The sequence below is a fragment of the Phyllostomus discolor genome, chromosome 6 (assembly GCF_004126475.2).
Source record: "Phyllostomus discolor isolate MPI-MPIP mPhyDis1 chromosome 6, mPhyDis1.pri.v3, whole genome shotgun sequence".
Lineage (NCBI taxonomy): Eukaryota > Metazoa > Chordata > Mammalia > Chiroptera > Phyllostomidae > Phyllostomus > Phyllostomus discolor.
Genome location: NC_040908.2, coordinates 44,629,580 through 44,701,668, shown reverse-complemented (window position 1 = coordinate 44,701,668; position 72,089 = coordinate 44,629,580). Strand labels below are relative to the sequence as shown.

At 40.0% G+C, this 72,089-nt stretch overlaps 1 long non-coding RNA gene across 1 annotated transcript; it reads left to right on the top strand.

The window, feature by feature from the left end:
• Positions 1-23,885: 23,885 nt before the first annotated feature.
• Positions 23,886-42,282, top strand: LOC118501509. The gene is made up of 3 exons (XR_004904133.1): positions 23,886-23,899; positions 38,445-38,450; positions 42,135-42,282. It is a non-coding gene; the product is annotated as an uncharacterized LOC118501509 (long non-coding RNA).
• The last annotated feature ends 29,807 nt before the right edge of the window (positions 42,283-72,089 follow it).

The following is a 72,089-nucleotide window of genomic DNA, read 5'->3' as shown; positions in this document are numbered from 1 at the left end:
CCCAGTCAAGGCAAGAGCAGTTTTTGTCTTGGGAGTGTGACCTGTGCGCCGTCGCATGGCTGGGCATCTGATTCTCTGTGAATATTAACGACTTTCCCGGATGGGTGGTGACCTCAACAAACTCTGCTCCTTTGGGTGCAAAAGCTTATCAAAGGTTCTATGCTGGTGTCTTTTTTCAAAAGTGGGCCAAAAGTTTATAGCTCTTTAAAATATGGTGAAACCTAAAAGTGCTTCTTAGTATTACAAAAAGTCTAAAAGTTTCAAAAACAGTGATTCTCATCCTTGGGTGGGGGAGGGGCCATAAAATCACTTCTAGGACTCCATTAACGTACTTGTGTACCATTCTCTAGAGCCTGAATAAATGACATGTCTCACACATGGATGACGAGGTTTTAAAATGATGCCCTGTAGATGCTATTGTGATTAATATATTCAAAATCATTTTTAAAAGTTTACTGAGATTATAGTCATTTTTATCATTATATGTTTTGTGAAGCCATACTAAAAGTTCAACTCATATTACATAAAAGTCTAACACTTTTTTTTTTCTGTGGCTGGGGTATAATATGGAACTCTATCAATTGTCACTAAAATAAAACCCAACTCAAACTCAGAAAGAAAAGTTACTGGCTCAGGTGACTCAGAGATGTGTTGAGCTCTGTTTGCCCTTACTTGGCTTCATTCTCAGCCTTCATGTCTACACAATTACATGGTTCTGAAGGCTGTGAACTCAGGAGAGGCTTTATCCCAACATCCGCATCAAAGTCCAAAACACAGTTCAGATTGCTCGGCCCTACAGCAGGGATCTATCTCTGGACTGGCAAGGCAGAGAAGGTGATCTGACTGGTCACCATGAATCACGTGCTCACTTCTTCAAGAGGGGGAGAGGTGGAGTCCCTTGATTCACAGTTCTGTTTGAGTCACGTGGAAAGAGGGAGGGGCCGATATCCTAACAAAAAAGGAGGCAATGAACAGAGAAGCAATGTTTATCAGCCATAAGAGGGGTTCTCATATTTACACTTATATTTACAGGACTTGGGAATCATTGTTCTGGAGCTGTTATTATTTTTGTTAAATATAATAATTATTATATTTAACTAAGATTCTCCACTGGGTATTAGAGACCAGCTAAGCACAAATGAGACCAATGGAAAAACCCTGGGAGGCACTGTTGTTGCAGCCAATTCCAATTGTGGTTTGTGTGCCTGCATGTACTTGGGGGGGGAGAGGAAGAATGAAGGGCTGGAAGAGGAACCACCAAATCAAAAAAAAAAATCAATGTTTCCTTAAAATAAAAAAATCTCAATTCTTGCGAATTTAAAACAAAAGAAACTCACATTACACATACCTACACACCACCACCACCACCACCAACAACAACAACACATGGACACAAGTTATAAAGATAAATTTTAAAAAATTAAATACGTTTATTTCTAAGCCTTTCCTTTGGTCTTTATTGTTGTGTTCTATTGGCATGAGCACCTTGGATAGGAAAGGTTGCCCCCGTGACCCCAAGCTCTGAATAACAGGACTCTGCTTGGTTCTGGGCCTCCACGTCCTGCCTTGTCTAAGCTCTTTTTTCCTGGATAATGCATTCCTCCCCAGGAATCAATAATTCTGTAATTAGTGCCCATTTCTTTTTCTGATTTATCTCTCTCTATCATTTCTCTACCTTTATTCCTCCGAAGGAACTCCTTACTTCTTTACTCCTCACTTCCTTAATTTTTCCTATGCTTTGAAGTAAAATCATGTTAAGCTACTACATCACCCTCTCAGATACAGGCATCATGGACACTGGTGCTATGTGAAGAGTGGATTACTCGACTCTTAAAGTAATGATGATGATGCAAATGAACATTAATTGAGCTCTTATTTTCTGATAATATAAGCTTGTATTATATCATGATATCTCTATACTATTACCTTGTTTAATCCTTACACGAATGCAATGGAAGACAGTAATATCCATGTTAGTTTTATTTGCAAGGGTTGTTCAACCTTTGAACCCATCTCTGATGTTTAATAAATTCCCTATAAGTTGTGATAAAAGTCCCAGGATAGAAACCAAAAAACATTCAGATACTTGTTGCCCCTGACTAGCTCGCAGCTAGGGTACGGTGTCTTATACTCAGCCAAACACAGAGGGACTTGCCTCAGACTTTAAATTTGTAGCTACAGATACAAAAAGCCGGAAAATAGAAAACTTATTTCTCAGATAATGGTGGCTTAGGTGGCTTCAACGTTCCACTTCCCGGGCTTGCAGGGTAAGTAGAATGTGGGGTTGGCTGTGGCACTCAGTGTGCAAGGCTGGCAGCCATGGAGGACAAACCCCAGGATTCAGTGCCAACAGCTCTGGTGACAAAGTTCCTATCCAACCAGCTTTGTGGCAGCCTCTTGGCTGTGGTTCTGGCTATTGCCTAGACCTCTTCTTCTGCCATTTCTGAGTCTGGTTCTCCAGTTTCTGTTGTTTTCAGAAACATAAAATACAACATGGAAACCATTTCTGGAGCTGAGCAACATAGAGCAGCCTTATCTTTAAGCTCCCTCGGATAAAATCCCTCGCAATAAATCCCTCCCACCCATACGGGCCAGGGTTAATGTTAGTTGACACTAAGAACCCTGGTGGATACAGGAATATTACTGTGAATTTCATTTTGTAGGTTTGGAAACCCAGGCTTAGAGAAACAAATACATTGTTCAAGGTCAAGCAAACAGTATTAAAGCCAGGCTGACTTGAGAGCCCTTATTCACCTACCGACCTTCACATAAGCAGGGAAGAAAAGGCTACCAGTGAGACTGATCTGAACATAACTTAGAAAAAGGTACTTATCCTGGATCCCAGTCTCTATTCTGGCCAAGTCACAGTTTATTTGGATAACCTTTCTCCATCTAGAAAATGAAAGTTTGATCTAGATCAGTGGCTCCTAACTACTGGACATGAGGTTGAAGAACCATACCAAAACAAATAAACAAATGACTCCCCCAACACAAAAAAACACAAACCTGAGAGCTATGGATTTCCTTTCTTCCAAAGTGCACAAACAGATGGATTGCATTCCATTTCACCCCAAGCCCATCCCTGGAACTCAGTAGGTCCCAGGCTGAGAGCCCTGAACTAGATGATTTCTCAGATTGATCCTTCCAAGTAAAATTCCATTGTCTGGGTGAATTTGCTCTAGTTAGTGAACTCAATCTCTCTCCTTCTCTCTCTCTCTCTCTCTGTCTGTCTGTCTCTTTCTCCTTCTGATGCACATACACAATCTCAAGGCAGAGGTTTGAGTTAATCACATTCTTCAGTTCATAGCACACTAGCATCATTGAGACAAGAAACTTGAGAGGACTTGGATTCACATGATATCACGTGATGAATGCCTAAAGAAGATAGAGCTATTTGGCCTTGAGAAAAGGAGACTCAGGTATGATGATGATTTGTACCAGTTACTGCAAGTGTCGCTTGCTGCAAACAACTGAAAATTCCGTCAAAGGTGGCTTAATCAATATGGCATTTATTGTCCTGTGTAACAAGAAGTTGGGAGGTGAGACACACCAAGGTGGGTGGATGTAGTTAATGACACAGGTTCCTTTCTTTTTCCTGTTTTGTCATCTCCCCACAGGATGTTGTTGCAGGGGTGGCAGAGTTCTAGTCAGGGTATGTAGATAATGACATCAATTTTTTTTAAAAAGCATGTCGACTTCTGCTTTTAATCATTAGAGAGCAACTGGCATCAAACTTGCCATCTCACTGAAAGCAACTATAAAACTTGACAAGTAAATTAGGTCATTATTTTCAGGCATTGGGAAATAGGCGTGGGACTGGAATCCTTGGGGGAAGGAACACACATGGGATGAGGCCCACTTCTCTGCCCGGGGGCCTCTTCCAGTAGCACGGGAGAGTAGAACCAAGTAGAAGAATGGTCTTCCTGAGATGAGGAAACGCAAATTGGACTTCCAGGCTCCTAAACCAGCTGGAATTTCCAGGATGAGGTACTAGATGCCTGTAAAGTCTGTATGTGAATTTACGCAAATTCCCTGGCTGAGGGTTGCACAGTGCAGGTAAAGAAAGGTTGAGATTCTATGAGGCATGGCATGGATGGGCTGTGGTGGAGATAACCCAACAGTACTAACAGAAGCCGAGCAGTTTAGGAAGATGTTCAGGAAGATGTATTCAGGTGAGACCCTAGAAAGGCCATGCCTTATTTTATAAAGGAATAAGAACTATGCCCTAGAGTCAGTGCCCACCCTAGTAATAAGTAACAAAACAAAATGAAACAATACCTGTAAATGAAATAGACCACTGTATTAAAGACTAAAACCAGACATAAGGGGATTGAACACATTTACTAATAATTTGTCTGACAGGACAAACTCAGCACCATGTAAAATAACATGATATAATTCAGATATCCTGAAATGTATTTTCTGCAACAAATACTGTATAATTAATCATCTTAGACATGAAAGAAAAATATGACCCACAGTCAAGGGGGGAAAAAGCAATAGAAAGAGACCATGAGATGACTCATTCACTATCGTTGGATGAGGATGTTAAAGAAGTTATTATGACTATATTCAAGGACTTAAAGTGAAAGATGGTCATAAGTGAATAAACTGGTGAGAAACCCTCCACAGATTTCACAATTTAAACTGTCCTCCTAAAACATTGGTTTCAATAAAAACTGGTTTGGTGCTACTCTGGAGAATGGTGAGGTCTCCATTCCTGAAAGTGTTCACATAAATTCCCTGGCAGGAATATTGCAAAATAACATTCAAGCAACAAACAAGATAATGATAGGGGAGATGGGGGACGGAGAGAGTGGATGAGGATTATCTATGCTTCTCTCATCACCACCACTGGGAAGGAAAAACCGCTGGGCACGCAAGACGAACTGGGCTCTCCGGTTCCGCTGTGTCCTTTTCTCCTTGAGTTCCCACTGTGACGCCGCTTCCCTGAGGGAGCGGGAACTGCAGGGTGGGGTAGGTGGGTTTTCGTGGGGCAGCGCACAGCTAGACTTACCTCCAACCACACTGCTAGGCGTGCCAGTCACAGACGCCAGGGATGTTACTCTCTCTTGCCCTCCTCGATTATCCCAGCCATGTTACTGAGAAGCCCATGAAACTTGTGTGACCAGATCTGAGTCTAGCCATAGAGCTTCAAACCAACCTTGCCACAATCTCTTGTTTACGAGTCTCCCTTGCACTGTGAGCTCTGGAAGGATAAGAACTGTGTTCACCTACCTCCATATTGCCAGTACCCACTTATAATGCCTGACTCACAGGAGAAGTTCAATAAATAGTTGTTAAGTGAATGCATGCATTCTAGGCACTTAACATATTTTACCTGGTTTGAACTTGCAATAAAGCATACTACAGACCTTAGTAGTCTCCAAAATTCACCAACACTTTCCCACCTAACCCCCACAGTAGGGCGCTTCACTCACAACCCCCCTTGGCCCCAGTGCTGAATTTGATATTCTTTTCTAAAGTTCATGGAGAGATACATTAATGCATGGCAGAACCAAGGATGACTCTAGATTAGAGTTTTTACTCGAGTTAAGAAAAGTAATTATTTTTCCCTATGATTTTTTCTTTATATCTCAAGAGTATGGAGGATGATCACCCAAGTAGTAAAAAAATGGCAGGAAAACACCCCCACTTCCTTAAACTACTTCTTCTCAAAATATTATCAGGAGGGCCTAGCATTTTCTCTCTCTTTTCTGACTCTCGATGGTGCTAAAAGACGAGGACTAAAACATACTCTCCATGATCGGTGCAGAGAAAGCCATCCAGGGACTGCTGTGGGTGAGTGGGGAACCTGTCTCCCACTCCCATCTCTGCCCTGTCTTGCCCCTTTTCCCTCCCCCTCATAGAATTTTTCCCCTCTTATTTTGCTTTTTGCCCCTCTTCCAAACTCTATTCAGGGCTTATGGTAGCTGGCAGAGCTGGGCATGTCTCTTAGCTGCAGGCAAATCTTGTTTGCAAGCAGGAAGCTGTAGGAATTCTCTCCTAGTGGCATTTTCACTCTTTATGTGAGCTTAATCCAGGGGATTAACAAATGGATCAGCTGGAGACCTCCTCTTACCATGACAAGTTCAAGCAGGAATAGTCCCTGAAATGTCTGGTTCTGCTGCCGTTAAGAACACAACACCTACCAGGCACTGAACGGGGCGTGTTCCCAGAGGAGGCCCAGGTCAAGGAGGAAATGGGTTTGCTGACACTGGCCTCTTCTTGCCGACTTCACATACCCCCTCCTTCTCCACTGCTGCCACTGTCCTGCAGGCCTCAGGGCTGTCCTCCCCACCCTTACCTGGCCCCTGAGTTTCCCTTATCCTCTGCCATTTATAAACTTCACCATTTCTCCTGCTCCTTCCTCATTCCCTATAGAGCCATTCTCTTTCTGCTGTGTCCTTTGGTGTCTTAAGGTGGGTTCCCTATGAGCAGAACTTGAGGAGGGAATTCTTAGGCAAGTGATTTCCACTCCTTCACACCATGTCTTTATGAGAGAGAGAGTAATGGCATTGCTGCCTATGTCGATAAGATTGAGTCCTGGGGATGGCAGAGCTTCCAGACTGACTTTCCAGTACTATGATGCCAAATCAACCATGAAAATGAGACAAACTTCTCTGTTGTCTAAGCCAGTGGGTCTAGTTGAACCTCCAAACTGAGCCAGCCCAGGGAGGCCTTGTTCAGAGACTGACCAGTTGATCAGGAGCCACAATGGCCAAGACAAAAGATGAGGGGCTGGGGGACTTTACACATTCCACACAGCAAGTGGAGAGATTGGAAGAGTAATTGTTTTTAATGTCAAAGTTGACCTTCAATCACATGTGATGTGGAAAAATACGTATGAGGGAAATACACAACTGAACCTATAACGTCATAACCCTTTCCACTGATCCATCTAAATCACAGGTGGCAAACACAAGACCTGCGGGCGGAATCCGGCCCTCAACCTTGTTTTATCTGGCCCGGCACCTTGTTTCTACCCCACGGCAGCACTGAGCTCCTTGCCCCTAGTTAAGGAGTAGTTACATTTATATAGTCCTAAAGTTACATTCAGCCCTTTGAAGGCAACTGTGAGACTGATGTGGCCCCTGGTGAAAATGAGTTTGACACCTTGATCTAAATTATACTTCAGTGTTTATATTTCCAAGAAAAAAGAAATTCCTGTTGCAAATTCATTAAGAGCTTCAGCAATTTAGCTTAATTTATTATTTTATTTTATTTTATTTTATTTTATTTTATTTTATGGCAATAGAAACAACAAATCCCCCTTTTGTCTTCTTTTGCATTTTTGCAAATAATATTAAATTAATTTTTCAAGTAAAATCATTCATGATGTCTCTTCAACATTCAGGTCACTATAATGCCAGCTGACACATTGTGGTGATATTTCCAGTCTAGTCCAGGATACCTAAAATGCCTGGTATTAAGAGGGGTAACAGGATTAAGAAGGATTTTACAGAGTTTTATAAAGAGGGGATATGATCAGGGTTCAGCTAGGCATCTGGGGTTTTTTACGCCATTATATATTATTATAGAGATGGCCAGATTTCCCCAAGTAGTGCTCCAAACAGGCTGGTCCTCTTGTCCTAGAATACTTCCAACAGATTGACTTAGAGCTGAGATGAACTTGTTTAACTGGTTTCTTCAGTCCTGAAAACCTCCTCCCACCGGCAACCCCCACACCAATGCCTGTTTCTGCATTTTCAGTCCTGCTTTTCTCCACAGTTCTTCGATTGGAATGCCTTTCTACTGCATTCTTCTCAGTCGTACCCTGTGTTCATTCTTTAAATTCTCACACCACCCATGAAGTCATCTTCTATTGTTTATTAAAGCTTTCCGTTCCCATGTGGGGTTTCTGAAGCCCGTAACTTCTCCATGCTTACAGTCTGTAACACAAGATTTAGTCCTCACAGCACATCATGACTTGTCTTGATCAGGACTCTTTTAAGTGGACTGTTTTCTCTCCCCCACCCGATTCTTAAAAGCGGAGATCACATCTTCCCCAGCTCCTCTATTTCCTGCAGATCTGACCATCTTCGGGAGGTGTAGGTAATGCTGAACAGAGAGCAGCAGATGTTCAGTTAAACTGATGGGTCTGTAGATAAAACTTCTAAGTATCTTTAATTCCTTCTATGACGTCTTTTAACTTTTTCTCACCTTTGTGTGTGTGTGCATATAAATGTGTGTTTATTCACTAAAATATTTATTGAGTACCTACTGTATGCCAAAAGGCTAAGACTCAAAAGGGCAGCAATGGGAGAGTTAGCAAAGATTATCAAAAGCGAAGCTGTGTCATTAGAGACCAAGCATACCCTTGTATTCCCAATGACTATGTATAGATGCAGAAGTTGAACAGAGAAGAAGGTTGATAGGAAAAGAATTGACTCATCTGAAATATGGGGTTGAAGGAGAGCTCTATGAATACCCTGGACTGCCAGAAAGGTAAACAATTGGATCCTACAGCAAATTAAGCCTGAAACATCGCTAGAAGAAAATGACAAAACTGAAGCTACCCTACTTCAGGCATATCATTAGAAGGTAGCATTCTTTGGGAAAGACAATAATGCTGGGGGAAAAAAGGCAGCAGGGAAAGGGGAAGACCCAACGTGAGGTGGACTGACTCCATAAAGGAGCCATAGTCATGCGTCTCTAGGAGCTGAGCGGGGCTGAGGAGAGCAGGAAATTTGTGCACATCACTTATTCTAGGGTCACCAGGAGTTGGAGCCAAGGCCACAAACATAAAGTGCATGCTATGTGCCAGGCCCCATACTGGCTGCTGGTGATAAAAGATTTTATGTGACAAGACACTAGTTTTCTCTGCTCTGGGCAGCTGAGGGCATGAGTATTTACAGGAAGAACATGTCAGGAGGAAGAGCCACCTTGAGAAGGGGCACCAGGATGAAAATGTGTTGTGCCTGAGGTATACGAGAGGCATCCAGGTGGTAACTGGAAATGCAGTTCTAGGAGCACAGTGGGGGATTTGGGCTTCATGTGGGCCTCTGGGAGACATTTGCCTGGAGATGGTAGTTGGACCCGCTGGTCTAGCTAAGTTTTCTGGAGAGACAGGATAAGAACAACGGGCTGAGAAATAAAACATGAAAGGTACTATACAGAACTTTAGAAGGTGACCTTAAAATCTTACTTAATCTGTAAACAACACCTGCAGTGAGGGCTTGGAGAAATGGGGGCAATTCTGGGGCCACTGCAAGGACTTGCCTGCTCCTTGTTTGTCTGAATGCTTTAAAGTCCAGTCTCGTTATGATCGGTCTGGTTGGATGATAGGTCAGAGAAGGGAGGAGAATGTAGGCTCAAGCCCAACTCTGCCACAAAAAGCAGACAAATAATAAGAAGTATCCAAGGATCCTGGACTACCATGCACCTGAAGATTAGAATGGGAGGTTCACACGTTTTCCTCCTCCCTTGAAGTGATGCGAAGTGGGTGGTCTGGTCCTAGCTCTGCTACAAGTTAATGCTATTACCTTGTGCAGCTATCACCTGTCTCAGTCTCAGATTATATCTATAGGAAGATGTGATAAAGTATGTAACCTTTACAACTCAGCACTACAAAAATTCTCTGGTTAAGAAATATCAGATTACATGAGATCACTTTGCTTTAGAGATGACTTCGGATCCTCAGATTGGGCACAAATGAATTTTGAATCCCTAGATAGTCTTCAATTTAAAAAAAATCAGAAATCTTGCCTGTTCTACAGCTGAAAACCAAAACATCAGGGTGCTGGGCACCTGTGTCTGTGTGCATCTTGGGGCCTGGCACTATCGCCCTTGCCACCCAAATTGACATCTGAACCTGCCTCATTGGAAAGGGTTTTCTGAAGAGCTCTGTTTTGTTACTTGGGGTCCTCAGATCTCTACTAGCAAATGAGGCTGTGCACCAGGTAGTATGAGAAACCATAGGATAAGTGCTGTGAGTCACCTCAGGGCATCAATTTAACTAAAAATTTTAAGAGAAAAAGCTATTTCAAGTTAACTTAAGCACTGTGGAGTAGCATACTAACTTTGTATTGGTCCTAAGGATTGCACAAGAAATGTAAATGAAAGTTGGCATTTTCTGGTTGATCTGGGCTCCCTGCTCCTTTCACAAGGACCCAGACCCCACTCTCCTTGTTAGGAAGGCCTGGCACTGCTGCCAAGCACGTCTTTGCTCATTGGACCTACTGGTTATTTATCACTTTCAAGTATCTGAGAATTTCTCCTCTAGCATGGAAAGATCTGGTTTCATTAGTTACATAATGTTCTCATAAAAGAGTAGCTGGGGATGGCTTTAGAAGACCTAAAACTACCTTCAGGCCATGAGTTTATTATCACCTAGAAAATGCAGAGTATCTAATCATTTGGACTTGAATAGTTGGTTTTGCTCTTGCAAACTCCTCACTGAAAGCAATTATTTCCCAAGTTTTAGAGACAAATGAACCATAGAAGAGCAGCTGTAGAACTTGTTGTAAGAAAATATGATAATTACCGAGTTTGACATGTGCTATGACAACAGCCCCTTGCTAATCAACAGCTTCACTGCTAAGGCAGTTATTGAAAACCTGTTGGGCAGCCAGTTCTCAATTCTACATGCCAGTGGGAGAGAGTGGTAGCACAGAAAATCCAAGGCAACAGATAATCCCCAAATCATTGTTGTTTGGCCTCAGGAGGTATCATATGCTTAATTTTAAAAATATTTTGGCAGCAAATTCACATCCTTTAATTAGATCCTATGCACGCTATTGTCAATATTAGCTTGATTTTCTGAACAGACACTCCTAGCTGCCAGGAAAGGCCACCCTGGGCAGCAGGCATAATTTATTTGGGGATTAAAAATTAGCAGGAGACAATTCTGACATGGATAATCCTCATGTGGATAATTGAGTGTTGACTGGCATTTAGGGAAATGCATTTAAGGCAGAGGACAGTGTGGGATGCTGTTGTAAAATTAGGTTGGTAGAGGGAAAATCTTCACTTCTGATAGCAAAAAGCTGTTCAATGATTGCAGAACAAAACTAAACCAAAAACCAGCAGCTTAAACACCAAGATTTCAAATCACATGCTGAAGCAATGACTGAGAATATCTCAACCTGAGGGTGTTACAAAAGCTTGAGGTTGGGGGCAAAGAGTTGGTGGTAGTTTAATAGTTTTCAGAGTATGTTAAATACTAATACAGCCATGAATATGTTCTGAGATCCCTCGCTTCTTTAATCTCTAGCTAAGGCTTTACAAAACCTTGTGTTTGGTATTCTTCAAGTGGCATTGGTACAACTTAATGAGAAGAAAATGGACAATGAAAGAATATTGGCTTTCCTACTTTCTCCTACTCTGTACAATGAGAACACTGATATTCATCTTTCAGAAGAGTTATAAGGATTAGAGAAAATGCATGTAAAGCACTTAATACTACTACATAGTGAGCAAAAAAATCTGTAATAGATACATCTTACTCGTATTAACAATTAGAATGAGAATGCCTTATTCTTATTAATGATGATATCTCAATGACATTACCTTCTACTGATTGTGAAGAATAAAGTAAATAATCTAAAAGATATGCTCCTTGAACATACATAGAATTATTCTATAGAATTTACTTTTCATCATGTAGGCCCAGTGGGAAAATTAAGGTTTAGGACTATTTTGGTGAAGTTCAGATATTTAGACGCTAGATGGAAGATCAGAGAGGATCCTCTGCAAACCTCTTCAAGAAAGTAACAAATGCCCACCCATCCAGGGTAGACCAAGGGTAGTCATGACTTTAAGGTATCACTTTGTCAGCCAGTGTCTGTTTTTTTTTCTGGCAACTGTTAAGAAGGCACCCACTGGAACTGAGTCTCCTTGCATATGGGAAATACACTTAACATGGCATGTTCATAATTCATTCATTTGAAGTGGTGAATAATAGTTCCTGCAGCACGATATATCCTCATACAGACTTGCTGAGTGAATACAGAAAATGTAGAAAACTAAGCAATAGGTGTGTGACTATAGAATTTTAACACTGAAAGGAATCTTAGACATCATCTATTTCAAGTAAGAAAATGAACAATTGCTACAACAAAATACCACAGGCTGGGTGGCTTCTAAACAATATTTACTTCTTGTAGTTCTGGAGACAGCAAGTCCAAGATCAAGGGGCCAGCATGGTCAAATGAGGGCCTACTTCTGGGTCACAGATTTCTCATTGGATCTTCACATGGCAGCAAGAGCTAGTAGCTCTCGGAGGCCTTTTTTAAAGAGCCTTAATCCCATGCATGACGGCTATGTCATGAATAATCACCTCCCAAAGGCCCCACCTCTTACTACCATCTCCTTGAGCATTAGGTTTTCAAAATATAAATTTTGGAGGGACAGAGACAGTCACACCATAGCAACAATGTATGTATTTTCAACAGGATGTGAATTACGTAAATGATGCATAGCTCTTTAATGGAATACTATTTAGCTGATACAACTAAGGAGGCATGCCTGTACATGTTGTCAAGAGAAGGTACTCACTATATTTTGTTTTAAAAAGAAATAGGTTAGAGAAATACACTATGTAATTCCATTTACATTTTAAAGTAGAATATAAAATGTTTGAACAAGCCCAGAAATGTTTGGTATGATAAAAAAACAATCTGAACAGTTATTATTTCTGGGGTATAAGTTGGGGAGATGGATGAAATTAAAATAAGGGAAGAAATGTACTATTTAATTGATAAAATATCGTGTTGTTTGATTAAAAAATAAGCCTACAAGGGAAGAAATGTACTATTTAATTGATAAAATATCATGTTGTTTGATTAAAAAATAAGCCTATATTAAAAAATAAGCCAATTATTGTGGCAGCCTCTTATTACTGCCACAATAATTAACAAGAAGCTAAAAACTCCACATAGTTCAACTTCTTTTTTTTAATATTTTTAAAATCTGATTTATTTTCATTTCAGTATTAATGAGATATATTGACAAATAAAATTCTACTATATTTAAAGTATGCTTTGTGGTGATTTGATACACTTATTCATTGTGAAAGGACTCTCCTCAGCTAGCTAACTGACACATCCATTACCTCGTACATTTATATTTTTAAAAAAAATGAGAACACGTAAGTTCTACTCTCTTAACAATTTTGAATTATACAATAGAGTGTTATCAGCTATGGTCCCCGAGGTTTACATTAGATCCTCAGACCTTATTCATGTGATAGCTGAACGTTTGTTCCTTTTACAAATTTTGCCCCGTTTCCCCCCCTCTCTGACAACTACTTTTCTGCTCTGTTTCTATGAGTTTGACTTCCTTTAGATTCCACGTGTCAGCGATACCATGCAGCAGTTGTCCTTCAGCCGATGAGCGGATAAAGACGCTGTGGAGTGTGTGTGTGTGTGCGTGTGCATATATGCGTATGTAACGGGATGTTACTCAGCCTTGAGAAAGAAGGAAACCCTGCATTTGCGACAAGTCAGACGGACCGTGAGGCACGGTGCTAAGTGAGAGAACCCAGAAAGAGAAGGACCAGTACTACATGGGCCACTCATACTCGTATGTGAAATCAACCTCCTTTTTAACATTTATTTTTATCTTATTTTTTGCCCCATTAGTAAATTTTTACTAATTTACTGATTCACTATGCATTTATCCTGATTGACCAGGTCCAGGGAAAGGTGTTAGGAAAGCAAGAAAAAAGGAAAAAAGAATTTTGGTGATCAAACTTTATACAAATATTTAAATTCTAGATGAATAAAATTATACCGTATTTTGCCATGTATAATGTGCACTTTTTTGCCAAAATTTTTGAGGGAAAAATAAGGAAGCACATTATACATGGGTATAATGATTACCTACCATGGACATAATAATGGGTATAATAATCCCGTGTATCATGCTCACAAAAACGTGGGTGTGCATTATACTGAGAGTGCAATATGCACGGCAAAATTCTGTACTTTCTTTACTGCTATTCCTAATCAAAGAACAGAGTCGATAGTGATGAACATGAAGGTGAACGGAGTCATATCATGAGGTGGTGGTGGGCAGTGCGATGCATCAGCCTGGTTCTCGTTCAGTGAGGATTGTTCCCACAACAGTTAGGTGCAATGCGGACAGAAAGCCTTCAACTGTCATCCCCTTTAGGAATCGCCTCAGCTGAAGAAAACTGCCTTCCCCAGGCCCATGGCTCCTCCCTGGTTTTCTCTCACTCAGTGGTTGATTGATGAGGGAACTGGGCTATTTCAGCCTAAGCTGGGACAACACTGATTACCCACTCTAACCCCAGGTCGCTCAGGTAGGTTGGCTGAGGCTGTCACCGGACCTGTAGCACCTCAGCTTCTCCCTCTGACCACTGCTGTTTGCTTGGCTTCTCTTTTACAAGTTTCTTCTTAATAAATATTGTGCATACTAAAAAAAATGGGTGCTCAGGAGCACCTCAGAGAACATTAGGAAACTCATACAGGTGAATTCATAATTACAAAAAAGAGGAGAAGCCAACCTGAAGCGGAGAGAAAGGGCAGATGCATGGGGGAGCTGATGGAAAATAAAGCATAAATTGGGGAGAAAATTGGGATGAGTGTGAGGCAAGAGTAAGGATAAAACAAGAACAGAGTTGGTTGAAGGTGCCAGAGATGGAAGAAACAGCTCGTGCAGCAGACCGAAGGACCTAGAAATCCATGTCAACCTTCTCCTCTTCCACATAACAAAACTAAGATTCCTAGCAATTCTTGCTCATGGAAACTGGTAACTGGAAGATAATTTAGCAGTCATTATGTCTACCCGCCTCATAGTGCAGATCGGAAAACTGGGGTAGCTTATGGTTTCTATAGTTAAGGTCTGGGGAGAAAAGAAGTTGGATTCACTGGTGGTGAAAAAAACGTAGGTACTCAGCACATGCTGTAAAATCCATTAAAACTGACTCACTCATTTTGGATGAGGTAAGTGTTGACATTAGACAATTTGGTGGGCCGCATTTATTTTCCTATTTATTAAAATGTCAGAAGGAGTACCGATGGCACCTCCTAAAAGGCTTGCAGGTGGTGGTCTTCAAAACACCATCTTCAATCCTCAAAGAGGACAAAAATTCTAATATTCTGGCTTAATGATAAAATAAGGCTGAGATGAGTACTTGCAGAATATCAAAGCAGGGACAATTCATTAAAAAAAACCCTATGAAACTCAAAGACATTTATTTATATAAATTTATAGAATACATGCACAATAAACCACATTTAAAAGCTACAGAATATTAAACTAGAAAAAGCGAGACTTCAAAGAAAATCACTCTGAACAAACCGCCAGTGCTCTTTCAATAATTTCAAATGTACTTCTTCTCAAAGTACATTTGCTGTGTGTCCCAGTGGAGGACAATATTGCCTCTGAAACTTTAAAGGGAAGATAGAGAAATCCAAATGCATTGACATGCTCTTAGCTAACTGGTCATATTAATGCAAAAACTTAATGGCCATATTTTTATGCAGCGAGACTGTGTCACTTACTCTACAACCTGAACCAATCTTGTAGCTCAAACATGTCCCTCAGGTCAGCTGAAATGGTTCTGGCCTCCTTGGCTGTGCACAAGATTTTGTCTGTATTACTCACACACAGACGAGTGAGACATTGAGAGCATTCTCTGAATAACTCAAGCCGCAAAGTAAGATTCGTCCAGTAATCTGGGTATTCTGATGGTAACAGAATGATTCTCAATTTGACTGAATCTGTCCCCTCACTCCCTCCATGCCAAACAAAAGAAATGCAGTTAACATTATCAGAAGAAAGAGTGCTGAGAAGTTAATGTCTCCACATACGATTCAGCCTGAAATGCTGAGGCAGTATTCGTATTCATTCACATCATTCCTCAGGGTCACGTCTGAGTAGCTGAGCTGTGTCCACCCCGCTTCAGCTCTCTGTGAGATCCCGAAGAAGCTGGCATTTTCACATGGCAGGAAAATAGGAGCTGAAGTCAAGAAAACCACCACATCTGGAACGGGAGGAAAGATTTCACTGGAAAGAACTTGACAAACTTTGAAAACAAAGTTCTAGACTTTACTAATTTATTTTGGCTGCAAAGCTGAGCTCAATGCAAAGCTCAAAGAGGATTTGTCCGAGGCCCCTTTCAAAGAAGTAAAAAGCCAACCCGCCTGAAAATTAATGCATCAACTGCATAAACAGTGGAGATAGTTATCTGATACTGAGGGAATAGAGCCGCACTAGGCCTTTTGGTTATTTATGGGATTATTATTGGAGGAAACAGAAGCAATTAGATATCCCCCTGCTTTCAGAGCAAGGGAAGGAAAAAAAGGTGTCAAACACAGTTTTTCAATTTGGCCTCTTGATCATTTCGTTCTCGCTACATCTTAAAATCCAGCTCTACACACGCCCCCGTGTCCTGCTCTCTGGTCTTGCAGCCGTGCCTTTGACTATTTCTCCTTCATCCTGTGAAAGCTTCATGGCCTTTGCATGGCGAAGAGAAAGACACAACGTATCTTAAAAATAAAAGTTGTACCTTTAAAAACAAAGCATATTTATTACTGTACGTGACCACAAAAGTAATATACGTGTATGTATACATTGTAGAAAATAGATAGGAAAAGAACCTTAAAAATCACTTGTAGAAACATTTGCCATTCTTTTGTAAGCCCAGCTTTTGAAGCCATTCTGGGGGGATTTCCCCCCAGTGTGAGTCCTTTTAGGAGTCAAGTGAGGATGTGGCATGATCCGATGGTGCGAGGAGGCACCCATCCTGCTCAGCTGTTGAACCTGGACTCAGTGACACGAGAAGCAGGCAGAGTGAAGAACTCATCTCAGTGCAAGGAGCAGCCGCCTGTGGCCCCTGTGCCCACGGTGACAGGTGTGGTGTCAGTCCAGGCTGGGCAGTGGCCAGGATGCTTTTTGGGACATCCAGTGTCAGATGGCAGAGGCAGCAGTGTCCTCACCCCTGACCCTGAGATGTGGCTTTGGCCATGCTTCTGACTGCTGAGAGCTTTCCTGTGCCAGCCTGTTTCCCAGGCTGCCCTTCAGATTCCCAGATGCTGCCATGGGCTCCTCAACGGCCAGTCAGTAAACACTTTTCCTGTTGAAATCAAGCAGAGAAAGTTTCTGTTGCTTGTCGCTTCAAACCCAGACATATCCTCCTACAGTTTCTTGACTCAGAGATACCTGCATTCTTATTGTAGCTGACAGTATCCTGGTTTTCTCCGTACCTAGACATAGCATCTCATTTTGCCCTGACAGAGACTAACCTTGCTGCAGGTGTGCACACAGGGGGTTTGTGTCCCACTTTTTTTCAGGAATACACAGGATAGTTGTAATTTCCTTAGCTTCCGGCAAAGGTGACAGTGAGATGAAAATGTCCACATCAGTCACTTTTGCATGTGACATTTGTCTCTGGTAATAATGGGAGGAGCTATGGTTTCATTTCTGAGTGCCTATTCTTTATCAGGTCCTTTACTAAGTGCTTTACCGAGGTTTTAGTACACTAGTTCCTCATAAGATTCCTATGCGGTAATTGTTTCATGAAAGCCCCCACAATGTTCCATGAGGTAGGCATTGTTCTCCATCCCATTTTACAGATGAGGAAATTGAGGCTTAGAAATGTTAAATACCTTTTCTGAGTTCACAAGCAGGAAGGGGTGACTCCAGGGTTTGCACCCAGGTTGGCTGACTCCAGAGACTCCTTTCCTGACCAGTTCACAGCTCTGCCCCCAGGCCACACCGCTGGAGCCCTTAGGTCACGGGTGTGCTGGCTTGTCCCTACTTTGCACACAGGAATGTGGACTGTCATCCCGCTCCATGCAGGGCACTGTTTCACTGCTAATAAGTAATGAAGAGATAGAAGGCACACTCCTTTACTTCAAGGCTCAATAATGAAAGTAATATGCCTTTAGAGAGTGTATTATGGTTTACACAGCATTTACATACAGACCATTTCACTTAATGTCATGGAATGACTAGAGAATAATTACAAAGAATAACGCCAAAATATGCAACATAATGTAGAGCTTAGAGAAAAAAGTGAAGAGACAGGAGGTGAGGTTAATGAGGGGAGCGCCTAAGGGAAAGTGAGTTTTCAGGAATTTCTGGGATGTAATGCTGGTGTTTGACGGTGAGTGGAGTGGTAGCGGAAGTCTTACTAATGGGGTTTTTATGTACATACTGCCAGCAGGTCTGCGTTGAGTTTGGTGGGTATGTTTTTGAGTCTGAAGTAACTGGTAGACTTGGCATTCATCAGTTCCTGTTAAAATGGAATCTTATGCATGGGTTGGTTTGACAAGAGGGCTGTGCTGAAGGGCCTAAAAAAGCTTCATCAGAGACATGAGTACCTTCACCACTTGGGTCTTTAAAGTAGCCCTTCCATGGAACCTTATACTGGCTGATGGTGAGCCTGTGATGGACACAACTGCGCTGCCCTTGTTGTCATGGAGCTTCGTGTTGGGGAGAAGGAGACAAATGTGAAAGAATCGAGGGAAACGAGGTATTCACACTGTTCTTACTTCGGAGGCAGGCTTCATGAATGAAGTGTGATGAGGCGCACCGTCCGGTGCCTGGAGTAACAAAACCTCCTTGGAAAGACACATGTTCTAGCAAATTTCAGGCTTTCAGGTCAGTTATAAGGCTCCCTCGAATGTGTATAAACAGAATGTCAGACAAGGTTGGAAATCACTGCCAGAGAGCTTAATGCGTCCACAGTTTCAAAAAGAACAATCCAACTGTAATTGGTTTGTCTCAGAATGAAAGAATTTCTTGCTAAGACAGAGAAGGCAAAATGCTTGCCTTGTCTTTTTTCTGTTTTTCCTCTAAATTGCTTTCTTTCCCTCCAAACAATTCGGCCTGAGTAACTGAGAGCACTCAGGTGGCTGTAAGAGGAACCAGTCTTCCCTCCCTCCCCTTTTTCATAATGAGCTTGCATTTTCTTCCTAAATAGGTTTGAAAGTTACATTTTCTGTTCTTTGAGACTTGAAGCAAGATGAAAGGAGACCAGAGTGGCAGAAGGTGCATCTGGGGAGGTGGCAGAGGGAGCTGGCTTCAAAGGGCGGCCCTGCGGAGGTGACTCATGCTGCTCGCTCTCCGCTCTCCTGCCAGCGGTTTCCTCCCCTGGTGAGAACGCAGCCAAGAAGCACAAAAGCCATTTGGAGGATGGAGCCAGGCGCCAAATCTGAGTATCTCATTTTAATTGGACACAAACTAAGACACTCTCAAGGGAAACACTTGATGATCATTATTATTTTGTCAATAACTCTCCAGTGTCATGCAAATTAAACATGAGGACAATGACTCTGGAGCCTTTGAAGCATCTGTGTAAAAGCGGGTGTTGTGCTGAAGCCAACTCCTGGTGAATGACTTTGCCTGGCCAAAAATGTATCTTTCCCACCATAGCTCCAATTTACTGCTGCACCCCTCCCTGCCTCACAGTGAGTGAACCTGGAGCTGCTGCTCATTAGAAGGGAAACCAGCACCGAAGAGGGAATTTACTTCCTTGTTCTCATCTTCCTCATTATGGAGCAATGGCTCTTTGGCCTTAGTGGCTGTCCTGTGTCCTATCGCTTTCTCTGAAATAGCTGGAGGTCAGAAATGCCATTGGCAACCAGAGAGGTCTTTCCTGAGCCCCCTTGCTCAAGCAGGGGGGATGAAGGTGTCCCAAACATCACCATGCAAAGAAAGCAAGCCCAGCCCATGACCCTTGCTTCAGAACATAGAGAGTGGGACACGTGGCATCCAGATTTCAGATATTCTTCAGGGACATAAAAGAGCTGGTGTTCTCCTTTCCTCTGGGTGCCTTCTCAGAGAGCTGAATGTCAGGGCTGGGTTCCGAAAGTGTCACTTCTCATGTCTGCCTCTGTGACATCTGCTCTTCTATGCCCCGCCCATCCTTTGAGGACCAACCCCTGTGCCTTCAGCACTCTACAAGATTCTCCTCCTATGAAATCATACACCACTTGTCTAGTCACTCGGATGACAAATGCCTTATGTGGCAACACACTGTTATTTGTGTCTCTAAGTAGTTTTCTGAGAGACAGCAAGATTTAGCAGTGTGGTCACCAAAGTTCCATCATTTGCGATTTTTGCTATATCTTAACAACTCCCCAAAGGATCAAATACTTGACACTGTTCATTCATTTTTATTTTCTTTACTGTAGATATTTTTGATTAGTTTGAATTTTCCTGTTTTTAAATTGAGGAATAACATAAGCAAAATGAGCCAATCTTAAGGTTTATCGCTAAGTGAATTTTCATATATGTATATATGTACAACCTCTAGTCAGACTAAGATATAGAACATTTGAATATCTTCTTAAAGAAAGCATGATACCTCTACCAACAATATCTTCAAAAACATGGTCTGTTGTGCTAGTTAAGCTTTTTCTAAACAGTAAAATAAATAACTGTAAATTATAAATGCTCCTGTTTTATCTAAAACCATCTTGTGCAGTGCTAAGTGCCCCTGTATCCTTCACTATCCGTCCATTCCATGGTTATTGAGTACATGAAAGGCATTGCTCTAGGCATGGGAGGCAGGTACAGCAGTGAAGAAAACAGACTAAACTCCTTGTTCTTATTAAGCTTTAGTTGGGGAAAGAGACAATGAACAAAACAAGTAAGTGAAAATATATAGTATGTCAGGTGACAAGGCTTTGGAGCAGAATAAAGCAGGAGAAGGGGACAGAGAGTGCTGGGTTTGGCTTGGGGGGCAGGGAGTGGTTTTAGACATTTAAATAGGGCGATCAGACAGGTCCTAGTATTGAAGCAAAGACCCGGAGGTACAGAATGCTAGGCTGCTTGAGAAGCAGCGAGAAGGCCAGAGCCCCACTCTTGGGAACACTGGACTGGATACATCGGGACTGTGTGAGTGTGATGCACATGGGTTCTAATTCTGCCTCTTCCACCCTCTTGACTGTCTTTGGATATGTTAATTAACCTCTCAATTATGCAGTGTCTTAAACTGGAGTAAGAAAAATTTCCTTTTGTAGTTGTGTTTTAGGTTAAAGGATATGTATAAGTAATGCAACTAATTTACTATCTATTACCTATTAGGAGCCTGGTAAATGATAGCCGTTATTGTACACAATTCTGATATGGAGGCTGCAGTGCCTTGAGCTTCAAAATTACCATGTCTTTTGCTTTTTATTCAAATCACAATAACCTATAGAGAATATGTATCTTGCAAAGTACTATGCTATACAAATTTCAAGTTAACTGTGACTTGGTTTTCAGGAAAGTCTAATCTAGTTGTGAAGATTAGAAAAAGGATAGATATTACATCTGTTCACAAATTAACTAATTTTCCTTTTAAGTAAATGGAAGGGATTTTATTTCCCTGTCCCTTTACAGTTACATGTTCACGTGGCTTGCTTTTGCGCATGAAATGTGCGTGCTAGTGATGCATATTAATTCCCGGGAAAAGCTGGAAGCCCCAGTGCATAATTGCCCCAAAGCAGGTGTTGAGATGAGTCTCTATCAGCCTGAATGCTTGGGTGATTACGGGGAGATAGGTCTACCTAGCAACCTATACTGGAAATGCAGCACAATGAGAAGTACACCTGTTGTGTTAAACTACTGTGATTGGCAGTTATTTGTTACTGCAGCTTAAGGTGCCCTATTCTGGCTAAAACCATTTGTAAAACAACCAGAAACCACAGTCTTGGGTAGATGCCATTTCTTCATAACAGTGGTAGCAAAATAGTAAAATCAAGATAACATTCTGGGGTAAGAGAGATGTAAAGAGATTGATACGTCATCACTATGTTCAAAAAGAGTTGAAAAACACCACTATATCATGGCTTGATGAAAAAAAAAATTTCATCAACACATAAATTTCCTAACTATGATTCATGATCAACTGAAAATCGGGGGAAAATTTTCAGTAAATTACAATTTGTCCTAAAAACATTTCTACTGCTCTAAAATACATCTTCCCCAGTTCTTAAACTTCACTAACATGTCCTTTCGTGGATTTTGCAAATTAGTAGTTATGTTTCAGCTGCAGCCCAAAAAGGATTAGAGTGGTTTAAGACTAAAAACACTGACATAAGAAGACTCAAAACTATCACCCGAACAGCATAGAGAAATGCTATGTTTTGAGATGTGTCTGTCTCAAGTAGAAAATATGTTTGCTTTTAGACCTTTGCACTAGCCAGATTCAGGATCCAAGTGTCAGACTTCCCCAAAATAAACAGAAATTTAAGGAACAGCTTGTGGACCACTGGTTCATGGCTCAGTGAGAACTCATTTGCCCCTCAATTAGTGAGCTTTTCTGTACCAGTAATTTTGTTTCCTTCTATCACTCATTTTAAATGGCCTTCTTTCTCTGACTCATTCTATCATCACAGAGGAGGGATGTAATGTTAGCATGAACCAGGGGCTTAATGATGTCCCTCTAGAGAATTTTCGTCTTTTGGCATTTATTCCAAATAGGGACATGAAGAGATTTCATTTTTCATGATGTCTCTATTCTTTCAGACCTGAATAAAATTGTTCGGGTCTGTGCTTCACTAAATACAATGCACAGCTCTAAAAGCGGGGGAAAGAATGCAGCTTTGCAAGAACAAAATAATGTTGAAACAAATTCACTTTCAGCTTTCCAAAGAAATGTATAATTCCCTTTAGAAGCTAAACTTGATTTTTTTAAATGTAAATTTTTTTATAGAATGATACTTTAAGCCCAGAATGCTAAAAGTAGTCTAAACATGGTACCAAAATCTTAGAGACCACACATTTCAATGTACTCCCCTTGAACCTTCGATAGTAGTTTGGTTTTGGCTGAATTTACTCAAGCAAGTGTTGTCTTCCCTGTTTCAGATAATCTTTTTCTTTCCCCATTGAGCATTTGCCAGGACAAACATTTCTTTTTTTCACTCCCATTCATTGACAGCCTTTTCGCATACTCTTATCTTTCCTCCTTTCACACTGCCCCATCTGCCACCCCTTTTATCTGCTTTGAAGCTCCCTACCCAAAATGTTTTGGTTCCAAGGATGAGATTTGCTTTGATTATAGGACTTTTAATACCCACTAATGGAGAAGAAGACATCAGTGATGAAGTTCCCTAACACAGAGAGGTCAAGGGAAGAAGGGCAGCGTACGCTGCACAGGGTGAATGGGCCCTGGAGAGCTTGGAGGGTGATCTCCACGCTGGCTCCACCTAGAGACAGCCCTGCCCAGGGAGCAGTCCATTTTCCCCAAAGCTCCTCTTTCCTCTCTGTTCAGACACTGATCACTCTCCCTGCCTTTTCCCTGCAAAGTGCTACTGCTCCCCGGGTTGTTCCCAGACTCCTTTGCTTCTCTCTACCCATGGGTCCCATTGTATCCCTGAGGTTTCACATCCCTCCCCTGAGTGCCTCGCTCCTCAGATGCCATGCTGACCACAACCTTGGTTAGCCCCGAGCTCAGAGTTGGGAAATGTAGCCCCTGCCTCCTTTCGTGAACTGCAGTGTATCGGGAATATGCTGCGCCTCAGTACTGCTTTCTGTAGTAAGACCACACTGAGGGACTAATCGGGGAAGCCAGTTGATTCACACTGAAGTGTAAATGGAATTTCAAGACTCCTCAGGAAGCCTCGGTATCACCAGTGCTGGAGGCAGGGCACAGAGAGGGAAGAGAGTCCCCTGAAGATACTCACTTGCAGCGGCAGTTCCTGGCTCACCTGGCTCTGGTCTTGTGAATCCTGATGATCACCGTCTTACCTCCCTTCTCTCTGGACTGTTAAGAAGTCTTCTTTTGGTAGAGTTCATTTGTTCACAGTGATTATTTGCAAGTAGTTGGGAAGGAAGAGAAAAAGAAACAAACCAACAGAACAAACAAACTTCCAAATCTCCTGAATTTCCCCCCAAACTTATGGGAAAAAAAACCAAACATGATATGTGAGTGAAATCTATATATTCTGAAAATCATAAATGCATTTATCACCTTGAATTTTAACATCTAAATTATTTTGTATACATTTTATGCATTTTTCAGTAGCAAAATTGTAGCTAACCAGGGACTGGCTCAGTGATGGAATAAAAGTATAAAGGGCTCTTCTGCTGGCCCATTTAGCCCTGCGTAGGGCCCAGGTTAACTGAAGTTGGGGGAAATGGAAATGGTGACATTTCTTTAAACAATAAAAATTACAAGTGATTGCCAAAGTGCCACAAGCTGACATTTACAGAGACTGTTCGCCGATTATATATATGAAATATTATAAGTAATTAGCTCATGGCAATTACCTGTTCCTCATTATTTTACTTTTAGAATATTTTTAAAGCTTAGGTTACTAAAATTTCAAGTAATCCTGGACTGTGCTGTCATGGGTCTTTATCCAAATGAATCGTCGTCTCTTGTAAACAGTCTTATGATCTGATTTCCATTGGGACAGGAGTTGTAAAAGGCCAGGGATTTTCGATGGATTTACACATATACTATTTCAGTTAAGTTACCAAGGTCGACTTAACAACCCTTTCTCTCAGAGACTTAAATACCTCTTGCCACCCAGTTTCTTTCTACCGAGTTAGAAGGAATAGGCAATGAAATTAAAAGGGGCTGAGGGTAGGGACTGGGGGGAGTCTGCTCCGTGAGATTTCCCACAAGAATTCCTTCAGCAGTCGGTGGTCTCAGTGAACTAGCGTCGTGGCATTTTGCTGCTAGAAAGATATGTTAACATGGAGGCAAATGCTGGAGCATTTATTATCATTATTTATTTTTCTGGGAAGCATCGCTCTGCTGAAACCATTTTGCAAAGAAAATATGCCTGGGAAGAAAGGTGGCAGCTAGAATTTGTGTGAAGACATTGAGCAAGGCAGCCCTGATCGTCCAACTCAGTTTCTCCCTACTCCCTGAACACAAAAGGAGCTGGGCTGGCTTTCTGGAGATCTGCTCAACCCAGGCTGGAATCATTACAAACAAACATTAATGACACTCCATTACTGGCTACATTCTCAATGAAGTTTAAATAGTCTGAGTTATGACAATTAGTGAGAAACGTAAGGATAATAAAGGTAAATGAGATTCATATTTAATCCCCAACTCTAAACGATTGGTTTGATTGTCTCATTCACTTGGCAAACAATTTTGTTTCTAAATGTTATTCCAGCCACAGATATAATTTCTCTAACACAGCAGAAAGGAGGAGATTAAAATATGAGATAGAGGCAGCACTTACCTTAGACTGATTAATAGGCTCAGGCTGGTCCCCTGTCGCCATGCCTAAAAGCATCAAGACATGCTTTCCATCCTGGCCTATATATATTGATACTTACTGGGTGCCAGGAAAACCTCTTTGATTAGTCATACTAAACCGCCACTTAAGTGGCGTGCATGCCACAGACCTACACTCTTCTTAATCAAGTCATAAATTTTGGGACTCTCAAAAGCAGCACTCCCTTCCCTAAGGAGACACAGAGGAGTCAGGTTCACTGGGAGTTCTCTCACCCTTAACCTGCCATTCTTTCCCTAACCCATCGGCCATATGGGCCAAATCATAGAGCAATTGGAATAAGAAAAAATAAAAAAAACTATGGAATTTCATCCATGTGGCTTGATGAAGCCAATGATTCAGACTATATAAGCCACCTTTGTGTTGATAGCAAAAAAAAAGGTGTGGGGGCTTCTGTATTTATCTTAAGTTTTGCTAAAGTTACAGATGCTGGGACCGCGACTGATGACTTAGAGTCAGAAAGTTTGACAACGGTTTTCTAGCAATACAAAACGGTGTAAGTGCTATGAGGTCTAATTCTCATCTTAAGGGACATTAAAATAATCTCATTGTATTAATGGAGGCATGCTTTTCTGGGGACTACAGGAAGAAAATGCCTTTTGAAAAAAAAAAGCCTTGGAGCTTGCCTTTCCATTTAGCTTCTAATCCTTAAAGTAGAGCAAGAGAGTGAGCTAGCTTTTTCATTCTCCCCACCCTCTCACCTCAGTTTCTCTCCATGAAATTTCCCTGTCAAGTGTACCTTTCCCTCACGTTTGGCATCCCTGAGAACAAAACAACAGCTATGAGCAATCAGGACATGCAAATAGAGCTTTGAACTTGCTCTGAGTATGGAAAACAGGGAGAGCCATAAAGTGTTCCTCAACCCCATGGTCAAAAATGACAACATTCTTTAAAAGTTTGCATGGAATTCAATATAATTCTTTTTTTCTCAGATTACAGGATCCGTGGTGTAAAATATTACATTTTTTCAAAGCCAAAGAGCAAAGTGAAGCTATCATAGTGTACCTCCAGGTGAGATTTATTACAGAATGCTTTCTAAAAATGGTGTGTGCTCTCTCTGCATATGTGTGCCATATTCATCGTATTAGTATCCAGTTGAAAAATCCCCAGCATATGCAATGCCTGAGAAATAAGAGTGGGCAAGCCTACAGAATATGACACTTATGCTAATCTGTGCCCTGCTGTGGAAAAACATACACTAGGATTCCATTACCGCATTCATTAGACTGCAGCACACTCCATCCTGAATAGGGATTATGAGCCACAATAGACTGAAAGCAGTTGATTGAGCCCACTTAGCCAAATCGCTCTGACATTGGCCAAATATGTTGCACGGGGAAGATCATCGGCTCAGACTTTGCAGAGGATGTTACTGGTTGAAAGTTTGTGCTTCCCTGTGACTGTCACATCAGTCAGCTGAGGGCATCTGCCCTTGGTTCAGACTGTGCAAGTCGGAAGCTGCAATATAGTTATGATTGGGGTCTGGCAGGACTGTTTGAAGGGGGCTACCCCACTCTCTCCTTGCACCTGTGTGTGGTGCCTCTGACCCTCCCCATCCACACTTCTTTCCTGATTACATTCAGAGAATGAGTTGTGTGGTGATAAAATTACATACTAGAAAAGAAATGAAAATCAGTTGAAAAACACCAGTTTAGCACTCAGCTTACCCAAGTTTCCCCCATCTGGTTGTCTGGGCTACTGGATGCAGTTTCCACCTACCAGCCTGACCTTTCTGTACCAGCAGAAATATTTGCCAAAGGTAAGCTAACAATATTTTAAATATTGTCAGAACTAATAATGGAAGGAATACAAGTTACTGCTCAGAAGATGTCAAGGAATCTGGCTATGCAAGCAGAGGGGACAGATTCACATCATGCCCATGTATATCATTAAGAAGATAATAATACAAACCTTCTGTGAGAAACAAGATTTGAATCTCAGGTTCTAGGAAACTGTGGTTGAGGCTTTTCTTTTTCAGTCTGGGAGTTTAACAGGGACTTCTTAAGAGCAGTTGCACCTCACAGCTTGATTTATAGCACTGATGTACTTATGAGAAGCTGCAGACAAACCGGATTTTGTTTTTGTAAACTGAATCTCATATTTTTGGCCCAAATAACTCTGCACTGAATCTTCACACACGTGTAAAGTGAAGGCTATAGGATATAATCTTATGCTTGAAATTCAAAAAATAGCTGCTGAGTTTATCATCCATCTGAGAAGTTCCAAGTTTACCTTACTGGGATTTCCAAAAGCAGAGTCTACCAGAAGAATAAACTAGGAACGAAGGGGGCTTGAAGAGAGGACTGTTGACTTGAAACACCCGAGCTTTAATTTTTTTTCCCTTCCTGAGAAAATGGAAATGTCAGAGAATGGCGGGCTTCATGCTTTTCCTTTGCATGCTTAGGTTGCGTCATGTGTTTTGGAAAGGCATAACTAACCTCTTGCGGTTTCTAAAACACAAACCCCATCAATACCGGCTTGCGATGCCCATAAATCCAGGGGAGGAAATACGGATGGCACCCAGGCGCCGAGCCTGCTTCCACAGCCAAGCCGGGTCATTGCCGAGACGCTTCGGTGGCCGCGGCCGTGCTCCGGCGGCTGCTCCCATCACGGAAGTTGTGTCCTGCACTTGGCCCTGAAAGCCGCTCTCAGTAGAACCAGATGCATGTGGGCCGTGGAAAAGAGGAGCTCCCAGAGAGGCTTTGTTTGGGGTTTTCTCTTTCACAGCCTCACTTTTCTGGACCATCCTCTGACCAGCGTCCTGCCCTGTATCTCCCAGCTCCCTGAGACACCCGACGCATCAAACAGGTTGAAAGAGACTCTGTTTTCTTGCCAGGGGAACATGGCCCTTTGCACCACGATTGTAATACAATCTTCCCTCTCTCGGGCTGCGAATGCTACAGTGCAAAACCGTGTTTGAAAACCTCTTTTATCATTTATCGTCTCCAGACTGAAATCATTTTTGACAACCTCTGCAGAAAACAAGCAGCTTTCTGGCTACTGGCGAGTCGATTAAAGGGAAGGAAACACATGTTCACTGTCAGACCGAGCCCCTGGAGAAAGCACTGACAACCTTTTAACCCCCTTCCTGGGGAAAGGGCCCAAATGTTTCTCTGGAACGAAATCACCACATTGTCTTAAGCATCTTTTCATTTCATGCATCTTTTTACTTCTTCTTAAGGTGAGACACTTGGAAACAATAATCTTCCGCATCTTTGTTGTTACTTTGGATGTTTACAGATCTGCTTTGTACCCTACTTGGGAAAAGAGCGTCACGGATGGATGATTTTTAGGAACTACCCCCTCTTCATTTTTTTCACCGTCTGACCACAGTTTAAATATCAACACACTGACGAGTTCACTCACCTCATATAGGGATTCCTCAAAACCAGCCAAGAAACCACAGGAGTGAAATTTTCTGAACAGTAGGAAGGCCTGACTAGTGGACATTAATAACAAGCTGAGCAACAAGACTGGGCCCGGGAAACTTTCGTGCATCTCGAGATCTTGAGCTGGAGATACCCATACATTACTTAGGCATGTTGTCAAGCAGAGCCATTTCCATAGTACTGACTGCAAAGCAACCAGCATGGGAGACAGAAGGTTCTATGCTAAAGTGAACTTGAGTATAAGGTATTTCAGTTTGCTTCTTTAAAAAAGAAGGTAATGATTGTTTTAAAATGCCAGTCCTATAATCATCACAATTACAAAAATATCTAGCTCTCAGTCCTTAACCTATAACCTTAGTATTTTGTACCTCAGTATCACTGGCTCTGTGGTTTGGTCTATTATGAGAAAATCACCCACCTCACCCCCTCCCTCGTCAAGGTCACACATTTGCTTTTATAGACAAAAGTCTGGGTGGTGGGCGGAGGGACAAGCTTTAAAATTCCAGGGACAGGAGGCCATGTGGGGACTGCCTCAGCACAGGCAGCCCCTCAAACACAGAGAGGAGCTGCTCCAGCCATGTGAATGGTATGTAGGGTTTTGTCTCCGCCATGTTCTACCAGCACCCCCCCTTTTTTAATTAACTGCCTTTCAATTTTATTTTTATTTATTTAATTTTTTTATTGAGATGAAATTTGCATAACATAAGATTAACATTTTAGAGTGAACAAATCAACATTCAGTATATCTGCAATGTTGTGTAACCACCACCTCTGCTTCGTCTGAAATGTTATTAAACTCTGTACCCATTCAGCAGTAATTCCCCATTTCCTCCTTCCAGACCCTGGCAACTAATCCACTTTCTGTTTCTATGGATATACCTAGTCTGTATATTTCCTATAAATAGAATTATATAGTATATCACCTTTTGCATCTTGCTTCTTTCACTTATTACAATTGTTTTTTTTTTAGTTTTTTTTAAAGATTTTATTTATTTATTTTTAGAGAGGTGAAGGGAGGGAGAAAGAAAGAGAGAGAAACATCAATGTGTGGTTGCCTCTCATGTGGCCCCCACTGGGGACCTGGCCGGCAACTCAGGCATGTGCCCTGACTGGGAATTGAACCTGCGATGCTTTGGTTCCCAGCCCACACTCAATCCACTGAGCTACGCCGGCCAGGGCTATTATAATTGTTTTGAGGTTCATCTATATTGCAGCATGCATCACTACTTCATTCCTTTCTATGGCTGAATTAATATTCTATTTTGTGTATAGGACATGATTTGGTAATTCATTCATCTGTTAATAAACATTTATTCACGTACAAGCATTCATTTGGGTACCTGTTTTCAATTCGTTTGGGGATACAGAATCCATCCTCCATATCAGCAGGCTCCATAACCACAGGTTCCACATCCACAGATTCAGCTAAGCAAGAATCAAAAATATTTTTCTAAAAAGTTATGTTGTTGCTAACAGGTACTATGTAGTTAGACCTACAATAGTTGTGTCTATACTGAACATGTACAGACTTTTTGTTTTTGTTATTATTTTCTAAACACTACAGTATAACAACTATTCCCAAGCATTTACGTTGTGGTAGGTATTATAAGTAATCCAGAGGTGACTTAAAGTACAATGTAAGGGAGGAAATGCATAGGTTATAGGCAAAAAACTATACCATGTTATATAAGGGACTTGCAGGTTTGGGCATCCTCTGGGGTCCAGAACCCATCCCCTGTGGAGACCAAGGGGTGATTGTACTTTAGAGCAGAATTGCTAGGTCATATGATAATTTTATGTTTTACTTTTTTAAAGATTTTATTTATTTATTTTTAGAGAGGGAAGGGAGGAAGATAGAGAGAGAGAAACATCAATGTGTGGTTGCTGGGGGTCATGGCCTGCAACACAGGCATGTACCCTGATTGGGAATCGAACCTGCGCTACTTTGGTTTGAAGCTTGTGCTCAATCCACTGAGCTATGCCAGCCAGGGGTATGTTTTACTTTCTAACACATTGTTTGCGGGTAGTTTTTATCACGCGCTCTTCTACCAGTCAACGTAAAACATATAAATACGTTTCCCGCATACAATGCGTTAAGGAACTGCCAACTATTTTCCACAGTGGCCAAGTCATTTTATAATCCGACCTATTTCTCTGTAAGTGTTCCAGCTTCTCTACATTCTCACCAACACTTGTTACTTTCTTGTTCTCTCTTTTTTTAATTATAAACATCCTAAGAGGGCATGAAGTGATACCGCACTGTGGTTTTAATTTGCATTTTCCTAGTGATTAATGATGTTGAGCATCTTTTCTGATGCTGATTGCCCGTTTGTATATCTTCCTTGGAGAAATATTTATTCAAGTGCTCTGTTCATTTTTGAATAAAGTTGTCTTTTGTTGTAGAGTTATAAGTTATTTATGTATTCTGAATATTAAACTATTATCATACTTTCTTTAATACTGTAGGTCATCTTTTCATTTCTTAATAATGTCCTTTGATGCATAATTGCTCTGTATGTCCATCCATAAGCCAGTACCACACTTTTTTGCTCCCTGTAGCTTTGTAATAAGTTTGGAAATCAAGAAGTATGAATCCTTTGACTTTTTTCTAGCCCTCTTTCTGACCCTATAACTCAGGCCCAGACCTTTTGTTCCTTCTCTGCCTCCCTGAAAAGGCTTTAGACCTAAAATATGAACATATCTCCAAAGACATTATCTGTAGTGTATTGTTAAAAATGTCCTTGGCCCTTTAAAATTTTACAGTCAACCAACACTTCCTCATCTGTGCTCTTATATCCAATAATTCTGAAGTGGCCTTTGTCAATGAGCGGCTTCAAGAGAAGCTGGCTTTCTGTTATTTTGAAAACACATGCTCCAGTTCTTTCTCTAACCCCACATTCAGGTTGCCTCAAAGAAACATTACTGGTGTTGGTCATTAATTGCCTGATGGCTGTTTGGATTCTGAACTACATTATAATATTTCTACTATCATATACCACCTTCTCTTCCTGCTTTTCCTGTTGTCAGACAAATTGGGTATATACCAGTCTCCGTGCTGAGTTTAGTAAAAGGTTACTGGCTATCTGTCATACCAAGTCCTGTAAGAAGTAACATACATGTGTCTCCGTGTTTCAGGTCCATACTTGACACTGATTGCATCGATAGACCTGAAGGAGGTCTTGGCTTTGTTTCTCTCACATAATTTGTGTCTCCAGAGTTCACATACTCCTCCATGTAGAAAGGCAATGAACCCAACATTTCATCTCTCATATTGATGATGACTGAAATTGCTCATAAAGGGTAATTTCCATAGCAAAAACTCAGTCTAAAAATATAAGCTTAATATATTCGCTGAGAGAAGTAGCACACTGGCTTTGAAGAAAAACCAGAAAAACTTTGACCACCACATAAAATATTTCAGAAGGAGGTAACATTACATCATCCAATTCCTAGTTTCACCTGAGGAATTGGGGCCCAGAGAACTAGAATATTCTGTGGCCTCCACAACTGCTGTTTCATGGCTAATATACAATATTTTCCACGAGAGATAGATAAAAGAAAGATATAAGTTTAGAGGGGAAACCCAAGAACTCCAATCCCTGTAGGTAGCTTAGCCCAGTGAAATGGCCAGTTTAAACCTTAGGAGAGGTTTGCCTGGGAAAGATGTGTGTGGTGAAGGGGAGACCGCCCAACTGTGGCCACACCGCCAGTACGTCAGGATTCGGATCTGCTTTCCATGTTCAGTGGTGCGGAGTGAGCTATGTGTGCCTGGTGCTTCTTTTTATTCTTTTTAGAAAAACCACCTGGGGAATAAAGTTTGGTAATATGGCAAAATTTGGAAGAAGGCCAAGGTGATGGGAAAGACCTTCCCCATGGCACATTTGGTCTACAGTGAATGTATATCTTCTCCCTAGCTTCTTGAAAAATAAAATGTCATTTTTTTACAATAATATAACAATGGCCATTTGTTGAGTAGTTCCTGTCTGTTTACAAGTGCTTAGTTTTTCAAAACAGAGGTAGACTCATAGATAGAGAGCAGGGTGACAGCTATGGTGCGGTTATGGGGTAGAGGGATCCAGCAAAAAGGAAACAGGACTCATGGACAGGGACAACAGTGTGGTGATTGCAGGGGTCAGGGAGGGGAGTTATAAGGGGCTAAATGGTAATTGAAAAAATACAGTAAATTTTTCTTAAAAGTGCTTGGTTCTTGATGACTACTACAAACATTATAATGATAAATTAATCCGAATTCTACAAATGAAGCAACTGAAGTACACAAAGAGGTTAAGACAGTTGCTCAAGAAAGCACAGTTGATAAATGGCAGTCATTTTTTTCAAACTAATATAAGTAGTACATGTTCAATGTAGAAAAATTGGAATATAGAGAAAAATATAATGATTGAAATAAAATACCATCTGTGGTTAACCCAAATGATCTCTTTTGATCAAGGTGTGCTTGCTCTGAGCTCAGGAATGACCAAGAGCAGCAAAGTGTCCCATGTGACTGTCTCATTGTAATGCCTGGGAGTTTGTGTTGTTTTGTTCCTTTTTGTTGCTCTCATTCTTTTCGGTTGCCAAGTTTTTTTTTTCTTTCTGCATTTCCTACCCCTCACCATCAGTTTTTCTTCTCTTTGTGTCACCTCCTGAAAGTGGAAGGTGAAAGGAGGATCCCCAGTGGGTGGCAGGAAAGACATTCCACATTTCCCCCCAACTCTGTTCTCCCAGGTACTCTAGTGATTCCTTCCCAAGCTTGCAACAGTTAATCCCCATACTCCTTGCCCTGGCTGGCTTATCAATAAGTGACAGGAAGGCTGCACAAGATGGACTGACAGGGCTGTGCAGTCATGTTTACGAGCAACAGACAGTGGAAGTAAACACAGCCAAGCCAGCTTTCATCCATAGAACATATCACTGATTTTCCTCTAATTAAAACAGTCACAACAGTCATTGTTGTCATGCCCATGTTTCTCATCTTTTGTATTTTCAATAGAAACCAGCTTGTCTGGGAAGAACCCAGCAAGCCTCTTTCTTTCATCCGGTTCCCTTCCTCCCCATTGTAGGCCATCTCTTCTTAAGGGAGTTTTTAGGGTTTTGACACTTTTCTGATGTGAAGATCTCCACTCTTGTCAATCTCCATTAAATCTTCAGGCAGTATACTTCTTCAGCAAAGCGATGGGTGAATTGTGGGCCCTGGCACTGAACCCCCCCTCACAGTTACCATCATTGGGAGCTTGAGGCATCTGTTTCTGTGATTCTTCCTTGTTGGCTGTCATTTACATTAACAGCTGGACTTGTGATGTGGGAGATTTCCTCACCAGTAAAGATGCCACAGGCTCTGCCCTGTCATCCCCCTGTGCCCCGGTGGCCCAAAGAGAGCCAGCAGCAATGGGGGAGGGTAGAGACTTTCTCCAGCCATCTGGAGAGCAGGGGAGGAGCAGTGGCCTCCAGCTCCTTTGGGGGAGTGAATGGGCCTGGGTGGAGATGCAGGAAAGGCATCTGACCCGAGGCCTTTATATAAGACTGGAAATGGTGGACATTTGGAACTCTGGGTTGGGCATCAGTGAGAAAAAAATTTTTAATGAATTTTTTATGCATAAGGGAGCACAAAGAGTCCCTGAGGAATAGATTTATTTGCTAGTGTAGGCTCCTTGGTGGCTTTCCAGAGTGGGAAACACATTCAAAACAGAGCCCCAGTGTCCCTGCCACCAACTGACTTGGTGGTCTCAAAAAGAAACTTCCAAACATTTCTGACTCTCTAATTTCTCTTCTATGAGTGTAAAAGATGGCACCTGTCTGCAGTTCTGAGCATTCCGTGGAGGCCTTGGGGGGACAGAGGAAAGGAAATGAGGAAACACTGGGCTCTGGACTCTATAATCCTATAACCTGCCATGATTTTATGTACAATTTCTTGGTACAATTTCTAGTATCTCTGGGTAGATACTAGAGACTTGAGAGATAAAATTCATAATTCTAAGGAGTTTATATTCTAGTGGGAGAGACAGACAAAAGATAAAGAAACATAATATAATGTCCGGAAGTAATGAGTGATATGCAGAAAGAGAGAAGTGTTTCTAAGATTGACTGTCCCTAAAGGGAATGGACTTGGAGCCATCTCTGGGGCATGTAGACCTCATAACAAATCACAGTATGTGTCTTCTATTTCCACACCTACCCCCCAGCAGAAATATTCATAGATCAGAGGCAGCCTTGAGAGCAAAATGCAGCACATAAAGATCACACCCACAATGACACATATGATGAAATAAGAGGGGCTGGTCCACTGGGGGACCACAGGAAGTAGAGCGACAGTGATTTCAGGTTGAAGGTACAAGAGCTTCACGTGTTAGTGTATATATTCTCTCTCTTTCTCTCTCTCTCTTGCTAAGCCACTGCCGCATGCGAAGTTCCCAATATTTGGAGCCTGAGGTAATTGCCCATATTCTATGATTATTTACCATAAAAAGGTTAGATGAACAAGTTTTGAAATCTCAGGTCAAATCCAAGAATTTGAGTACAAATTACCATGTGTATTATCAGGAGACAAAATCTGTTGAAGATTGGAAGTGCCTTTAATTCATCTCTTCCACTCTTCATTGGAGGAGCAAAGCCAAGACTGCACAATTGCTCAATCATGGCAGACCCAAGTGACTCCAGGCAGGTGCTGCTGAGAGTATCAACACCACTATGGCGTCATGGTCCTGCCTATTGGCTTACATGTCAGTTACACTCAAAGTGTTTTCCTAGATGATTGGTCTGCTCAATTGTCCAAAAAGAATCAGTGGCTATTCACCTAGGTCTAAATCTCTAGTACTCAATACCTAATTTAGTTAAGTTAAATGCCTAATTTAATTCACTTCTGGTTATTCTTCTCTGGGATATTTGTTCCTCTTTACAATAGACTCTAAATTATATATTCATACCCATCTCAGGAGTAGGACCAGGCTCTGAGGCACCCAGGAATAACTTCACACTCACCTGGTACAATTAGACTATAAAGATTTTTCATTTAAATGATACAGAAAAGGGGAAAAAAAGAACAAAAATGTCTCTTGATGAATCAGACACAATAGACAACCATGATTTCAAGTCTTTAGTTTATGGAGTTAATCCCTTTAAATATTCAAAACAAACTCTGTTGAGATAATCTGTTCGTAGAAGACTCCTAATTTTCTGTCTAACTGAAAAGAAAGGATATGGATCTTCAGGAGAAGCAAAGACCTACTGTAAGAGATTATATGGACTACTGAGTTCCAATTCAGAAAACCATCCCATATGTGTAGATGATGCTTTATGGTCTAGAAAGCACTTTCCCATGGTCTCTTTAGTCCTTGAGAGAGTCTGAGGTTATTTCTAGGGGTATAAATAGCACATAGAAGTACAAGAAACATTTATCAGAGAAATAAGGGACACATATCACAGACTAAAGCCCTTTGGAAAAGACCTCAGAAATCATTTAGTTAAATCAGTCCTGACCTAAGAAGTAAGCACTTTACAATAACTCTGAGAGGTGCAGACATATATAGTCTATACATGAATGTCTTTAGAAGGTTGCCTAGAATCCGACAAAGTAGTTCATTCCATTAAAAAACTAGATGTTTGATTTTTTAAAAACTGAGCTCAAATCTATTCATTTGTGCTTTTCACTCATTGGTTCTTTCTCAGGAATCAGGTAATATGCAAGGTAATAATACTAGTTACTACATAGAAAGTGTCCATCATGTGCTGAGTATTGCATACATTATTTCCAGTCCTATGACCCTTCTCTCCCTCCTCCTGTCTTCTTCCTCCATCTTCCCTGTTTCTCTCCAAACCAACATAAAACCTGTCCAGAAGGTATCCAGCCATGTAATATGAAAAATAGACATTTATTGAAGATACAAGATACAAGAAACATTGTACATAAGACAAAGATGCCCCAGTCCCCTTCACAGTTCTCCCAATCACCATCAGCTGCCCTATCCTATTTTCCTGATTCTCATTGACAGTTGGAAATCTCTTCCCTTTCAAAGGTGATTTTAGTTTTGGGAAAAGCCAGAAGTCTCATGTTGCCAAATCTGAGCTTTTGCGGGGCTGAGTCACCTGGGTGATTTGATGTTTCACCAGAAATCTCTGCATGAGATGTGATGCATGAGTAGGACACATTGTTGTGATGAAACTCCAATCACCATAGCTGCAGACTTCTGAATCATCCAAATAGTTCCCACAGAGGAATGTGGAAGCTTAATGTAAATTTGATGCAGATCTGTTGCTCTGCTTGCCCAGTCATTTTGAATGTGAGGGCCACACAGTACACATGCTCACTCAATGGTGCCTATCACCCCCACTGACTAGTACAGCGAAGTCATCATTGTTCACACATGTGCATTCCAGTGTACTCTCCTTGGCTGCCAGGTTACATCAATGTAGAGCAAACCGTTCTCTTTATATTAACAATGGCTGGGCTTTTTCCAGACAGACCTCGTGTATCCAGAATCTGACCTCTACTCACAACTTGTTTATGTCACTACCATTTCTTGCTTGCTCTTAAAAAAATTCATACAAATTATAAAATTTATTAAGATATAACCATGGTTTTCTTGAAATATTAAATCAGACCTTGTCATTCTTTTGCTCAAAACCCAGCATAGCTCCTCATTTCACTCAGAGTCAAAGTCCAAGTCCTTACAATGATTTGTGTGATCTGACCCCAAATTACCTTCTGGCTTCCTATCTTACTCCCTTCCTCTCATTCTCCTCCAGGCACATTTGCCTCCTAAGTAATCCCCTCAGCACTTACAAGTATTTGCTCAAATGTCACCTTGTTACTGAAGCCTACCACTCATGCAACCAGAGCAAACACATCCCACACTTTGGATCCCCTCCCTATATTTTGCTTATTTTTTTGTTCCCAATATGCTTAACATTTGCTTATCTATTATGTTTATTGCTTACAGTCTGTCTTTCTCCACTAGAATGTGAAGGGCAGGGATGTTTATCTGATTAGCTCATTTGTGTATCTTGGCAATGAGGACAGTGCCTGGTCCAGAGGAGACAATCAGTAAATACTTGTTGAATAAAGAAATTAATGAATAAATGAACAAAGATTATGTGAACAAAAAGCATGAAGTTCCAATCTGCTGTTGTTAGATATGGTAATGCATAACTACAATGACATATTTGAATAAAACATAGATGTGTTCACATCATAGTGCTGTTTATAATGGGCGGCACAACCTCCCATGCTTCTCAAACTCAAGTGCAGGTGTCCCATCCCCAGATGAATACAGCAAAGTTCCTGGAAGGCCAAAAGCCTAATGTAAGCATAGCATGTCTCCCTTGAATTTCTAATTTTCTCAGAGATTTGGGCAATATCATTTCTCTCATGTTAATACAAACATGAAAGAACTGGAGTACAAACTTTGCATGAATTCTAAAGATGAAACCCCAGATTTCATGGAAAAAGCTATTTTCTAGATTCTTCCATCACACACATTTGCTTTCATCTGACATAAATGGTAACTTATGGAAAAACACTGGGTATATTTTAATAGTAAGCTGAAGTCTCAAGAGAATAGTTTTCCCTATGTTCAAGGCATTCACTGAGTGCACCAACTACTTTGCCAAGCATCTTATTCTTGTTCTGAAGGATCACAGATCCTCCTATCATCACCATTAGCTTACTGTCCTCTTGGGAACATTCCTGATGTAGGAAACCAAGACCACCCCAAGGGTTGATCACCATTTAGCAAATCAGTGAAGGAGAAAACAAGCTACTCCACTGCAATTGACCAAATGTTCAGTGTGCTGAGTCTCCTACAGAATTTGTGTCTGATTCTTGAACCTTTTTTTCCATCTGAAAAGAATGAAAGACTTTTAAATCTTTATTACATAAGGAATCCACACAAATTGTGAATTGAAGCACAGAGTTTCCAAAATGTAAATGGGCAATGAATATAAACCATGAAAAGTCCCAAAGAAAAAACAGAATTTATATGTAGGAACAAAAAGCAGTTTAACCTCACCAAAATACATGAAAGTAAGGCACTGTTTTTCTGCGGTCAAATCAGGGAAGATTTTTGAAGATGGTGCCCTTGGGCGCAGGTGTAGCTCCAGTGAAACAGCCATACGCACACATTGCCAGTGGCACTGCCAACTGATGTCCTCACAGTTACTTTTGTTGCAAAACAGTCACTTCCTGACAACAATGATTTCATTCCCTCTCATAGTTTGAGTGGGTCATGAATTCAGGCAGGGCACAGCAGAAACAGCTTTCCTTTGCTAGGTGAAGCGTGAAGTCTGGAATAATCTGGAGATGCCTCCATTCACACGTCTGGTGGTTGGTACTGTCTGTCAGCAGGGACTTCAGCTGGGCTGTGGCTTCACACCCACATTCATACCTTAAGTGCACAAATCTTGAGTGTACAGTTATATGAGGTTTTACAGAATGAACACAGTGATGTGTATCTATGTAGTTCAAGATCAAGATTAAGACACAGGACATTAGCAGCAAATACAGAAGCCTCCCAGTGCCTCCATTCCAATCATTCTCCCCAAAAGTAGCCACGCTGATGCTGATAAAATAATAATCACCATTATTTTGCCTTTTTTGAATGTTACTTGAAAAAGACTTATGCACATGTACTCTTTAGTGTCTGACTTCTTTAGCTTAACCTAATGTCTATTGCTGTGACATGTGACTGAATTTTATTCTTTTTCATGGCTCTGTAGTAACCCGTTGTATAAAGATACCATAACTATTTGTTCATCCTCCTGCTTTTTTCATTTTAGGTCACTTACTTAGGTCTTCTTTAATTGCTTTAATCAATGTTTATAGCTTTCCAAGTAAATGGCTTACACTCCTTTTGCTAAATTTGCTCCTAATTTCACATGTTTTTAGAAATTCAATTGACTATGGCATTATACTTCAAATTTTATTTCCTAAATGTTGCAACTAAACACAAATACAATTGATTTTTATATATTAGCCTCATATTCTGTGGCATTGCTAAATTCAAATTTTAGTTTTAGTGTTTTTCTAAAAATTTCTTCAGATTTTCTTCATAAATAATCTTGTAATCTGTGAAAAATATGGTTTTACCTTTTTCTTCTCAATTTTCATATCTTTTATTTATCATTTTTAAAATATATTTATTTATTTATTTATTTGCAGTAGTGGGAATAGACTTTCTCACTTTGTTCTCTCTCTTATGAAAAATATATTCAATATTTTACCATTAATTTTAATGTAGCTATAGGTTTCTAAATATGTGAATATACCTGTGTATACCACACACCACAGAGTCTTTATGATGTTGAGGAAGTTTCTAGCCCTTGTTTTCTGACAGGTATTATTATTAATGGATGTTGCATCCTGACTAAAATTAACATATGGGAGATCTGAACCGGTACATGCAAAAAAATGAAACAAGACCACCAACTCACACCATCACCACAATAAACTCAAAATGGATAAAGGACTTAAAAATAACTTGTGATACCATAAAAGTCCTAGCAGAAAACATAGGCAATAAAATTTCAAATATCCCACATAGCAATATTTTTGTTGATATGTGTCCTAGGGCAAAGGCAATAAAGGAAAAAATAAACAAATGGGACTACATCAAATTACAAAGTTTATGTGTGGCTAAAGAAACCATCATCAAAATGAAAAGGGAACCAACTATATGGGAGAACATATTTGTCAATGATATATCAGACAAGGGTTTAATCTCCAAAGTATATAAAGAACACATATGACTCGACACCAGGAAGACAAACAGCCCAATTAAAAAATGGGCAAAGGACCCGAATAGACACTTCTGCAAGGAAGACATAGAGAAGGCCCATAGGCATATTAAAAAATGCTAGGCATCAGAGAGATGCAAAATTAAAACCACAATGAGATATCACTTCACACCTGTCAGAATGTCTATCATTAATAAATTAACAAACAAGTGCTGGCAAGGATGTGGAGAAAAGGGAACCCTAGTGCACTTTTGGTGGGAATGCAGACTGGTGCAGCCACTATGGAAAACAGTGTGGAATTTCCTCAAAAAATTAAAAATGGAACTGCATTATGACACAGCAATTTCATTGCTGGTAATAATCCTGAAATACCAATTCAAAAGAACTATGCACTCCTAGGTTCATAGCAGCGTTGTCCATAATAGTCAAGTGTTGGAAACAGCCCAAGTGCCCATCAGTAGATGAGTGGATTAAAAAACTGTGGTACAGTTATACAATGGAATGCTACACAACAGAAAGAAAGAAGGAAGTCCTATCTTTTGAGACAGCATGGATGGAACTGGAGACTATTATACTAAGTGAAATAAGCTAGTCAGCAAAAGACAAATGTCATATGACCTCTCTTATACCTGGAATTTAATGAACAAAATAAACTAATATGCAAAATAGAACCAGAAACATAGAAACAGGACATACAGCTATAGGAGGGGAGGAGGGAGAGGGGAGTGGTGGAAAGAAGGGGAAAGAATTAGTCAAAGAACATATATGAATGACTCATGAACATGTACAAGGGAGTGGGCATTGACTGTGGTAGAGGGGGGTGGGTGGGTGGAGGGGGAAAAGAGAAAAAAAGAAATTGGGACAACTATAATAGGATTAACAATAAAAAAAGAAAGCTGAAAAAAATTAACATGTTTTCTCCTTTATGTTATTAATATGATAAATTATAATAACTAATATTGATTGTTAGGCCAACTTTGCATTCCTGGAATAAACTGTACTTGGTCATAATATAGTATCCTTTTATGTATTATGGAATTTAATTTGCTAATATTTATAAATTATTGGTGTACTTATGTTTCTGAGAACTATTGCCCTGCAAATTTTTTCCTTGTAATGTTCTCATCATCCTTTGGTATCAGGTTTCTGCTGGATTCATAAAATAAATTTGGAATTTTCTCTCCTCCTCCATTTTCTTAAAAAACTTGAGAAGCTTGGTGTTATTTCTTATTTACACATTTGATAGTACTTACTAATTAAGTCATCTTGGCCTGGTGTTTCTCTGTGGGAAAATTTTTAATTTCAAGTGTAATTTCTTTAACAGAAATGGGGCAAATCAAGGCTATTCTTGAGCCAGTTCTCACACATTGTGCTTTTGAGGAATTTGGCCATGTCATCTAAGTTGGCTCTATTCACTGGTAAACATTTTTCATAATATGAGGTCTGTCAGAAGGTATCCAGCCATGTATAAAAAAAACTAATAGAGACATTTGTTGAAGATGATAGAAGATATGAGAAATATTGTACATAGGACAAGGATGTCTCAGTCCCTTCGAAGTAGGCACCTTGGACCTCACATGGTTCCCCCAATTGCCATCAGCTGCCCTGTCATATTTTCCTAAATCTCATCGATGGTCTGAAATCTCTTCCTTTTCAAAGGTGATTTTAGTTTTGGGAAAAAGCCAGAAGTTGCAGGGTGCCAAATCTGGGCTGTTGGAGGGCTGAGTCACCTGGGTTATTTGATATTTTGCCAAAAACTCTGCATGAGATGTGATACATGAGCGGGCATGTTGTTGTGACAAAGTTACCAATCACCAGTTGCCCATAACTGCAGCCTTCTGAATCATTCAAATACTTTCCATAGAGTAATGTGCAAGCTTAATGGAAAATATGATGCAGATTCATTGCTCTACTTGCTCAGTCATTTTGAATGTGAGGGCCACACAGTACACATGCTCACTGAATGGTGTCTACCGCCCCCACTGACTAGTACAGTGAAGTCGTCATTGTTCACACATGTGTGTTCCACTGCACTCTCCTTGGCTGCCAGGGTACATCGATGTAGAGCAAACCATTCTCATTGTATCAATAATGGCTGGACTTTTTCTGTACAGACCTCATATTTATTAGCTATTTTTCAATGTCTGTAAGATGTGCAGCAATGTTTCCTTTTTCATTACTCAAACTGGTAATTTAACTTTTCTCTATTTTTATGTTATTCTATCTATTGTTTTATTTTTGAATAAAGATATAGCAACTTGTGGTCCTTTAAGAAGCTAATTTTTGGCTTTGTTGATATTTATTATTTTTTCTTTGATTTCTACATTAATAATTTTTTCTCTTACATATTTATGTTATCTCTTTTTTATACTTATGCTTGGTTTAATTCACTCTTATTGTCACATGGTAGCATAGGTCATTGGCATAAAAGTGTTTTTTCTCACATAGGCATTTAAACCTATGACTTTTCCCTAGTATTCCCCCAGACAGAATATGTTCTATTTTCATTATTATTCAGGTTATAATATGTTTTAATTTTTCCTGTGCTTTCTTCTTTGATCTATGGCTTATCTAGAAATAAGTTTATTATTTCCAAATATCTTAATTTTTATCTACATCCAATTTAAATACATTATAGTCAGAGGCTGCACTTCTTGGAACATTAATTCTTTTAAATTTATTGGGACTTAGTTTTTACCCCAGCATGATTTATACTGTAGATGGGCTCCATTTGCAGTTAGAAAGAACATGAATTCTGTGTTTATTGGTTGTAGTGTTCTATCAGTATCAGTTAGGTCAAGTTAGCCCAAGGTGTTGCACAGGTCTTCCATATCCTCACAGATTACTTCTACTTACTCTATCAGGTATTGAAGAAGAGTATTAAAATCCCCAACTACAATTGTGGATTTACCGATTTGTCACTTAATTTGTCAGTTTCTGATTTCTATACTTTGAAGCTCTGTTATTAGGGACACATTTATCTATGGCTTCACGCTGAATCAATCCATTTATCATTGTTAAATATACCTGTTTGTATTTGCTAACACTCCTTTTTCTGAAATCTACTTTGCCTGATATTGATAGAGCCATCCCAGCATTTTAATGATTAGTATTTGCATGACAGATTTTCCCATGTTGTTACTTTAAAAAATCTGTATTGCTGTACTTAAAGTGCACTTCTTTCAAACAGCATAAGGTTGAGGTTGCCTTGTCATGCAGTCTAAATTTTTATATTTAGTAATTGCAGTACATATTTTATTTACACTTACTACAATTGTTGATGTGGTTAGTCTACCAGGGTGCTGTTTTTTCCTGTTCTGTCTGTTCCTATTCAGAAAAGGCTTCTCCTTTTCTGTCTTCTTTTAGCTATAGATGTTGGTTTCAGTTTTCAAGATGCTTTTTCTAGGAGTTAAATACACATTGTTAAGCTATCAGTCTACTTCAAATTCATATTATCCTACAAGGATAATATAATAACTTTGTATCAGTATATATCTATTTACCTCCCTCTCATTCTTTAGGCTGCTGTCTTATTATCTTTTGATTTTACACATGTTATAATTTCCATAAAGTATTATTATTATTGTTGTTTTAAGCAATTGTTTTTTAAGGAATTTAAGAAGACACAGTATCTTTCTACTTACCCACAATTTTCCCATCTCTGATGTTCTTCATCCCTTCTGTAGACCTGAGTCTCCCGTTGGTGTTTCATCCAGCTTGAGGACTTTCTTTAACATTTTTTTTGTCACTAGGGGTTCTTTTGGTGACAAATTCTGTCAACTTTTGTATATCTGACAATTACTTTATTCCACTTCTGTTTTTGAGGAATATTTTAAATGGATGTGTAATTCTAGTTTAATGTGTTTTTGTGTTTAGTACTTTGGAGATGTCTTCTGCTTTGCGTAATTTCTGATATGAAGTCAACCATTTTTCTTAGTGTTTTCTAGTAGGTAATGCATATTTTAAATTTTTTCCTTTGATTAATTTTGCAACTTCTTATCTGTGGTTTTCAGCAATTTGATAATGATGCTGCACATGTGTATGATTTTTATGTTTGTGTGTCTTCGTCCTGCTTGGAGTTCATTGCTGTTCTTGGATCTGTGAGCTGTTTATTTTTATTAAACCTGGGAAAATTTTGGCAATTATTTCTTCAGACATATTTTTCTTTCTTGTTCATTTTTTCTCTTCTCCTGGGTCTTCTAATATGTGTATATTATACTGCTTGATATTACCTCAAAGATTGCTGATACTCTGATCTTTTATTTTCTAATTATTTATTCTGCCCTTCTTTGGTTTGGATAATTCTACTGACCTAACTTCAAGCTCACTTAATCTATATTCTACAGTGTCAAATCTGTATAAGCCTATTCAATAAATCTTTTATTTTAGAAATTGTATTTTTCAGTTGAAAAATTTACATTTGCTTCTTTTTAATACTTTTTATAGCTTTCCTGAAATACTTCATTGCTTTATTTATTATATCCACTTTTTTCTGTACATTCTTTGACATAATTGCATTTTAAAAATTCTTGTCTATTACTTTCAATAATTGCATCATCTATGGTTCTGCTTTTATTGAAAACTTTCTTTTAATTATGGTTACATTTTCATGCTTTTTGGTAAGCACTATGCTTTTAAAATTTTAGTCTAGATATTATAAAAAAGAATAGTGGAGACAAGAGCATAATACTGTTTTACTTTGTTTCCTTACCAGGGAGTGTAACCCCTTCCTCTGGCAGTTTGGGTTTAGCATTGGTTTTTTGAATTCCTCCTAGAACCAAATTAACTGGAAACTTTAATCATACCGAGCTCACCTGTGAATAACTCAACCCCTAATTTCCTTTGTAGCTATCTTTTTTATCTTCTCAGCATTGGAACTGAGAGAGGTTTATGCTGTTCAAGATAAATTTGGTTTACCTTTGGATTCAGCAGGGCCCAAGAATCCAGTTACTGTGAAAACAGGCAAAATTAGACTTCCAAACCCCTTCCACTGTTGCTTTCTTGGCAAAAATTCAGAGATATAGTAAAGGAAAATATTTGTCAGGGTTAGCAATTTTGTTTCTGCATTTGGGGGTTTTCCAGATTCCAGTATGTCCTGCCAACTTACACAGTGTTCCGAGGTTCGTCTGATTTCTCCTCATCTGTGCAAAGTCTCGGATTATGGGAGGCTGGCTCGTCCACCCGTTTGTCCTCAGAATGTCACACTTTAGTTGTGGGATCTTCGAGGGCTTTCTGCTCAGCTACGAAGGAGTAATCTTCTGCTAGAACTCAGTTTATCAAGGATTCTTTGTGGTATTCTTTGCTACCTGGTTAAATTAATAAAAACATAATCTTAATTTTATATGGGTTATTCTTATTGTTATGATGTGAACAACAATCTTCTGTCTTTCTAGATCCTAAGCAAAATAAAAATATTTTGCATTTATTTTTGAAAACAGTTTTGTATGCATATAGAATTCTAGATGTTCAGTTACTTTCTTTGAGCACTTTGAAGATGTTATTCTGTTATCTTCTGTTTCCCATATTTTCTGCTTCAAAGTCAGTCATACGTCTTATTGCTGTTTCTTTGATTTGTCTTATTTTTTTCCCCTCAAGTTACTTTCCAAGTTTTTCTCTCTGCCTTCGGTTTTCATCAGTTTTCTAGGTATGCTGGTATTACAGAATCCTAGGTGAGAATTTGTGATGGGCTTGCATTTCTACTGAATTAATTCTGTAGCTCGTGCAAAAGTTAATTGAGCATATATGCGTGAATATATTTTTGGATTTTTGTTCTGTTCCATTGATCTATGTGTCTATGCTTTCATCAATACAACTCAGTTTTTATTACATTGCTACCATTTTATACTTTTATACCTTGCTCCTATTTTAGGAGCAATATTAAAAATATTGTCGAAAATATTCCACTCACTTGTGTGATTAGCATGTCTTCCTTCAAAGCCCCATGTAGGTAAGTGAGTGCTCATGTCCCTTTTCTTTGGAAATACCTGTATTTCCTTAAATGTTTGTCCTTCAACCTCAGTTCTATCATAAGAAATAAGAAATGTTATGATTTTTGTAGAGTACCCATCTTTTCGCTATCGTTATAGCAAGAACAGCAATCTTTCCAGCTTTCTAAATCTGAAGCAACAGCTGGAAGCCTCTATTTTATAAACTTTCAGCATATTTGCATACTATTCTTCTAATGAATATAATCAATTTTAAAGGAAAAACAACATTTTAAAAATAAATGGCTGGTCCCATGATGAAATCAGTAACTAAAGTTTACCCAAACTGCAACTCTTATACAATTTATTTTTTTAAGATTTTATTTATTTATTTTTAGAGAGGGAAGGGAGAGAGAAAAAGAGAGAGAAATATCAATGTGCGGTTGCTGGGGACTGTGGCCTGCAACTCAGGCATGTGCCCTGACTAGGAATTGAACCTGCAATGCTTTGGTTCGCAGCCCACGCTCAATCCACTGAGCTATGCCAGCCAGGGCCAATTTCTTAAATATAGGTTTGCTTGTCACTTATTAAGTGTTTACTGTTTCTCTGGTGTAGGAAGGAATTGTGAACACTCTGATTCATGACAAAGGCCAGCCACCTCATCCTGGCTTCCAAGGCTCTCCTTCCCCAGACACTAACCGCACTCCAGGGCTCCGTATCATCCCAGTCCTCTCTTCAGCAATGTTCAGGAATAAATACATGATGCCTGCCTTAGACATGCACATCCTGTGACTTTCCTAACTCTGACTTCCATTTTTTTCAGAATGCCCTTCTATACCACCACTTCATTCCTCTTTTTTTGGTTGAGCAAGGCTACGTTGGACTTCATGCATACATTCTTTGCCAATCAACAAACATTTGCTGAAATACAATGGCAACTGTGCCACAGTTGCCATCAGGGAGCTCATAGACTTTCGTTATGTTCTTCTCTAAACAAGTGTCTTGTCTGTGGTGGTGGTGATGACGGAGATGATGACGATAACTAACCTTCATTCATCTTTACTATGTGCCAGGAACTTTTCGTAGACTTTTGTATCTGTAAGAACTTTTAATCATCATAACAGCCCTAAGATAGTTATTAGTTTTATTCTGATTCTACAGTGAAGAAATTGAGGCATAAAGCATTAACCAATGAATATATAAATAAGTGAATGGGTTTTTCTTCCTGAAAAAATCCAGCCACATTAAGTTAGGCACTGACATTCTGGGTGCTCTTGGAATCTTAACTATTCCTTTCTCCCTGATACCTCCCTCTTGATAACACCAAGGAGAAAATATACCCTTGTTCAAGCATTTGGTGTTCTGTTCTCCTTTTTATAAATGCATATTCTTCTCCTAGAGTTCCCTTTGTACTGTTTGAGCAAAAAAAGAGACAAAGAGATGGTGAAATAAAGACATGCAGACCCTCTTCTTCCAGCCACATGGTCACTTCGGTGAGCTTCTCCACTGCAGCTCCAGTTTCAAGTGCGCAACTGGAGGCCACAAACATAGGCAACTCTATAAAGCAGACTGTGTGCCCATTGTCAGTATTAGGTTAGGCCTTAATATTAGAGAAATAAGGTTGGAACAGCCAGTAGAGGAAGGGAAAAGTCTGGATATTTATTCATTTTTTTCCACAAATATCTATTAAATGACTATAATGCAGCTGACCTTATATGGGGTGCCTAGCAAATAATGGCAAACACATAAACATTATCTCTGTCCTCACAGTACTGAGAGCCTAGAGAATAATCCAAGATTAGGTCCTGGCATAATTGATGAAAATGACTGCAGTTATGTTAGACCCTCAATTCTTCATATTTCAGTAGCAACACTATAGACTTTTAAGCTGTAGTGTTTCAGCCAACAAGTCTGACCAAAGACACTAGTGCTTCAGGAGACTCAAACCACAATAGCGGAACTAGTCTCCAGTTCTAAGCCTGGGCTTAGGGACAGTCTCAGTCTTCCTGTGTCTTCTTCCCTCTGGGATAGGCTTGCCTAGTTCCCATGTTCTGCATTCCAGCCATTCTGTCGAGAGTCGAGTCTGCCCAAATCCCAGCTCATGTGGCTGAGAGGTGGATATCTTACTTTGTTCATTATTATACCCAACATATGCCAGAGACAGTTCTAGTTCTTGTGAGCTTCTTTTCCTACCCTGTTTCTGGTAACTCCAGCTGCTGGCTGGGGTCTTATTCCAAAGCAGATGGACCACCCAGAACCATGACATTGCTGGCTTCCTTATTTCAGGCATCACTGCTGTCTGGATGCTGCTGTCACTGTGCCATGTCCTCCAGCTCCACATCTCCCCAAATGCTAGCAAGTGCCTGGTGGAAGAATGCTGCACTTCTTTGTGCTGGTGGCTACTCTCCCATGGGAGCCACTCTTCAGATCGAGTAGAGATTCCAGCACCAGTGGTCTTTTGCCCCTTCTTCCTTGTCTCCAATGGCCAGTCCCTAAGTCCCAGCATGCCTCTCTCATCAAAGCTCTCCAGACATACGACAAGCTTCTGTTCCTGGTTGTTATTCCTGGTTTTTATTGTCTTGTGATCTCTTGCACCAATATCTGGTACTTTATCTATTTCTCTCTTCTTACTTTCCCACAGCAGCATGAATATTTTCCATAAGAATGCTCTTAATTCTTGTGACTTTTGACAGGATGCTTTCTCCCAAGGTCTAAGAGTGAAGACTGGAGTTTGTGTGTGTCAGGCAACCCGGGTTTCTATGCTACACCTCCATCTGGCTGTTTGGCTTTGGTCAATTCAATTCCTTTTGCTGTTACTCAATTTCCTAGTCAGTAAAATGGAAAGTGTTGTCTCTAAGGTTTCTGGTTCTTTCCAGCTCCCAAATTTGTTGATATTAAGTTGGCTGAGAATCGCTTTCTCAAACAACTCCTAGCTTGTTTTTCTTTCTCAAATGCCCATCAGAAAAAATAATATCTATTCAGCTAATACTCCCTTTTCTCTAGCTTTGGATGTAGTATAGTTGTAAATAAGACACCCATCCATTAATTTTGACTTCTGGTTCCTTTACTCTATATATTAATAATACCTTGAATTCATAGAATATTTTGTACTTCCCAAACCCTTCCATGGTTATCCTATTGGATCTTCATAATGACCCTATTTATTTGCAAGGACAAGCTTTTCCACTCTCTCTCTTATTATCTCTCTCTTATTTAATACCCCCTTTAAGAATCAGGCATCTGACACATTGACAAGCAAGATATTTATTTGCCCAAGGCAGCACGACTTGTTAGTGCCAGATCCTGAACTAGAATTCAGATTTCCTAACAACTAATTTAATAGATCTCTGACTTTTCTGTGTCCCTCTTGCCTCTTCATTGCCTTTTTTTCAACTCCTATATTTAATTCTTCCAACAGTGCTAATGTTTTGCATCTTACATGAGCCAGGAGAGTCTGAGTACTGAAAGAGAGGATTAAGAAATTCTTCCCTTCTCCAACTAGAAGGTGTCCAGCAGCCAGCATGGGCATTGTTGCAAGGTGCCCGTCTCTGGGCTGTAAAGACTGTCAACCTGTGGTTCTCCAGTCAGCTATTCCAAGGTTTCATCACATTTAATCAACTGAGCAACTTAATGAAGCCCAAGCTACAGTAAGAGAGGAAGTCGAACAGGAGTTTTAGGCAGCAACAGCCCAGTTTCGCTCACAGGGCCATACACTACGAAGGTTGCATAATTCAGAATTTTCCCAAGAGCTAGAAGGACTGCGTGTGTTCCCTACTCTTCAGCATCAGGAAAGAGGGATTAAGGGAATGTTTTCAGTGTCACAGGAAAAGGTAATAAAAATACAAGTATATTTTGGGTCAGGTTCAATTTCTGCTTGGTTCTTTCAAATCACTCTGAAGAAAATTGTAGCACAACAGAAGCTTTAATGCCCAAGCTGATAAGATACTTTACCACGACCCAGGTAGTTATCAGCTCCCTGATGCAAACCTAATTACATACAACGACTAATACAGCAAGCCTAATAAAATGAGGGGAAAGTTAAGGATCCTGGGTCAAGTCTGTCAGTCATAGGAAGACCATCATTAGTTACTATTTTAATGGTTCATTTGATTAAATGCTAAGCTATTGTCTTGTAATTATGTGTATTCAAGGGAAAAATACTCAGGTTCAATTAGGAATGTATCTTTTACTGCACTATGTTTAATGAAGTTGCAACATCACCATAATAAGCAAGGAATAATGAAAATCTTCTTTTGAAATTGCAATAGAAGTATTTGCAGAGAAGTAGCTGGCATGTGTAACATGATGAGTTCCCTTAAATGGCTCAACTGTTGATCAAAAAAGCAAATTATATAAGTGGATACTGCGAGGCAGAAACATGTGGACACAGCTGGAGTGTCATGTGTCACGGTTCCAGTCATTGCCAGCTGGCGGTCACACAAAGGCAGGCCAAGCCAAACAATTACTGTTATTCATAAGAGCAAATGTGCATTCCAAACACACAGTGCAGGCTTTATGAAATAACTGAGCGTTCAGATGCATCCAGACAGCCAAGCTGTTTTTTCATCACATGTCCCTGGGTGCCAGGCCAATATGGCAAACTGACTCTGCTATTCAGAAACCCTTATCTTTACCCAATTAACCAAATCACTGTGACGTTTGAGAGTTCTTCATGCACTTTGTTGAGTGCGTCAAACCAGCAGGCTTACCAGGCAGCAGATGCACAGCTTCTGGAAGCAATCTGCTTTCTTTCTTTTTTTTTCCTTCTTGAGCTGTAAATACCCTGTTAGACCACTGCCCGTTACAAGCCAGAGCTTGGAGTCAGTCTCAAACCTCCGAACATGCATCCAAGCACCCAGTGCCCTGGTCCCCAGTTCTGTGTACCAGTGTGATGAATATCTTCCAAGATGTTGTCTTGGGAAGGTCAAGGATGGCCAAGAGATGGACAGTAGAGATTCTGATTCTTGTTTTTTTTTGGGGGGGAGGGAAGTTAAATGGGAGAACATTCTAGGAAAGAGTCTGGTAGAGGTCTGAATTGAGACTCCCTGGATTGCTTAAATATAGACAGTAAAGGAAGGGGAAGTAAAACGGAGTTGTTATTTCCATAATTTTCATCTATTTTCTTGAAAGAGAATGGAGCCATAGCTCCCTGCCTGCTATTTCTTTCAGTACACAAGGTCACAGGCACAGGTAAAAATGTGTGCCTTCATGTTCCTGCTCGCAGCCATGTCAGAGCAGAGAAGTGCTGGAGAGGAAGGCGTACAGTGGCTAGGGGAGTTTCACTGTGACAGAAAGTAAATGGTTATATCTTAATCCTTACAAGGAGAATACAGGGTACTCTGTCTAGACAAGCACTGTTCACTAGAAACCTAATGTGAGCCATCAAGTAGCCTAATTTAACAAAGTAAAGAAGAAACAAGTGAACTTAATTATAATAAAGTATGTTATTTAAGCCAATATGTCTAAGCTACTATCATTTCAACATATAATCAACATGAAAGTATTAATGAGATACCTTACATTATTGTTTTGGTACTAAGTGTTGAAATCTTGTGTGCATTTTATACTTAAAATACATCTCAATTTGCATTAGCCACATTTCAAGTGCTTAGTGGCCACCTGTGGCCCAGGGCTGCATTTTGGAGAGTGTGGCGCTGTGTTGGCAAGGGGCATGTCCAGCAGGCCAAGCGCACTGTCTGGCCTGGGAGGAATGCCTAATGCACCGAATGAAGAGTCTGCTCTGTCGCTGGTCCCAGTTCTCCTGTCAACCTTATTTCTTCTTAGTTAACTGATCCATAAAATGGAGGTAATAGCAGCTGCCTCACCACCTCTCTGAAGCTTCCTCTAAGTGTTCAGATTAAATAATGGGTGTCTATTGTGAACAACAAACAGTGTTCTATCAACGTGAGATTAAATAAATGCCTCAAAATTTTCTGACAGTACTGAAAGTTTTAGGAAGTGAGGAAAGCCATTTCCCCCCTTAACTCTCTGTGCCCTGTTATTCCTTTCACAGGAAAGGTTTTAAAATCAGATATGATTTTAGAGGCTAAAGTTCCCCTCCTTACCTATATAGGTCTATGAAAGATTTTTAAAATATCCAAAATTTTTAAAGCACCAAGTTATGGTCATCCTTCTTTTGCATCAGGGGCTTTCCATAAGGGGCTTTCCAACAGTGGCTGAGGCCACACAGTCATGCATCCCAGCTTTCCTTTGAAACCCCAGAGAACCCGGGTAGCGAGCACACTGGCCAGTGGATTCTGGCCCCATCAGCACTGTGCTTCACTTGTGAGATGCTACGGATCAGACAACTCAGAGTCCTGCCACTATTTCCCTCAGGCATGGGTGTCTCAGAGCCCCTGTCCCTGGCACATCTCTCCTGTGTTGGTTGCAAAGACAAGGGAACTGTTTGCCTTTGCATTGTCCATATTGAAGTATTTTGGCCAACAGGAATACCAGCAACGCCAGCCCATACCACACGATATCAAAGCCCATCAGCCCAGATCTGCCATAGTTACAAAAGTTAGCATTAAACATTTGCCATTGGTAAAAATGACATTTTTGTATGTAAAGGGACTAGTTTCTTTTTTAAATTAAAAATCATAATCACAATGGTAATGTTTCCATACAGTGCCTTGGATTTTAAAAGGATTTTCAGATTGGTTAAATTTATTTTTAAGTGGTTTATTCTTTTTTGATGTTACTGCAAATAGGATTGCATTCTTACTTTCTCTTTCTTTGTTAGTATAGAGAAATACAACTGATTTTTGCATATTGATTTTGTATGCTACAACATTAATAAATTCATTTATTAGTTTTTATAGTTTTGAGGTAGAGTTTTTAGCATGTTCTATATATAGTATCATGACATCTGAAAAAAGACAGTTTATGTCTTCCTTCCCAATTTGGATGCCTTTTATTTCTTTTTCTTGGCTAATTGCTCTGGCCAGAACATCCAGTACTATGCTGACTAGAAGTGGCAAGAGTGGACATCCTTGTCTTGGTCATAATCTGAGAAGAAAAGCTTTCAACTTTTTACTGTTGAGCACGATATTAGCTGTGGGCTTGTCATGAATGGCCTTTATTATGTTGTGGTATGTTTTTTCTATACTCACTTTGTTGAGAGTTTTTATTATAGAAGTGTTTTGAATTTTGTCCAATGCTTTTTCTGTATCTGTTATGTGATTATATGATTTTCGTCCTTCACTTTGTTAATGTGGTGTATCAAACTGATTGACTTGTAGATGTTGAACCATCCCTGCATCCCTGGAATACATTCCACTTAAACATGGTATGTGAATCTTTTAGTGTGTTGTTGAATTTGGTTTGCTAATATTTTGTTGAGAATTGTTGCATCTATGTTCATCAGAGGAATTGGCCTGTGATTTTATTTTCTTGTAGTGTTCTTGTCTGACTTTGGTATCAGGATAATGCTGGCCTCACAAAATGAGTTTGGAAGTGTTTCTTTGTCTTCTATTTTTTGGAAGAGTTTGAGAAGAATTGGCATTAAATCTTCTAAGATGAGATGGCTACATTGGTTGTTCAGGAGCATGTTGTATAATCGTCACATATTTGTGAATTTTTCAGTTTTCTTCTTGTGATTGATTTCTAGTTTCTAACCACTGTAGTCCTAAAAGATGCTTGATATGATTTCAACCTTCTAAAATTTACTAAGATTTGTTCTGTGGCCTAACATATGATTTATCCTGGAGAATATTACATGTGTGTTTGAGAAGAATGCGTCTTCTGTTGCTGTTAGATAAAATGTTCTCTAAATGTCTGTTAAGGCCATCTAGTCTAATGTGTCATTCAAGTCCAAAGTTTCCTTATTGAATCTCTGTCTAAATGATTTAGCCTTTGTTGAAAGTGAGGTTCTGAAGTCCCCTAATATTATTGTATTGCTGTCCATTTCTCCATTTACATATTTTTTTCTTTACATATTTGTGTGCTCCTATGCTGGGTACATAAGTATTTATTAATGTTATATCCACTTGATAAATTGACTTTTTTATCATTATAATACCTTCTTTGACTCTTGTTACAATCTTTGGATTGAATTCTATTTTGTCTAGTATAAATATAACTACCTCTATTTTGTCTGGTTTCTATTTGCATGGAATATCTTTTTCCATCCCTTCACTTCAGTCTATATACATCCTGAAAGTAGAGGTGGGTCCCTTGTAGGCAGTATATAGCTGGGTCTTTTTTTTTTAATCCATTCATTCATTCCATGTCTTTTGATTAGAGAATTTAGTCCATTCATATTTAAGAAAGATAATTGCTGATAGACATGGGCTTACTATTGCCATTTTGTTCATTGTTTTCTGTTTGTTCAGTATTTCTTGAATGAATGGATGAATACATAAATTAAATACTTAATGAACTGAATTTTTACCATATATTATCCCAGATCATTAGTACAAAGTTTTAATTGAATGGTTTGCTTTTCCTTTCATGTTATTACAATGTAAAGACACTCATATTTGAAAAATCATGACTCAGTTTGCAATAAGGCTTTATACCTAAAGGTCACTCAACAGGAATTGCTGATGCAAGCTCTGCTGGGAGAGTGTAACCTCTTAAGCTGGGTGTGCTATGTGGCCTAAAACATGGGACATAATGACTGCTGCAGCCATCCATTCATTCATCAAATACTCCTTGAGTACGCTGTATGTGAGAGGACTCCCCTAGGAACCAGGGAGACATTGATGGTCAAAACCCGCAACATGTTCTCTGCCCCCATTGAAATTGCTATCTAGTGGTTTCCTTTAGAATCTTGGGCACAAGACGTGATAAATTTTCTAAGTTTCTGTCAGTCAGAAAGTTAAGATGAAACTTCTTTTGCCTTTTACATTAAAAAGTTAAAATCCTACTTTTAACTCTCCCTCTCCCTACCCTTATCCTCTGATTTTAGAAGCTTTACTAATAGCATTCACCCATGGAACTACTCCAAGAGCCACTCCTGATGCATGTCCAAGTTCATTAGAAATGAATCTCTCTTCCCCTGCCTTTCCCAGTAAGAAAGAGCCAAGAACAGTCAGGGAAACTTTCACACTTAAACTGCAGTGGTAGGACCCCAAACCCACATCAGACATCCTGGCTCCCACGCCTGTGCACATGCCGTGTGGCGTCTCTGGCCAAACCTAAACTGCCTTAGCCACATCTCAGGGTGCCCAGGGCTCAGTCGGAAATTTGAGCTAAGTGAGGACAGCCCACCTTCAGGTACTCCTTCTCTTCTTTTCACATTTTTTTCCATGGCTCCTGACACTTCTTGGCCATCCATCATTTTCCATTTATTTGTGGGCAGTCTTATTATCTTCAAAGTGTTTTCCTTCACCTTGCAGAGGAAAGCCTACCCCTAAATAAAGTTCTTGGTTTTCTATGTATTTGGAGAACCTTTGCCAGGACCCCAGCTGCTTCCAGACCCTTGCCACCCAGCCTCGGCCTGCATTTCCGAGTATCCACTATGGGAATAGATTCCTTGGAAGGAGACTTGCTTCTTTTGGGCCATGAGGACTCTTTTCTGAGAGGAGAGACACAGTAAGAAAGCTCAGGGGATAACTGGCTCGGAGGTTCCATGAAAAAGGTTCTTCAGGCCTGGCTTGAACGGTGGTTTTGTGTGACAGAAGAATCCCTCAGTCTTTCTGGTTTTGGCTAAGGCTCCCCACTTCTTTGTGGGATGCTGATGAATTTGTGCCTGGTTGCTCTCTTAAGATTACCTGTGTTTACACTGTGTGGCTTCGAAGTCACTGCTGTATCTTGAATGCTCATTCAGGGAGAGTAACTCAAGGGCTGACAGCTGGTGAGGTCATTCCGCAGTCTAGCCAAGGCCCGTGTGCCATTACAATGAAGTAATAATGTATTTATAACACACCTAACCACTGATGGCTTCTATTGCTGTGGCTTTTCCCCCTGCGTTTGCACAGATGTTTTTTGAGAACTCAAGAATTGGCCTCCAGAAACAACCTCCTAGCAAACAAACTCTGTCTGTTGACTCTGGCGGGTGCTTATAACGAGTGTTGTTAGCACGTGGGATTTATGTTTCAAATATCATTTTAATTTCTCAGGCAGCATTTTTACCACAAGATGTTAATTCACTGGTGCACTGGAATCCCACAGCCTTTCTCTCTCTCACTCCTGCGGGCTTGCACTTTCTCTCTCCTTTTAAATGAAAATATGGACTTAGTTTCTAAGGAAATGTCCTCAGTGCTTGATTCATTGAAACACAGTGCATTCGTTTTCCCTGATATTTACTCGGAAATATCAGTCTTTTTTATTTGATAAATGATGTACCTTTGTGATTCATTAAGTCCCTCCCTTATTCCCTAGTAACACCCTCTTTGTCATGTACACGGATGCTGCAGTTAGTCCCAACAGGAGCAGTTGGCATTCTCCAGAGACACGAGCTGCATTTAACGTTTATCAGAAATTTGGGAAAGCATTTAAAGACAATGGTGCACACACTAGGTTGACACCTAGCATGAATTCCTATGACGATTGTTAAGTCAGTCTCATAAATCTTAATATTTCCTGATAGTGGTGGGTTTGAGATACCCTTTATTGATTCCACAATTAGTATTCCAGATATTTTTAAAAAACACACATTTGGAGACTTTTCTTCTGACAATCTTGTATTGTCTTTTTCTTCTCTCTTTTTTTCCCCCCTGCAATACTGATGCATTTTATCTCTGCTTCTTAGTCATCTGGCTTAATCAGCCTGGAAGGCATCACCTTATGTAAAGGTATCCCCTGGGCCCATGAGTGACTTCCCCACCCCCATACAAGAGTAAATATTTCTAAATTGGCACACATCTATCCTGGTTCCTAACCAACTCTAAACCAGGTGACATCAACTCTGGGACCTGAGACAAGAGGGTAAAAGCCTTCCTTCTCTCATTCACTTCTCATGCTGTCTGCAGTCTAGTACAGTTTGGCTTTGGACACACAACCGCTGCACTGATGCTTCCTAACAGACAACAGCAAAGCAGCTCCTTGGTCCTGACCCACGGCCTCTTTGAAGTTCTAGGTGCTACAGAGCACACCTTTCTAGAGCTTTCTTCTGTTGATTTCGGCCACACTTTCCTCTCTAGGTCCTCTCTAACTTTTGTCACCACTTTTCTCCTATTTTGTCACCTGGTAAATTTTGGGTTGCCTGAGCTCTGGGTCTGTACACTCTCCTGGGCAATATTTCCCAACACCCTTCAATCCATGGTTTCAATTATATTCTTGGTTCCAACTCTGATACTCACTTCTCTCTAACTACTGATTGTGCATGTCACTGGATATGTGGGAAGGGGTGAATTTCCCATCCTCTGCTGGCTTGTCTCTTTTCCTCCTGTAGTGAATTCTAGCTCACCAGACACCCAAGCCCTTCCCTCAGGAGGTGGCCCAGTTAGAAATCTTAGCATCATTTTTGTCATCTCCTCCTTTGCTTCTTTGCCCCTTCTGGTGCACAGGTTTGCCCTTTCACTGTTGATTTGTTGATTCTTCCTCTTTATCATCAGAACAAACTTCAGAATCACCTTGGTGCTTCTCAAACACAAACTTGCTGGGCTCCACCCTGGGGACTGTGACTCAGTGTGTCTAGGGTGGGGCCAGTCACCTGTATTTGATGAAGCTCTGAAGGATTTGCACACAGCCAGGTGGGAAAGCCTGGCTGGAGACACTGCTCTTCTTTCCACTTCCACAGTGTCTATGCCAGGTCAGGCAGGCCCCTCATCGCCCTCCACCTGGGCTGGCCCCTGCCTCCCTGGCTTCCTACTTCTAACCAGATGCCCTGTTTAGAAGTAGAAGGAACTTTCTAGACCCTCACCCAGCCATGTCATTCCCTTGTTTAAAAATGTTGGCTGTGGCTTTCCGCTTGCAGGTTCCACACCCCTTATTATGATTTATCACTTTTTACCCCTGCCTGGGTGCCTTCCTGGTGCCTTTTCCACCATCAGGAGGGCATTCCATCCCTTTCTGTACCCTGTGGGTCATTCTTGTAGCACATACACAAGAGCTAGTGTTGTTTTCCACGTCCAGCTCCAAAGCCAGCTCTCTCACCCGCAGTGGGAAGCCCTTCTGGGCCAGACCCCCTCCCTCCTGTGTTGCCACAGCACTGTGAACCATGCCTGCCTTGGCCTGGTGCTTACTGGGTTTATTGCACAGGTGCCTGCTGCTCTTGTCCCCACCACACGCAAATCAGGTGTTCCTTCAAGGCAGAGCCTGAAGCCCATTGTCCCCATGCTCCTCTCAATGCCCAGCACTTAGATGGTGAATGTGGAGCCAAATGAACATCAGTTTTCTTGGACACTCATATAGTACTGTTGCAAGGTAAGGGATAGGGCAGGGTCTTCAACACAAAAAGCTTGGGAATAATGAACATTTTTTTTCTTTGTTAGAACTTTCCCCCTCTTAGTAGCATACTCAGTATGTGGCACTTACTGATGGCTGTGTTGATTCCCTATTTGAGTCACATTGCTGTGGGAGAAGGACAAGGGCTCAGAGAGAACAGAACAAACCCCAGCCCTGCCCTTTCACTCCAGGGGACCCTGGACCAGGCATTTAACATCTCTGTGCCTTAACATCTTCAACTGTGACATGAGGTTTAATCATACCTACTTCACAGGGTTGAAATGAGAATAAAATGAGATAACCTATAAGAAAACACCTGGCCCACAGAGGATACCTAGCAAATGTCATTTTCCCTTTCCTCTCTAGGAGCCAGGGAGTATTTTAGTCAGTCAACAGGACACCAAAGACAGTCCCCTTGACTGAGAGCTGATCTGTGCACTTTGTCTTGGCTTTGTTCAGCCCCTCATCCCTCCCTCTGGCCTGCAGAGAGTCCTGTGTGTGCTGATAAAGCCATGAAAGGAAGTCATGATTTAACTCAGACTGTTTTAGTTACTGTCTGACCCTGGAAAAATTACTTAAACTCTGTAGACCTTAGTTTTCTCTTCTGTAAAATGGGATGATAACAATATTATCTCTTTCACAGCTTTGCCCTGGATAATTAATAATAGTATACACATAGAACATTTAGTACAGAGGCTGACACAGGAGGGCTCAGTACCAGTGGTTGTTACTAGGAAAGGGAGGCAAGTGTATTGTAAAGTCCTAACCCAGCTCTCACAATTTAAGGGCACAGTCAGGAAAAGAAAAGATATCCTTCACTCAATGCTACTTCTTCGTAGGTTGCCTCCCAAGACATTGAAGTTTCCATTTCACTACCAGACAGAAGAGTGACTTAAATGCCTCTGCCCTTTCATTGTTCCATGCAATTTAATGCAATTAATTATAGGATTTAATATAATTATACTTATGTAATTAATGTAATGACCCAACTCAATTTCAATTTTCTCTTTCTCTCTTTGTTTTTCATGGAGTGTGTACCTCCTCACCTCACGGAAGCCATTGCCCCAGGCTTCCAAGACAGAAGCTGGCTTTCTGCCTCTCTCTGGAAAACAGAAGGGGAGAGCCCTCAAGGTATTATTGGGTCAACTCCTTTCTTGGGTAATTCAAACTTACAGCTGAAAAGTAGTGTGTGTTTCTGACTGTATTCTCTTCTGGGTATGTCTACCTATGGGGGGGAAAAAGGACCAGGTTCTGATGGCCATAGGGTGAAGCTGAAGTGACTGGGCTCTGTGGGCTCAGCAACTCTCTCCTCCCCATGTGCACAAAGGCCATGTCACTTAAGTCATTTTCTGTGGGATCTGGAATTATACAAAAATTTTTTTCAACTGAAGACAGCCTAGTAATAATGAACTATTCAATAATTGTTAAAAAGTGAATGACATGGAAGAAAGTGAGCTGAGACTTATACAGCCATAGGACTCCATGTTACATGCGGAACAATCTCCCTGCACCTCCAAAGCCCACTTTGTTCCCATAAAGCCAAGGGTTTGGTTTGTCCCTTAGACTAGGGTGAATTTGAAGTTGAAGTTTCTCCCCATTCCTGTTTCTCTTGAAGGAGTAATCAATCAGGCCTTGATGCTGTGGCCAGTGAGGTCACTGTTGTGTAACAACACTGTTCCCTGTGGAAAGAGAATCTTTCCTCTCCCAGAAGTTGTACAGACTGAGAAACACCCAAAAACCTGAGAATTGTTCATGGGCTCTATCATGGTGAAGACTATCTTAATCCAATCAATATTTAGCATGTTTCTAGCACTGTAATTAAATACCAGTAGTCCTCAGTAAAAAGAACTATTTGGTGAAAGTAACCCTATCAGTCACAGACGTTCAACAATTAGCATTTATTCTCTCTAGGCATGTGTGGATGACTTTTCATTGACCTTACACTGGCTTGAGCTGGGCTTGGTGTCAGATTCCTGACTGGGTCTAGGCCTGCTCTACATGCTTCTGGTCTACCTTGGTCCAGTGGTTTCCCAAGGCACACAAAAGAGCAGTGCAACTGTGCAAGCATGTTTCACGTCTGGGCTCGAGATCACACCTATTAACCTGGGCTCTATTAACTAAGGCTCCTGCTTTTTACATGGGGGAAGGGAAGCTGGACTTGGAATAGAAAACTCATGTTGGAACCTTGACTCCATCAATTACGTAGCCTTTATGAATCTCAGTTTTCTGTAAAAGATAAATAATATCAGCTCTGCTTCCCCCCACACCCCACCCGTGTTTTGGAGACATCAAATGAAATAGCAGATGGAAAGCACTTCATAAACTGTAAATGCCATGTCAGGGCAGTGGGAGCTCAGAGCTTTGTCTTTAGTGACATGGGCGTTCATTTGTCATCTGAATAAGGGAGAGTCATAGAAAATTGCAAGTTCAAAGTGGTTTTTCTTTACATGCAACTGTGGGTTTGGACAGAGAAGTTTTGAGATAAAAGTTTTTAAGGAAAACTGTGTCCCATAGGTCTGAAGGCAGAAAGAGAAATTCTGTGGAGGAGAGAGCAGCTTTTGGAGGGGACCTGAAGACCAAGAGTCTCCTCTGGTAGAAACTAAGAAGAGGGCCATGGAATGCCAGGGGCTCAGGTTGTATTCCAGTTGGCTCTTCTTTAGATTTTCATAACCTCCAAGTTTAAACCAAGTGGCTGAACTAAAGGGAAAAAGGTGGAGCTAGTGGTTAAGAGTATGGGAAGATAGGTCGGACTTGCATCTCAGTGGTGCTGCTTATAGTGGAGCAGTATGACCTTGGGGAAATTACTTAGCTTGTCTGTGCCTGGGCTTTCTCATGTGTGCAATGGATATAAACATCAATCCCTAACAGGGAGTATTCAGCACCTAACCGATGGGTGGCATGGCCACCCAGCCCCTGCAGCCTCAGGGCCACACTTAGCAGGCCAGAAGGAAGAGAAGAAATGGGAGATGGGGTGCTTTCTCAGAGTGAGATGATTGGCTCTCGGGAGGCCCAGGGTGGGTGGTCATATAGAATGATCCTGCATCTTCAGAACCTTCCTCTAGATTCTCAATTTAGCCTTCCTGGGTAGCCTTTAAACATTGAAATGCTAGACTGCATTCCAGACCAATTCAATAAGAATTGCTGGGGTTTGCATCCAGGTATCAACACCTTCTAACCCCACCCCTACCCCAGGTGATTCCTGTGTGCAGATAGGCTGAGGACTAGCGCTCTAGTGCAGCAATTTTCCACCTTTTTCATCTCATGGCTGGCATATAAACTAATTACAAAAATTCTGTGGCACACTGAAAAACATACTTTTGCCCATCTGACAAAAAAATTAGGTATAATTTTGATTCATTCATACTGAATTGCTATTGCTGTGTTGGCTGTTGTCACTTTTTTTTTATTTGACAATCTAAGGGAAAAGAGGTCAGTGCCCCTGACTAAATAATCAGGTATTGAATGTTTTGTTTTGTTTTAGTATTTTATTTATTTATTTTTTAGAGACAGGGGACGGAAGGGAGAAAGAGAGGGACAGAAACATCAATGTGCAAGACATACATTGATCAGTTGCCTCTTGCACACCCCCAAATGAGGACCTGACTGGAAACCCAAGCACATTCCCTGACCAGGAATCAAACTAGCAACCTTTCAGTTTGCAGGCCAGCACTCAATCCACTTAGCCACACCAATCAGGGCAGGTGTTGAATGTTTTAAAAATTCTTGTGGCACACCGATTGAAAATTACCGCTCTGGGGCAACAGACAGCCTCCTCCAGTAGGGCAGGTTAACATGGTGGTCAGGACCACAAGGCTTTGGAATTAGACACACCAGGGTTTGAATCCTGGCTTTGCTGCCTATAAGCTGTGGACCATGGACCTCAAATTTTTAATTTGTAACTGAAAACTACAGTCCTTACTTCACGAAGACTATTGCAAAGATAAAATGATGACCTGATTGGCATGTGGTGAGTCTTCAAAAATGGTAGCTATTGTTGATACAAGAGGCCTTCCTTGAATCACCACTCCACTTAATGTCTCCTCTCTGACCCCACTCTACTCTATCACCTGCTTTCCAGTTTACCATATAAGAAGATCTGAAATAATTTTTAAAAATTGTATTGTTTTTCAATTACAGTTGTCTCCATTTTTCCCCCATTGCTCTCCCTGGCCCTGCCCACCCCCACATTGATTGAAATAATTTTTATGTATTAGTAGTTCCCTTTAAAAGAGATAACTGATTGCAACTGTGGAAAAAAATCCTAGAAACTCGTGGTTATTGCATAATGTAGTTGTGGAGGGAGCTGGGGATAAGGACTGCTTCTGAGAGAGCCCTTTTCCTTTTGCTGCCTGGGAAGAACACACCTGCTTTACTTTTTCTCCCTGATTGCAGACAGGAAGGTTTGGAAAGGATTCCCCTCCCCCGAAAATGAACTCCATCCCAGGTCATGCGCGGGGAGGGGCATGAGAAGCAGGCATTGTTTTCTCTCCCAGCCTGCATATCTTCCACCTGTCCCCTCAGGAGCTACCTATATCAAACATACACTCACCTTTTGTTAACCTTTGAGCTTTTCAGAGCAAACAGACCTCTCAAAGAGGGAGAAATGCTTCTAGGCAGTTTACGTGAATACCTTAAATGCAAAATTGCAAGTTTGTGCTCGTTGGTAAACTCAGGTGGATTCTTTTCCTTGTAGATTTAACCCAAAGAGAAGGGATGGGGGAGGTCAGGGCTGGAATAAGCTCCTGTTGAAGGTGTTTCTGTCCTGTCCTTAGACTAGCACTCCAGATGGGAAATGCTATACTTGGCCTTGGCTGAAACTCTGAAAGATCACTTTCTTTCTTGAATCAAAGCTTATAAACCTAGGAAGGACTTCGAAATTTACCTTAAGAAACACAGCCACTTCAGTTTTACAAATTTTGAGACTGAGGCTCATGACCGTGAAGCACACATGCAAACTGAACTTGCTGGTCATCGCGGACCCAAGACTGGATTCTCAATGTCTCGGCTCCTGGCTTGCTCAAGCGGCTACAACCTCACATCTGTCCTCCTTATTTACTAAAAAGGAGTAAAGAGAAAATAGAGTTTGCTTTCTTCAGTGAAATAGGATGAAAGGCTTGGGCAGCATTCTAAAGTTGAAGGTAAAAGGTAGGAAGAGAGACAAAGGAATGAGCAAAGTGGACTCCTCAGTTGAGTGGGTGTCTGAACCTGGAAGTGAATTTCTAGCCAACACAAGCAGCGGAGAGCTTTTCTCCTCTTGCTGATGAACATTCTAGGCTATGCGGGAAGACATAGTTTACTGTTGTTCTTTGTTTCCCGTGGCCTAGAACTATATTTGGGCATGGAAAATGTGTACTGGTTGAAATTCAAAAGAACCTTTAATATTTCACTGGAGTAACTCTGAGAAGGCTGGGGCTCGAGCAAGGGTGTGATAAAGATAATGTGAACTCAGTCAGGCCAGTGTTCACTGTCTGTGTTTTGCTTTCTTTACCTCACGTGTCACACCTTTATTTGTTGGTTTATGGGGTCAGCAATTTCTGCTGGGTAAGAAAATGTACTGTGTTCTTTCTCATCCATGCATTGTTTAGTGTGAGGTCGTTGTTGAGTTCAGTGCATTTCCAAAGCACTCTACAGTAATTTTTTTTAGGTGTTTTTAACTGAGCCACCATGGAGAACATTTAAAACATAGACTCAGAGACAGTGGAAATTGCACAGTCACAGCAATTTGTCATCCCAATCAACACAGAATTCAAGATAATTAAATCCATATCTTTTAATGAGTTTACTGATTCACATTATTTTGGAGTCCATCAGAAATGGGAATTTTGGGGAAATTGTTGTTATTATCTTGGAGTGAGATCATCCTATGATTCCTCTGATTCTTGGAAAATACAACTAAAATGGACTCAAGAAGATCAGTAAACCCAAATGGAGTAATACATAAGGAATAAGTTCAAAATACTATCCAAAAATTGCCTTTGAAAAGGACTTTAGCCCAGATTGTTATCTAAGACTTTAGCCCAGATTATTATTCCAAGTGATTTTTTTCAGTTTTAATAAAAATACCCATTTATATATAAATGGTTCTAAAACAAGAGGAGAAAACCATTGCAATTGATTTTTCAAGGTTCGCCTCTTTCTGATCCCCAAACCTGACTAAAGTGACAGAAAAGGAAGCCATGAATCAGTTTCACTCACAAAGTGTGAGGAGTAATAATTCCAAATAAAACACTGATGAGTTACTATATCTAGTGGTGTATTAAAAATGATTCACCATAAATAGAGCCTATTAAACCAATTAAAATGTTTTACTACAGGAAATTTAATATAATAGGTAAAAGAAGAAAAAATATAATATGACAATCTCTATAGATTTTGAAGAGCGATAATAGAATATTCATTAATGATTCTTTGGAATTATAAATTCCAAAAGAAGAAATTTCCTCAATTTGATATGGAAAATCTAACTCAAACCAAGAGACAAGGCCATTTGTGAAGGTAAAATGAGAAAAACAGCCCTGACAGGTATACCTCAGTGGATTGAGTGCAGGCTGCAAACCAAAGGGCTGCTGGTTCAATTCCCAGTCAGGCCATATGCCTGGGTTGTGGGCCAAGTCCCCAGTGGGAGCCCCGTGAGAGGCAACCACACAATGGTGTTTCCCTCTCTTTCTCCCTTCCTTCTTCTCTCTAAAAATAAATAAATAAAATTCTATGGCACAGCAAAAAAATTTTTTGTAAATGGGAAAAACATTCTTATTCTTATCAGGTATAAGGGAGGAGGCCTAGTATCACCACTGGTATATTTAATGTTGTTCTGGAAATTCTGACAATAAAATTAGTATAAAAAATGGGTGCTCTTACTGGAAAGGAGCATAAATGTATCACTATTGGTACATTACAGAAAAGTCCACCAAGAATAAATAAGCAAATTTAAAATGTACATTAAATGAAATTGTATTGTCAATAGAAAAAAATACTTAGAACCTATATAGTGAAAAAGATTATGTTCACAATAATAATAAAATGTGAACTACCTAAGAATAAACATACAAGATAATTGGGATCAATTTGGGAAAAAACCTACAAAACTTCACTGAGTGTCATAAAATAAATGAGAATAAATTCAGTGATATCAGTATGCCCATGTATTTGCTGATTCATATTACAAAATTTCAATTTCATAAAATTAACAATTAAGTTTAATGTAATTATAAGGGTCCAGATTTTAATTCTCATTTTATTTTGGAGTCAAGATTTGACAAAAATGAATCTAAAATTTATCTGTAATAGGAAATGGCTAAAAATTCACCAGAAATTTTGAAAAACAGAAAGTAATGGAAGGCAGCATCTGTGTTGCACAGTATTAAAATATTTAAATTTTATAATAATATAAAGGTCTTTATATTAGTGTATAAATTGACTATCAAACCTCTGGAAGGAAATAAAGAGTCCAAGATTTATATTTAAGAAAGGCAGCATTTCTCATCAGTAGGATAAGGAAATATATTTTTTCACAAAAATGTTCTCAGAGAGTTCATTAACATTTTGAAAAAAATACTATAAAATAATGATTGTAAAGATGACATGACAGAGAAAGGTAAATATATGAATTCGGGATAGAAAATAATTTTTATCATACTGGAAAAAATTGACAGTATTGACTATAAAGATGTAACAGCTTTTGGATATAAAAATAATTGTCGAAATTAACTTTTTGAGGACTCTGCCCTTGGTCCAGAGTAGCCTTGCACACCCGACAGAGCTAGTTCGGTGCACACAGCCTTTGTCCCAGGACCTTTGTAGAAAGTATCAGCCACTCTTGTTTAACATTGCAGCTCCCTGGGACAGCAAGAACAGTTGGAAAAGACAATTAAAAAAATTAAAGGTAAAGCTGAAAAACTTCAAAGTAAAAACTGGAGGATGAGATGTCCATAGGGACCTGTGCAAAGCTCCAGCACATTCCTGGGAATCTAGACGCTCGCATGCACAGGTGCATACCCAGGAAAGACCTTGAAAGGTCCTCATCTCACTCCTCTGGCTAACCTTGAAGCTCTGCAGAAACAGGAAGTAAAAGCTGAAAAAGAGTTGTTACCCGCCTGAGGGCTGACAACGTGCCTCAACACGCACAGAAAGCCCTCAACGATAGTGGGGCAGGGGGGAGGGGGTGTTTATTATCACCAGGTATTTGGGGAAGCTTTGTCCAGTCAGTGGTTGACCATTAAGCTAACCAAGCTGAGGCTTTGGTGGCTACACACAACAGGAAACACAGACTTTACACAACATGCTCCTAAAACTCACTAAACAAACAGCAGCAAAACAAACAGCAGCAAAACAAACAGCAATGACAACGAACGGTGAGTGATGACATCAGATTTCCAAAGTTACCACAATATATTGTTGAAAATGTTCAGATTCAATAAAAATTCATGGAATCTAAATATAAGAGCTAAAATATGGGTGTCCAACTTTCGGCCCCCAGGCCCCATGAGGCCCAGGATGGCTATGCATGCCGTCCAACACAAAATCATAAATGTACTTAAAACATTGAGATACTGTGTGTGTGTGTGTGTGTGTGTGTGTGTGTGTGATGATGTGTTGCTGTCACAATGTATTTAATGTGTGGCCCAGGAGAACTCTTCTTCCAGTATGGCCCAGAGATGCCAAAAGGTTGGACACCCCTGGAAAATAACTATTGGAAGAAAATATAGGCTTAAGACTTCATGACCTTGGATTAAACAATGATTTCTTAGATATGATAACAAAATCACAAACAAAAAGAGAAAAACATAGATAAATTGGACTTTATCAAATTTAAAACTCTTGAGCTTCAAAGGATACCATCAAGAAAGTGAAAAGACATCCCACAAAGTAGGAGAGTGACTGCTAATTTGTACAAAATTTCTTTTGGGGGTGATTAATTGTTCTGAAACAAGATGGTAGTGATGGATGTATCGCACATGTGATTATACTAAAAACCACTGAATTGAAACATATTTTACAAGAAATTGTTGGAATAAATTTTATTTCATTATATAGGCATATTTCAGACACTTTGTGGGTTTGGGTCCTAACCGTTGCTATAAAACAAGGGTTGCAAGTCATAATCTATTTGCTGGTGGAGGGTCTTGCCTTCAACTGTAAAAAAGGCAACATCTAAGAAGTGCAAAAAAGTGAAGTGCAATCAGACAAGGTACATCTGTAATGGTATCTCTCGTTGGTATCTCTCTCGCACCTAATCACCTACTCTGTTTGTTTTTTTAATCTTTCCACATTGTTACCATCTAAAACATAATATAAAGATAAAAATATTCAACAAGTGATTTTCCAGTATCTAATACAATATAGACAGTCACTAGCTTGGAATGGTTTGACTTAACAATTTTTTGACTTTACGCTGGCCTCAATATGAACCTCATTCAGGAGAGACTGTACAAGAGTACTCAGAATTTGGATCTTTTGTGGGCTAGAGATCCGGGTACGGCGCTCTCGCGTCATGCTGGGCAGTGGCGGAGACCTGCTGCTCCCAGTTGGCCCCGCGATCACGACACTGAACAACTGCTACTCCACAGTGTCTTCACTACGTTAGATTCTTTATGAAATCCCCACTCACCTGGCTTTCTTTCCACCTTACAACACTGACTAGTATTTTTCAATTTTCTTTGTCAGCTTCTCCTCTTTATGATCACTAAATGTTCTTTTTTCTTATCTACACTTTCTTTTTCAGTAAGCTCATCCAGTGTCCTTGCTTTAAATACCAGTCTCTATGTGGATGACACTCAAATGTGTACGTCCAGCTCGTGCTTCTCCCATTGCCTCTTTTACAGTCCATATCCAGTAGATATTTAACCCTTAACATGTCTGTATAACAGAATTATTCATTCCTATCCCACCGAATTTACTTCTCTTTGAGGCTCTTCTCCAGTTCAGCAAATGGCATCACTGGTCGCCCTGTTTCTCAGATCAAAGATCTAAGAGTAACCACTTATTTCTCTCTTCTTTCACACCCACATTAGTAAATCCTATGGGCTCTGCCTCCACTGTGACCCTCTTCTCTCCATCTGCACTGCTACGCTTTAACTTAGGCATTTCTTACCTCGACAGCTATGAAATATAAGCTGATACAACCTTTTCTGAAAATTGTTTAGTAGCATCTACTAAAGTTGAATATATCATACCCTATGACCCAGCAGTTCAAGTCCTATATATACTATACAGCAGAAATGCATTCACTAAAAGACTTGAATTAGAATGTTCATAATAGCCCCAAACTGGAAGCCATCCAAATGTCCATCTACAGTAGAATAGATAAATTAATTTATGGTGTAATCACAAAATGGTATACTCTAATGCAATGAAAATGAATAATTTACAACTATGTACAACAGTAATGAGAATACACAACCTGATTACATTTGTATAGAGTGCAAAAATATGGAAAACTAAGCTATGCTTTTAAAAGTCAGGGTATCTCTGCGGCCCTAGCCGGGTAGTCAGTTGGTTAGAGCATTGCCATGATACGTTAAGATTGAGGGTTTGATCCTTGGTCAGGGCACATACAAGAATCAACCAATGAGTGAATAAATAAGTGGAACAACAAATCGATGTCTTTCCCTCTCTAACTCTCTCTCCACCTCCCCTTCCTATCTCTCAAAAAAAATTTTTTAAAAATTAAAAAGTCAGAATTTCTTTGAAAAGCATGTGTGTATATGGGGAAGGGGTTGACTATAAATGAGAAGAAAAAATTCCAGGGTGTGCGTGATGTTATATTTCTTTATTTGGGTGCCAGTTACACTGGAATGTTTAGTTTGCAAAAATTTATCAACTTGAATACTTGTGTGTATTCTCTGTATAGGTATTATATTTTAACAAAAACTAATTTTTTTCTAAAAAATAATTCACAGACATAAATGTAAAAACATTGCTGTAAGACCCTTAGAAGAAAACATAGATATATATCTTAGTAAGCTTGGATTAGGAAAGAGTTTTCAGATATGACACCGAAAACACAGGCAACAGGAGAAAAACATAGATAAATTAGACTTCACCAAAACATAAAATTTTGCACTTTAAAGATATTGTAAAGTGAGAAAACAATCCTCAGAATGGAAGAAAATATTTGCAAATCATGTATATGATCAGACTTATATCAAGACTACTTAAAGGATTGATTCCCAGCCAGGGTACATGCCTGGGTTGCAGGTCATAACCCCCAGCAACCGCACATTGAAGTTTCTCTGTCTCTCTCTCTCTATCTCCCTCCCTTCCCTCTCTAAAAAAAAAAATACTTATACTTAAAGGATGTACTCAGCTCAACATTAAAAACAAATAATCCAACTGAAAGTGGACAAAGGATCTGAATTGATCTTTCTCAAAAAATATACACCAATGGCCAATAAACAGATAACAGGTGCTCAACATGATTAGTCATTAGGAAAATACAAATTAAAGCCACATTGAGATATCACTTTACGTCCACTTCTATGGTTATATAGTAAAAAATATAATATTGTTTAAAGAAGAACAATAACAAGTGTTAGTAAGGATAGATAAAATAGAACATTGCTGGTGAAAATGTAAAATGGTGCAGTCAACTTGGAAAATGGTCTGGCAGTTACTCAAAAGTTAAACATAAAGTTATCATGTGACCCAGCAGTTCTACTCCTGAGTAATATATACATAAGGGAATTGAAAATATATGCCTATACTGGTGTAGCTCAGTGGATTGAGCGCAGGCTGGGAACCAAAATGTCCCAGGTTCAATTCCCAGCCAGGGTACATTCCTGGGTTGCAGGCCATAACCCCGAGCAACGGCACATTGATGTTTCTCTCTCTCTCTATCTCCCTCCCTTCCCTCTCTAAAAATAAATAAATAAATATTAAAAAAATATATATGCCTATATAAAATATGGTACAAAAATGTTCATAGTAGCATATTCATAATAACCAAAAATGCAAACAAGCCCCAATGTCCATGCAATGATGAGTGAATAAACAAATTGTGGTATGTCCACACAATGAAATAGTATACAGCCAGAAAAAGAAAGGAAGTACTAATACATATAATGGCATGTATGAGCCTTGAAAGCACTGTGTTAAGTGAATGATGTCTGATAAAAAAGAACAAATATTGCATGTTTTTATTTATTTATTTTTTAAAGATTTTATTTATTTTTAGAGGGGGAAGGGAGGGAAAAAGAGAGGGAGAGAAACATCAGTGTGTGGTTGTTTCTCACATGGCCCCCACTAGGGACCTGACCTGTAACCCAGGCATGTGCCCTGACTGGGAATCAGACCAACATCACTTTGGTTCACAGGCCGGCACTTAATCCATTGAGCCACACCAGCCAGGGCATATGATTTCATTAAATGAAATGTGCCAAATAGGAAAATCCATAGAGATAGAAAGTAGTTGAGTGGTTGCAGGGGGTAGAGAGAAAAAGGTATGAGGAGTGAGTCTTAATGGGTAAAAAATTTATTTTGCAGGAAAGTTACAAAAATGTTCTGAAATCAGACAATGGTGATGGTTGCAAAACTCTGTATATATACACTAAAAACTATTTAAGTGTAGTTTAAAAGGGTGAACTTTGGGCATATGAATTTTATCTTAAAGAGTTATTACTTTAAAATTATCCTATAAGATACATGGTTTTGAGTAAATCAAAGTAGCAATTAAAAAGGAAATATAATAGCCAGTATTGACAAAAATGTGGTAAAACAGTCATTATTATGTGCTTCTTCTTGAAGTGCTAGAGAATATTTTTCCATATGTAACAATAACCATAAAAATATTTTACCTTCCCACTTAGTATTTTTGTGTTCATTGAACATCAGTGTGTTTACTGAAAACTGGAAGTCATCTGATTATTTCCCAATGAAAATTATCAAAGAAATTTTTTGTATTGCTCTATGCCAGAACTCCATGTGATCATTGTTAAAAAAACATTTGACTTAGGAAAATTCTTATGATGCAATTTTAACTGAAAAAAAGCAGTATGTAGAAGTTTCTGATTCTTATTGGTGTGTGTGCACAAGTGTGACAGAGAGAAAGAGATAAATACAAAGAATTTAATGTAGACATTTAGTCACCCCAAAATTGATCAATACATCTCTTAACATGTGAAACTAAAAAATGAGCAAAATAAAGTACTTTAAGCATTGTCCCTGTAAGTATAAAGGATTGTTAGATGCTGTGTTTTATACTTGGTATTCCACTCACTTTGCCTATTATTGGATTTCTTTTCCAACTTCATTCAATGAAGTTCAATTAAAAAAATATTTACTTACTAAATACTTACTAAATGGAAGACTGTGCTCTAGGTGACTCAGGAAAGGTAAAGCATTAGACCACTGGGTCCAAGCTGAGTAAAAAGACAGATAAGAGGATAAAAATGAGGTGACGGTAAAGATGAAATTGAAGTGCAGGTACAACTATTGTGAGAAAGAAAAAAAGAGAGAAAGAAAGAGAGAGAAATGGAGGGAGGGAGGGAAAGAAAGGAGAAGAGAAGAGAAGAGAAGAGAAGAGAAGAGAAGAGAAGAGAAGAGAAGAGAAGAGAAGAGAAGAGAAG